The following is a 72,089-nucleotide window of genomic DNA, read 5'->3' as shown; positions in this document are numbered from 1 at the left end:
TTGCCTGTTCACTCTGATGGTAGTTTCCTTTGCTGTGCAGAAGCTCTTGAGTTTAATCAGATCCCATTTGTCAATTTTGGCTTTTGTTGCCATTGCTTTTGGTGTTTTAGACATGAAGTCCTTGCCCATGCCTATGTCCTGAATGGTAATGCCTAGGTTTTCTTCTAGGGTTTTTATGGTTTTAGGTCTAACATTTAAGTCTTTAATCCATCTTGAATTGATTTTTGTATAAGGTGTAAGGAAGGGATCCAGTTTCAGCTTTCTGCATATGGCTAGCCTGTTTTCCCAGCACCATTTATTAAATAGGGAATCCTTTCCCCATTTCTTGTTTTTCTCAGGTTTGTCAAAAATCAGATACTTGTAGATATGTGGCATTATTTCTGACGGCTCTGTTCTGTTCCATTGATCTATATCCCTGTTTTGGTACCAGTACCATGCTGTTTTGGTTACTGTAGCCTTGTAGTATAGTTTGAAGTCAGGTAGCGTGATGCCTCCAGCTTTGTTCTTTTGGCTTAGGATTGACTTGGCGATGTGGGCTCTTTTTTGGTTCCATATGAACTTTAAAGTAGTTTTTTCCAATTCTGTGAAGAAAGTCATTGGTAACTTGATGGGGATGGCATTGAATCTGTAAATTACCTTGGGAAGGATGGCCATTTTCATGATATTGATTCTTCCTACCCATGAGCATGGAATGTTCTTCCATTTGTTTGTATCCTCTTTTATTTCCTTGAGCAGTGTTTTGTAGTTCTCCTTGAAGAGGTCCTTCACATCCCTTGTAAGTTGGATTCCTAGGTATTTTATTCTCTTTGAAGCAATTGTGAATGGAAGTTCACTCATGATTTGGCTCTCTGTTTGTCTGTTATTGATATATAAGAATGCTTGTGATTTTTGTACATTGATTTTGTATCCTGAGACTTTGCTGAAGTTGCTTATCAGCTTAAGGAGATTTTGGGCTGAGACAATGGGGTTTTCTAGATATACTATCATGTCATCTGCAAACAGGGACAATTTGACTTCCTCTTTTCCTAATTGAATACCCTTGATTTCCTTCTCCTGCCTAATTGCCCTGGCCAGAACTTCCATCACTATGTTGAATAGAAGTGGTGAGAGAGGGCATCCCTGTCTTGTGCCAGTTTTCAAAGGGAATGCTTCCAGTTTTTGCCCATTCAGTATGATATTGGCTGTGGGTTTGTCATAAATAGCTCTTATTATTTTGAGATACATCCCATCAATACCTAATTTATTGAGAGTTTTTAGCATGAAGGGTTGTTGAATTTTGTCAAAGGCCTTTTCTGCATCTATTGAGATAATCATGTGGTTTTTGTCTTTGGTTCTGTTTATATGCTGGATTACATTTATTGATTTGCATATATTGAACCAGCCTTGCATCCCAGGGATGAAGCCCACTTGATCATGGTGGATAAGCTTTTTGATGTGCTGCTGGATTCTGTTTGCCAGTATTTTATTGAGGATTTTTGCATCAATGTTCATCAAGGATATTGGTCTAAAATTCTCTTTTTTTGTTGTGTCTCTGCCAGGCTTTGGTATCAGGATGATGCTGGCCTCATAGAATGAGTTAGGGAGGATTCCCTCTTTTTCTATTGATTGGAATAGTTTCAGAAGCAATGGTACCAGCTCCTCCTTGTACCTCTGGTAGAATTCGGCTGTGAACCCATCTGGTCCTGGACTTTTTTTGGTTGGTAAGCTATTGATTATTGCCACAATTTCAGCTCCTGTTATTGGTCTATTCAGAGATTCAACTTCTTCCTGGTTTAGTCTTGGGAGGGTGTATATGTTGAGGAATTTATCCATTTCTTCTAGATTTTCTAGTTTATTTGCATAGAGGTGTTTGTAATATTCTCTGATGGTAGTTTGTATTTCTGTGGGATCGGTGGTGATATCCCCTTTATCATTTTTTATTGCATCTATTTGATTCTTCTCTCTTTTTTCTTTATTAATCTTGCTAGCGGTCTATCAATTTTGTTGATCCTTTCAAAAAACCAGCTCCTGGATTCATTTATTTTTTGAAGGGTTTTTTGTGTCTCTATTTCCTTCAGTTCTGCTCTGATTTTACTTATTTCTTGCCTTCTGCTAGCTGTTGAATGTGTTTGCTCTTGCTTTTCTAGTTCTTTTAATTGTGATGTTAGGGTGTCAATTTTGGATCTTTCCTGCTTTCTCTTGTGGGCATTTAGTGCTATAAATTTCCCTCTACACACTGCTTTGAATGCATCCCAGAGATTCTGGTATGTTGTGTCTTGGTTCTCGTTGGTTTCAAAGAACATCTTTATTTCTGCCTTCATTTCGTTATGTACCCAGTAGTCATTCAGGAGCAGGTTGTTCAGTTTCCACGTAGTTGAGCGGTTTTGAGTGAGATTCTTAATCCTGAGTTCTAGCTTGATTGCACTGTGATCTGAGAGATAGTTTGTTATAATTTCTGTTCTTTTACATTTATTGAGGAGAGCTTTACTTCCAAGTATATGGTCAATTTTGGAATAGGTGTGGTGTGGTGCTGAAAAAAATGTATATTCTGTAGATTTGGGGTGGAGAGTTCTGTAGATGTCTATTAGGTCCTCTTGGTGCAGAGCTGAGTTCAATTCCTGGGTATCCTTGTTGACTTTCTGTCTCGTTGATCTGTCTAATGTTGACAGTGGGGTGTTAAAGTCTCCCATTATTAATGTGTGGGAGTCTAAGTCTCTTTGTAGGTCACTCAGGACTTGCTTTATGAATCTGGGTGCTCCTGTATTGGGTGCATATATATTTAGGATAGTTAGCTCTTCTTGTTGAATTAATCCCTTTACCATTATGTAATGGCCTTCTTTGTCTCTTTTGATCTTTGTTGGTTTAAAGTCTGTTTTATCAGAGACTAGGATTGCAACTCCTGCCTTTTTTTGTTTTCCATTTGCTTGGTAGATCTTCCTCCATCCTTTTATTTTGAGCCTATGTGTGTCTCTGCATGTGAGATGGGTTTCCTGAATACAGCACACTGATGGGTCTTGAGTCTTTATCCAATTTGTCAGTCTGTGTCTTTTAATTGGAGCATTTAGTCCATTTACATTTAAAGTTAATATTGTTATGTGTGAATCTGATCCTGTCATTATGATGTTAGCTGGTTATTTTGCTCGTTAGTTGATGCAGTTTCTTCCTAGTCTCGATGGTCTTTACATTTCGGTATGATTTTGCAGTGGCTGGTACCGGTTGTGCCTTTCCATGTTTAGCGCTTCCTTCAGGAGCTCTTTTAGGGCAGGCCTGGTGGTGACAAAATCTCTCAGCATTTGCTTGTCTGTAAAGTATTTTATTTCTCCTTCACTTATGAAGCTTAGTTTGGCTGGATATGAAATTCTGGGTTGAAAAGTCTTTTCTTTAAGAATGTTGAATATTGGCCCCCACTCTCTTCTGGCTTGTACGGTTTCTGCCAAGAGATCTGCTGTTAGTCTGATGGGCTTCCCTTTGATGGTAACCCGACCTTTGTCTCTGGCTGCCCTTAACATTTTTTCCTTCATTTCAACTTTGGTGAATCTGACAATTATGTGTCTTGGAGTTGCTCTTCTCGAGGAGTATCTTTGTGGCGTTCTCTGTATTTCCTGGATCTGAATGTTGGCCTGCCTTGCTAGATTGGGGAAGTTCTCCTGGATAATATCCTGCAGAGTGTTTTCCAACTTGGTTCCATTCTCCCCGTCACTTTCAGGTACACCAATCAGACGTAGATTTGGTCTTTTCACATAGTCCCACATTTCTTGGAGGCTTTGCTCATTTCTTTTTATTCTTTTTTCTCTAAACTTCCCTTCTCGCTTCATTTCATTCATTTCATCTTCCAAGGCTGATACCCTTTCTTCCATTTGATCGCATCGGCTCCTGAGGCTTCTGCATTCTTCACGTAGTTCTGGAGCCTTGGTTTTCAGCTCCATCAGCTCCTTTAAGCACTTCTCTGTATTGGTTATTCTAGTTATACATTCTTCTAAATTTTTTTCAAAGTTTTCAACTTCTTTGCCTTTGGTTTGAATATCCTCCCATAGCTCGGAGTAATTTGATCATCTGAAGCCTTTTTCTCTCAGCTCGTCAAAGTCATTCTCCGCCCAGCTTTGTTCCGTTGCTGGTGAGGAACTGCATTCCTTTGGAGGAGGAGAGGTACTCTGCTTTTTAGAGTTTCCAGTTTTTCTGCTCTGTTTTTCCCCATCTTTGTGGTTTTATCTACTTTTGGTCTTTGATGATGGTGATGTACAGATGGGTTTTTAGTGTGGATGTCCTTTCTGTTAGTTTTCTTTCTAACAGACAGGACCCTCAGCTGCAGGTCTGTTGCAGTACCTGGCCGGCCGTGTGAGGTGTCAGTCTGCCCCTGCTGGGGGGTGCCTCCCAGCTAGGCTGCTCGGGGGTCAGGGGTCAGGGACCCACTTGAGGAGGCAGTCAGCCTGTTCTCAGATCTCCAGTTGCGTGCTGGGAGAACCACTGCTCTCCTCAAAGCTGTCAGACAGGGACATTTAAGTCTGCAGAGGTTACTGCTGTCTTTTTGTTTGTCTGTGCCCTGCCCCCAGAGGTGGAGCCTACAGAGGCAGGCAGGCCTCCTTGAGCTGTGGTGGGCTCCACCCAGTTCAAGCTTCCAGGCTGCTTTGTTTACCTAAGCGAGCCTGGGCAATGGCGGGCGCCCCTCCCCCAGCCTTCCTGCCGGCTTGCTGTTTGATCTCAGACTGCTGTGCTAGCAATCAGCGAGACTCCGGGGGCATAGGACCCTCTGAGCCAGGTGTGGGCTATACTCTCCTGGGGCACCGTTTCCTAAGCCCGTCGGAAAAGCACAGTATTCGGGTGGGAGTGGCCCGATTTTCCAGGTGCCGTCTGTCACCCCTGGAAAGGGAACTCCCTGACCCCTTGTGCTTCCCGAGTGAGGCAATGCCTCGCCCCTGCTTCGGCTGGTGCACGGTGCACTCACCCACTGACCTGCGCCCACTGTCTGGCACTCCCTAGTGAGATGAACACGGTACCTCAGATGTAAATGCAGAAATCACCCGTCTTCTGCGTCGCTCGCGCTGGGAGCTGTAGACCGGAGCTGTTCCTATTCGGCCATCTTGGCTCCTCCCCCACGTAAACTTTCATCTTGGACAGAACTTCTTTGGCTCAGGTGAGGGCAACTAAGGGGTGACGGGGGCCTAAAAAGCAGGCATTGAATATCCAAGCAAGGGCCTAGTATATCCTATTTTTTATGTAGTTTGCTGACCTAAACTGATTCAAGGCACTTTGTCTTGGAAATGGACCACTGTATACATTATTTCCTTCAATTCCCTCCTCTTTTTCTTTTTATTCCTTTTGGTCCCATTTCCACACATTTATTTTTGTGTCCTTTGGTCCTCAAATTGTTTCAAGAACTGCTGACTTTCTTCATTATAAAAGAGTAGATGTGATTTGGTTTCTAATAATAGTTGATATATTATGGGCATTTGTTGATGGCTGTTTCAATTAATTTTGGGGTTAACCCTCTAACACAGGGGATAATGCAACACCCTACAGCTGTTAGGATTTCAGCCACTATCATAAGGGAGGTTAAAATGGAGGCTACCATTCCTTTCCATTTCCCAAACCTTCTCTCTAGTCACTCAGTAAATGGTTCATCAATTCTGACATTTTCCACCAATTCATTGGCTAAAGTTGTTAACCCTTGTAATGGCTTTGTGGTGTTTCCATCTGGGGCCATATTGTTAGGAATAAAAGTGCAACACTTTCCACCCAGCATGATGCATATGCCCCATTTTTCTGCTAAGATTATGTTTAGTGCAAGTTTGTTCTCCCAGGCCATTTGGTTGGTGGCATTTAACTGGCTAGCCACCCCTTTGAGAGCGTTCTGAGTATAGTTGATGAATCTTTGTTGATTATAAAAGATGTAATTAATTTAATTCATATTTTTATTAATAGTCGACCACCAGAAGAGTGCTGATTTAAACCTAGCAGCTATTTGGCTTCAGGCCTTAAATTTATTAGGTACTCCTTTAGGGACTTCTATTGAGTCAATATAAATGTTGGGATTAAAATAATTTGTTAGATCTCTCTGACTTCGGTAGCCATGTGGACTCTTGGGGATTTTATGGAATGCCAGAGTGAATGGAATGGCCAGTTGAACTAAGGCACAAGTCCCAGTCCAATTGGACAGTAACAAGTTACAGAGGTTCCTCTTTCCACAATACCACCAGACATCAGCTCAGGGTATATGAAGAGCCAAGTAGTTGCCTTTTTTTGACTCACCAGTAATGTTTCAGATGTGGGTACAACTTGAGAGTTCTCCCATGGGCTTATTGAACTCTGCCCCCTGCCTAGAGAGACAAGAGGAGTGGTTTATATTCCCTATGGAGAACGAGGGGATTGCTCTAGGCTCTGATTTCTGCAAGGTGGGAAAGAGCAACAATAGACTTTTGCAAGCCTCATTTCCCCATGCATCCCTGTCCTGGTATAGGGCCAACATGCAATGCATTCCATCGGGATTGGTATCCCATCCTAGGGGAAATGCAACCACCTGTGCCTGAGGCTGCCCAGCAGAGCATGCATAACAGTTGCTCTTATTCAGAGCTAGTACCAAAAATTTGACCCATTCAACCCAGGCATTTACGTCCTCCAATCCAGTCTCAATTTCTAAAATCTGCCTCAAGTCAGTTACCTTAATTATTTTTACTCTCTTAGGGTCATTGTCTGGTGGGTTAAAGGAAGTAGTGGGACCGGGAGTGATAGTAACCCTGAGTGGGCTGAGGGTGGAGTTGGTGACTAGCCTAAAAGCCAACTCTCCCACGGGATCCCTTACTGAGACATTTATTCCTAATCCATACCTCCAAGGTTCCTGGTCTAGAGTAGCTGGGTTGTTTATGGTAATTGATATAGGATTGCATTCTAAATTTCTACAGTTAGGTAGCATGGGGCCCTTATACAAATATATTTTATTCTTTAAGGGTTTGTTTTTGGAAGAAAGGCTCACGCAGCCTCCAAATTGAGTGGTCCACAAGACCTCTTTCCAGCTAGAATGGGGCTTTCCCCAATAACAATCTGTTTCAGGATGGATATTTGTTTGCTTGTGACAGCTGTCTTTGGTTCCCTAAATTCCCTAAATGTAAGACTTGGCAGGCATCAAACTTCATGGTCTGGGGGGGATGGGGGTTCTAGTTAAGTTGACTATTACTTTGATTGGATATTATTATTCTACAGTGCTCCATCCAATAATTGTGAACCCTCTCACCCCTGGTAGTAGGATTAATCCTAACTACATCCACTCCCAATGACAAGGCCAGCTCATAGCTTCCTTCTAGGTTTTCCTTAGAGTTAGCTTTAAGGGTTCCTTAAGTGATCTATACACTTCCCATTCACCCATTTCTCTTCCCTCCAGGGGTTCTTTTATCAGTCACTTGACCTGAGTGTAATGTGTCTACCCCCATTCAGCTGTTCATACAGCTGTCTCAGAGATCAGGAGCACTTGATAGGGACCTTCCCAGCTTGGGCAGAGCTTGTCTTCTGTCCAAGTCTTAATTAGCACCTAGTCACCAAGCTGAAAGTGGTAAACCATGAACTCAAGAGGCAGGGTTTGAGTGAGAAGTCCTTTCAACCTAAGGGATGACAGGGTGGAGGATATGGCCAGTATATAATTTCTTACAAAGTGGTCTTTTGTTTCCATAGTAGGAAAGTCAGTAGTCCTACCTAAATATAGGAGTCCATATAATAACTCATGAGACAATCCCACATTTTTCCTTGGGGCTGTCCTAATCCTAAGAAGTGCTATTGGCAGACATTTGGTCCAAGGCATTTTAGTTTCTAAGATTAGTTTAGTAATATGCTTTTTGAGGATCTGATTCATTCTTTCTACTTTTCCAGAGGAGGAGGGATACCAAGGGGTGTGGTAATCCCATCTAATGTGTCAACCTTCCATAATTCCCTTTAGCACCCTTGAGGTAAAGTAGCTCCCATTGCCTGAATCAATATTTTCTACCAGGCCAAATCTGGGTATAATTTGTGCTAAAATTATTTTGATCACATTCCCGGGAGTGGCAGTTGGGAGGAAGAAGGCAGCCAGAGAGGTGGTTTACCATTGCCAGTAGATACTTAAGTCTCCCTATTTTGGGCATTTCTGTAAAATCTATCTGAATGCTTTGAAATGGCCTTAACCTAGAAGGTTTTCCTCTGATAGTCTGTTTTTTAACTACCTTTTTGTTTATTTTCTGGCGGCTCACATAACCCCCACACACTTGTTTAGCAAGTGTATTAATCTCTATACACCCATAATTCTTAAGCATTGTATTACACATCAGCTGGGGACCCCAATGACTTTCCTTATAGAGTATGGACATTAGTTTTCTCATTATGGATTTGTTTATCATTTCTCTCCCATCAGGGAGCACCCACCTCCCATCCTCAGTTTGAGTGGCCCCTATCTTGCCCAGCTCTTCCTCCTCCTCCTTAGAAAATTGGGGTTTTAATACCACCTTAGGGATATCTAGGATTTGTCCGAACAGTTTAACTTTCTCCTCCAGGGAGACTTGCTTAGCAGCTTTATTTGCAAGCCTATTTTCTACAGCTTCTATACTGTTTCCTTTCTGATGGCCATTTACAGGAACTATGGCTACCTCTGCTGGAAGCAGAAGGTTTTCCAAAACTTGTTTGACTAGTTTCCCATGTACCGATTCTTTCCCCCTGCTATTTGTTAGGCCCTGCTCAGTCCAGATTTTTCCAAAGGTGTGTACTACTCCATAGACATATTTGGAATCAGTATATATAATGTCTTTTTGGCCTTCTAGGAGCTTTAGGGCCTAGTTAAGAGCATATAATTTACAGGTTTGGGCTGGCCAGTTATTGGGCAATCTACCTTTTTCACATAAGGATTGTTTGTTTCCATCAGTGACAGCAAAGCCATCGTGTCTTTTACCATTTATCACTCGGGATGACCCCTCCACAAGCAGCCTTATCCCATAATATAGTGGAGTTCCTCTAAGGTCTGGTCTAACTTTGGTTTGATATTCTATGATATCTAAATAGCTATGGTCTGATGCCTCCTCATTCTCCTCTCCTGTCTATAAGAAACTGGCTGGATTCAAGCAAGTATCTGTTGTTAAGACCAAATTATCTTTTTCTAGTAATATGGCTTCATGTTTTAAACTCTGGGAATCAGTCAACCATCTGCCAGCTTTTTGATTTAATATATTCCTGACCCAATGTGGGGTGCTTTCTACCTGGGCCCTGCTGAAGGTCAGCTTCCGACTCTTCTCTACCAGCAGGACCGTGGCAGCTACTGCTTTCTTGCACTTTTGTCTCTTTGTCTCCCGTCTTTTATGGTCTCTCTCTCTCCCTCGCTTCCTCTTGTACTTTACCTTTTCTTCCTCTTACGTTATCTTTCTTTTCAGTCTCACCTTCTGTGTCTCTCTTTAATCTCCATCTGTCCCAGTCCCTCTCTCGCTTATTTTCTTCTTCTATCTCTCTCTCTGTCATCTCATTTTCTTTCTCCCTCACACTCATTTCTTCCTCTTTCTCTCTCTCTCTGGCCCTCTACCTTTGCTGTTTCCTCTCCTTTCTCTTTCCGATTTCCCTTCTTACTTTTTTCTTTTCCTCCCTTTCCCAGTTTCTCTTTTCTTCCTTTCTTTTTTTTTTTTTTAACAAAAACCTTTTGAGCTTCCCTCAGTAATCCCTTAATCCATTATTTCATCCATTAATCTTTTGCAGTTTCTTAGTAATATCAGGACAGCTTTTAGTCACAAAATTAACCTTTAAAAGGCTTTGCCGTACTGGGTTCTGTGGATCTAACCTTGAACATTTTCTCATTTGATCCCTGAGCCTCTGCAGAAACAGAGAGGGAGACTCTCTTTTGTTGTTGTTGTTGTTGTTGTTGTTGTTGTTGTTGTATCTCAAATGCTTTGGAGACATTATGTGTCCTAGGAGTGGACTTTTTAATCTCTTAGTTCCCTTAGGTCCTGCATTTGGGTCTGATCTCTGGGGTTATTGTTATCCCATCTGGGATTTTGCATTTTGGAATTTCTGCTCAGCTGACAGGACTCCTTGCCTGGGAGGATGCTGTCTCTCCCAAATGTTCATGGCTGCCCTTCTAATCATTCCCCCCTCTTCCTCAGTAAACAGAATATTTATGATTGACAGCATCTCAGCCCAAGCATTAAAACTGAGTCCTAAAAAATTGATCTAGCTGCTCTGCTAAAACTAGGGGATCTTCCAAGACTGGCATCATTTCCTTTTTAAAACTCCTAACCTCAGTACTTGTTAGAGGCGCACTCACAAATCCAACTCCTCCCTGTCCCATAGGGACTTCTCTAAGAGGGTACATGTTAGACATCTGCTGCTTAGAAGGGATAGGGAAATTCTCAATGTCCTTCTTACATTGTTCTAATTCTTTCCTCAAGTTTGGATAGGAATTTAAGAGAGCATTGGGTTTACCTCCTTCATGACCCCCAGATTCCTCTTCCTCTCGCCTTCCTGTTGCGCCTTGATCTCCATGTCTTCTACTTTGTGAGACATATGGGGGTGGGGTCAAGCGTGTTAAGGGATCACAGGGCTTTTCATTGAGTGAGAGCTCTTTACTATGCTCTTTTTTTTCTTCCTCTTTTTTAAGGGAGAACATGTGAGTTAATTCACCAATCCAATGAAGACTGTAACCCATCTCCTCTTGTGAGGATGGGGAATTAAAGTTTGGCACACTCAATCCTCATCTGAGCCAAACTTAGGCCAAAAGACCAAAAACTGATCAATGAGCTCTTTGGGCCAGATAAAACAACTATACTTTATCATCTTTTGTTTTTCCTTGTGGTTCGAGGGTTATCCCTCCGAACCTGCAGCATTCTCCCCAGTGGACTATTGGGGGGAATTTCGGAGGGAGTTTCTTTAGTTCCCTCTTTCCTTTGTTCCCTAGGCCTAGAATTCTTATTTCCCATTTTCAGTTAGTTCTGTGTCTGAGTGTTTCCCTATATATTCACTGCCTTGCCACTGGAGGTTTCTTGCACACCCAAGAATCACTTCATCCATCTCAAGCCATTTCCCTCGCGGGAATACAGAACCATGGACTGGGACTCCGCACTTGCTTTGTGTCTTAGATACATCTCAGTCACACACACTTGACTTCCAAAAATGCCCAACCACCAAGGCAGTGCTTACAGTCCAATTTCCTAACTTGGCTCATGCACAAGTTCGCCTGGTTGCTGCTGTGCCTGCTTTTCTCCCTGTGTCACTTCTGTTGTCTCCTGAATAACAGTCTCAGGTTTGTCTATGGCTTCTGTGGGGAGCCGGGACACAAGGACAGAGTGGGCCACCTAAATCAAGTGGGATGAATCTCCCCTCTCAGCCAGAGTCCCACTGCATGCAGGCACAGAGTTCCCCATACTGGCTACCAGGTTGTGAGAAACAAACTCACCCATCCAAATCCAAAAAATAGACTCAGTCAGCCTAGTCTCTCCTAAAGCATTCTGCACCTGTCTGATAGCACTTTCTCTCCACATTCTATACTGACAATTCCTAACAGATTCTAAAATTTCAATTCTGAGCCCTACAGTAGATAGTTTTCAGATAGATACTTCTCCTTACAGTTCAGGACCTTCTCCTCAACTTATTCTCTATTACTTTTCATGGGCACTGCCTGGGCATTCATCTCAAATGAGATGAGGTCTGGAGAGTCATCAAGAGTCAGTGTTTGCTGACAGGTAGGATATATGAATTTCCAGGGCTCTGGCTGATATCATTCTCACATCCACACCCACTGAACAAGCTACTCATGTCGGCTTCTAGCACAGTTGCTGAAGATAACAGATATTCGTCTAATGGAGCTCACCTGCAGTGTAGGCAGTAGAAGGGCATGTGGTTTCCTCCTGGCTCTATTACTTGTTTCTTCTTTTTGTTTTTGTACTTTAAATGAATTGAATTTATTAAAATTTGTCATCTCCAGCATACTCTTCTTACTAAACTTTTAGTTTCTGGTTGATAGCAGCCATGTCCAATGGACTTTGACATCTGTACATCACACCTCAAAAGAGTAGTCTATGCTCTCTCTCTCTTCAGTTTCCTTTAATGTAAAGAGCATTTAGTTACTGCAGTCCCATTTCAGTAGCTCATAAATTACTTAAGATAGATGCCTATTAAGTATCCTTGGAAGCTGAGCTCGTGGAAAAGTGCTCAATATGTTTTGAAGGTTAATTATGATTTAGCAATCTTTTCATCTCCCCTAAGAAATGTATATAGTTAGAGTGAAGCAATAAAAGCAAATGTCTGCACAGCAGATACTGAGAGACATGAAGACCACAATGGTAATATGGAGCTAACATGCTTTTTCTTAAAGAATCAACTATAGCTGTCTGTCTTTAAAGACATGTAGTTTACCTGATCAGTTAATCTCCCTTGTAGCTACCCTGAACACATCTCCAAGTTTAGTGACAAGGGGTAGTAAAGTTGTATGTTTCAAGAATACTTCTGCATGGAAAGATGGTATGCAGATCCCTTCTATTGGTTTTGAAACCTAGATTGTTCTTTCTCTAAAGTGGTTCTCCCACATTACCCAGTAAGCCCTTAAAAGCTAATACTGTATCTTATTCTTCTTTGTAAATTACATCCTTGGCACAGACTAGGTATTCCAGTGCATCCAAAATGTTTTTGAATATGGAAATTAATAAACAATGTTAAAAATGTGGGAGTTCATAATATTTGTTAAATAAATAAATAAATTTGTCATTTATTACACAAAAAGTATTTTAATCCCTCCTCTTCTCCACCTACAGGCTACAGCCTGCCTCCATTTTCAGAATCAATCACTATATGAAATACATTTCATTAGCTTATTTGTTCTCTATCATACTCCTACACTATAACTTCCATTAGGTAAGGGAGTTATGCCTAATTTGTTCATTGCTAAAGACAGTCTGGCATATAATGAATGTACAATAAATATATGTCAAGCCAATAAACATAGGAATAAAGAAATAAATGCTGGAAGAACCTAAATCTCTCAATGGTCAGGACTTAGCAACAAGTCACTCTTACTACTTTTTTGGTCCATAAATCTTGCCCTAGTACTTGAGTTTCCACCTCTTCCACTCTCTTCTATATTACAATTTTATTTTTGACTTGGTGAGGCGAAGAGACAAATTTCTGGGGGCCCAAAGTTTATGTGTTGGGGGAGGTTCTTCTTGTAAAAAAAGTTACAAATATAAAATTAGAAAATAAAGTAAAAATTGATTTATAATTAGAAAAGAAAAAAAATTACCAATTTATAAATTCTGGGAATAAATTGCAGGAGACAAGCATAGTTTTTAATTTCCTTTAGTTACCTCATGAAACAGACCAACTAGAGCAGCTAACACAAAAAAATTACAAAAGTATTGAACAGAACAAGCTTTCCTAAGAACAATTTGGAGAGGATGGGAACCAATTTCCAATAGATTCAAGACCCAAATTGTAGGAAGAAACAGAGGGAGGACAAGGTATTGTGTTGTCCCCAAGAGATTAAGAACCCCCAAATCCCCAAGAGGTACTCACAGGACTGGAAAAAACTACCTACCTATCTATCTATCTATCTATCTATCTATCTATCTATCTATGTGTCTGTCTGTCTGTCTATCTATCTATCTATCTATCTGTGTGTCTGTCTGTCTGTCTGTCTATCTATCTATCTATCCACCTATATTAGGCCGTTCCTGCATTGCTATAAATAAATACCTGAGCCTGGGTAATTTATAAAGAAAAGGTTTAATTGGTTTACAGTTCTGCAGGCTTCATAAGAAGCATGGTGCTGGCATCTGCTCAGTTTCCGGTGAAGCCTTATGGAACTTTCAATCATGGCAGTAGGCAAAGGGGGAATAGGCATGTCACACAGTGAAAGCAAGAGCAAACAAGAGAGAGAGAGGCCAGGGGGAGGTGCCACACATTTTAAAATGACCAGATCTTGCGTGAACTCACCACCATGAAGACAGCACGAAGTCAGGAGGGATCCTCCTCCATGATCCAGACACCTCCTACCAGACCGTACCTCCAGCACTGGGGATTAAAATTCAACCTGAGATTTGGGAGGGGACAAATATCCAAACTACATCACTATCTATCTATCTCTCTCTCTATCTATCTATCTATCTATCTATCTATTGACATCTATCTATCTATCTATCTATTGACATCTATCTATCTATGCAAGCATCCTATACATAATTAAAAATAAAAAACTAATGTAAAATTAAACATAATAATAGGCTGAGCTCTTTTATAAAAAGAAAAAAGCATGTTCACAATGCCTAATTGGATAAATCAAACCTATATGAGCACAGTTCAGCAACACAACAAAATCAAATAGAACGAAAAAGTATTAAAGGTGTACAAGGACTAAACAACAAAATCAGTAAAGTAGAATTACATAATTATACATAAAGAGATACAGTTACACCTTGGAGAAATTGCAGGCTTGGTTTCAGACCACCAAATAAAGCAAATATCACAATAAAGTATGTAACATTTTTTTGGTTTTCCACTGTTCATAAAAGTTATGTGTACACTATATTGTAGTTTATTAAGTGTGCAATAGCATTGTGGCTTTAAAAAGTAAATATCTGAATTAAAAATATTTTATTGCTAAAAAAAAATAGAGAAACCTGCCAATGATCATCTAAGCCTTTTATTCTCAGCCTTTAGTGAGTCAAAATCATTTTGCTGGTGGAGTGTCTTGCTTCTTGTCCATGGCTGCTGACTGATCAGGGTAGTGGTTACTGAGGATTGGAGTGGCTGTGGCAATTTCTTTACATGAGACAATGATGAAGTTTGCCACACTGATTGACTCTTCCTTTCATGAAAGATTTTTTGTAGTATGTAATGCTGTTTGATAGGATTTCATCTACAGTAGAACTTATTTCAAAATTATAATCAATCTTCTCAAACTCTGCAGTTGCTTGATCAACTAAGTAGATGTAATATTCTAAATCCTTTGTCATTTCAACAATGTTTCCAGCATCTTCACTGAAAATAAATTCCACCCCAAAAAAACTGTCTTTGCTCATTCATAAGAAACAACTCCTCATCCACCCAAGTTTTATGAGATTGCAGCAACTGAATCACATCTTCAACCTCCACTTCTAATTCTAGTTTTCTTGCTGTTTTTACTGCATCTGCAGTGACTTCCCCCACTGATATGCTGAACCCCTCTAAGGCATATATGAGTGTTGGAATCAACTTCTTCTAGACTCCTGATAACGCTGCTATTTTGACCTCCTCTCATGAATTACAAATGTTTTTATTGGCATCTAGAATGGTGAATTTTTTCCAGAAGGCTTTGAATATACTTTGCTCAGATCCATCAGATCAATGTCTATGGCAGCTGTAGCCTTTTGAAATGTATTTCTAAAATAATAAGATTTTGAAAGTTAAAATTACTCTTGGATCCATGGACTACAGAATGGAACAGATCTCCTTGTACTTCCCCATCAGAACTCTTGGATAACCAAGTTCATTGTCAATGAGCAGAAATACTTTGAAAGAAATCTTTTGAGGAGGAGTTCTCAACAGTGGGCTTAAAATATTCAGTAAACCATGCTGTAAACAGATGTGTTCTCACTCAGACTTTGTTGTTCGATTTAGGGCACATACGGAGTAAATACAGCATAATAATTCAGGCCCTAGAAATTTTGAAATGACAAATGACCATTGGCTTCAACTTAGTCACCAACTACAGTAGTCCTATCCTTTGAAGCTGGGCTTCAGAGATCATCAGCCTGTTCTTTGAGAAAGGCAGCATATCCTTTGAAACTTAGAAGCCAGGTATGGACTTCTCTCTAGCTATGAAACTCCTAGAAACCATCTTCTTCCAATATCAAGTGGTTTCATCTACATTGAAAATTTGTTGTTTAGAGTAGCCACTTTCATCAATCATCTTAACTAGATGTTCCGGATAACTTGCTGCAGCTTCTACCTAAGCACTTACTGCTTCACTTTGCACTTTCATATTATGGAGATGGTGTCTTTCCTTAAACTTCATGAACTTATCTCTGCTAGCTTAAAACTTTTGCAGCTTCCTCACCTGTCTTAGCCTTCATAGAATTTAAGATAGTTAGGGACTTGCTCTGGATTAGGCTTTGGCTTAAAAAAATGTTGTGGCTGATTTGCTCTTCTGTCCTGGCCACTAAAACTTTCTCCATATCAGCAATAAGGCTGTTTTGCTTCTTATGGTCATGTGTTCTACTTGCCTATTGGAGTAGCAATTTTGATTTTCTTCAAGACTTTTGTCCTTGCATTCACAATTTGGTTAATTTTTTTATGCAGGAGGCCTAGTTTTCAAGTTTATCTTGGCTTTTGTCATGCCTTTCTCACAAGCTTAATCATTTCTATCTTTGGATTTAAACTGAGAGACATGTGACTCTTCCATTCGCTTGAACACTTAGAGGTCATTGTAAGGTTATTAATTAGCCTAATTTCAATACTGCTGTCTCAGGGAATACAGAGGCTGGAGGAGGGAGAGAGAGATGACGGAATGGCAGGTCAGTGGAACAGGCAGAACATACACATTTATCTGTTAAATTCCCTGTTTTATTTGGATGTAGTTCATGGCTACCAAAAGCAATTATAATAGTAACATTAAAGATCACTGATCACAGATTAACATAACAACTGTAATAATAATGAAAAGGTTTGAAATATTGTGAGAATTTCAAAATGTGACACAAAGACACAAATTGAGCACATGCTGTTGGAAAAATGGCACCAAACTTGGTCGATGCAGGGTTGCCACAAACCTTCAATCTGTTAAAACAAAACAAAACAAAACCCTGTAGCACAATATCTACAATTGTACACTTTTATCTGAAACACAATAAAGTCAAGTGCAATAAAAATGAGGTATGCCTATATCTATATCTATCTATATATATAAAATCAACCCTGCTAATCAAGAATACCTATTTTTAAATGCATATGAATCAGTCATGAAAATTGGCATTCCTTGATCTACCAAAAAACCTCAATAAATTCCAGGCACTAGAAACAATACAAATACTGTTTTCTGACAGTATGCAATAAAATAAAAAATTAATTTAAAAAAAAGGTCTTTTTTTTCCAAGTATATACAGTTTATTATATGTTGATTATACCTCAATAAAGCTGAACAAATTATGGTGAAGACAAGAAAATTTTTCATTTCATATGCCAATTATATTTTCCAGAACTTTAGTTTTTAGCTCTGTCTCTTTAGTCACCAAATATAATTAATAAGTCTATGCCTTTTGTCTATCATAGGATAGTTTTCAGCATTGAAGGAACTTATTAACCTCTTTTAACATGTGAATAATTTTGGGACTCTGAGTTTTTATTTGGTTAATCAACACAGAAAAAAGGTCTTTTTATATGAAAAAATATTTAGAACTCAAATTAAAAAAAAAAATTAAAAACTTTTATAAGGGGTGCCTGGGCCAGGCACAGTGGCTCACACCTGTAATCCTAGCACTTTGGGGGGCCAAGGCAGGCAGATCACTTGAGCCCAGGAATTTAAGAGTAGCATGGGCAACATGGCAAAACCCTATCTACACAAAATACAAAAATTAGCCAGGCGTAGTGGCGGTCACCGGTAGTCTCTGCTACTCAGGAGGCTGAGGTGGGAAGATCACCTGGGCCCACAAGGTCGGGGCTTCAGTGAGCTGCGATTGTGCCGCTGCACTCCACCCAAGGTAACTGGGTAAGACCCTGAAAAAAAAAAAAAAAGAGGGGGTTGTCTATTAAATAACTCAGGACAAAGTTTATTTAAAAAAACAAAATTGGGCACTTTCTCAAAATTAATGATTGTGGAAACAAAGTATATCCAGATGTGTGGAATATGGCTAAAAGATCTATAAAGTGAAAATGTCTATTAAATACCTTTATTAAAAATAGAAATAAAAGTAAATTAATCAAACTTACCACAAAGAAAGCTAAGCATGCAAAATAACAAATATTAATAGATATAAAGATTTTTTTCTGTAAAGATAATAGCAAATTTAATAAACTAGAAAACAAAAAAAGTAGAATAAATAAATATATCTAAAGAGAATTCTTTTAAAAATCTACAAAATTAAAAAAAAAATACTGCCTAACCTATTTCAAGAGAAAAGGAGCAAGCCAAATACACATTTCAGAAATGACAGGTAAAAATAGCCATAAAAAGCAGAAAACGAATACACCAAAAAACTACTTTGCCTAGTTTTATATAATTTTTTTTTAATTTCAGTAACTTTAGAGGTACAAATGGTGTTTGGTTACATGGATGAATTGTACAGTGGTAAAGTCTGAGATTTTAGTGCATCCGTGACCTGGGTAGTGTATATGGTATCCAATGGGTAGTTTTTCGTCCTCATCCCCGCTACCCCCTCCCCACTTCTGAGTCTCCAGTGTCCATTACACCCGTCTGTATGTTTTTGTGTACCCAAAGCTTAGCTCTCACTTATAAATGAGAACATGTGGTATTTGGTTTTCCATTCCTAAGTTACTTCATTTAGAATACTGGCCTCCAGTTCTATCCAAGTTGCTGCAAAAGACATTATATCATTATTTTTTATGGCTAAGTACTATTCCATGATGTATGTATACAACATTTTCTTTATCAACTCATTTGTTGATGGGCACTTAGGTTGATTCCATATCTTTGCAATTGTGAATTGTGCTGCAATAAATATATGCATGCAGGTGTCCTTTTTCTATAGTGACTTCTCTTCTTTTAGCTAGATACTCAGTAGTAGAATTGCTGGATCCAATGGTAGATCTACTTTTAGTTCTTTGAGAAATCCCCATGCTGGTTTCCATAGAGGCTACCAGCTCATTGTGGTTTTAACTGTCTTATGCAAATAAATTTAAAAGCTTAAGTCAAATGGATAATTTTTTTGAAAAATGTGACTTACTAAAATTGACCCCAGTAGAGACAGGAAGACTAAGCTAATTACTGTACCTCAGGGGGAAAAAAAAATCAAAAAGTACAATAGCTAAGAATGCCTCCACAAAAATAAATGAATAAGAACCAGGCCCAGAATTTTTAGAGACAGATCATTCCAAAGCTCTGTAAACTATTTCAAAGTATAGAAAAAGAATTTGTTAAGACAAGTATAACTTTCATCCCGAAATCTAAAAATGTTAATGTTAAACAAAGAAAACTAAAGACCACTCCTACATATGAATGAGTATAGAAATTTCAAATAAAATACTAACAATGAGAATTGAATCAAATTTTTTAGGACTTTTGATCATGTGAATGAAAGGGAGTTTCAACATTTAGAAATCAGTAAATATGGCTGGGTGTGGTGGCTCACGTCTGTAATCCCAGCACTTCAGGAGGCCAAAGCAAGTGGATCATGAAGTCAGGAGTTCAAGACCAGCCTGGACAACATGGTGAAACCCCGTTTCTACTAAAAACACAAAAATTAGCCAGGCGTGGTGATGGGTGCCTGTAATCCCAGCTACTCGGAAGGCTGAGGCAGGAGAATCGCTTGAAACTGGAAGGCAGAGGTTGCAGTGAGCCGAGATCATGCCACTGAACTCCAGCCTGGGTGAAAGAGTAAACCTCTGTCTCAAAAAAAAAAAAAAAAAAAAAAAACAAAAGAAAGAAAAGAAAAAGAAACAGAAAAGAAAAAGAAAAAAATTGGTAAATGTAACCCATCATATTTGTAGAGCTATGCAGAAAAATTATGTAACATATCCATTGATGTCATTAGGTTGGTGCAAAAGTAATTGCAGTTTTTGCCATTAAAAGTAATGGCAAAACCTAACATATATTTAGCACTAACCTAATATATGGAAAATGTACTTTACAAAATTTACACCTATTTATAATAAAACATTAAATACAATATAAACTGATGAGTAAATCATTAACATAATAATATTTACCTTAGTCCCCAAACCAGCACCTTAATAGGAAACATTATAGGGTGCATAATTTTTCCTCTGAACTTAGGGAAAAGATAAGGATGCTTACTCCCTCCCCTATTACTTAACATGACAGTGAAGGCATCAGTAGCCAAAGAAATGTGACAAAAGGGAGCAATTGGGGGAATAAGTTTTGAAAAGTAATATGTAAATCAATCACTATTTACTAATGACATAGCTATAAATTAGGAAAATTCTCCTTGTCTCCTTTACAGTCTCTGCTGCTCCTGTCCATGCCATCAGCACACCCAAGCTCCGCCTTCTGCTTTAAAGCAGACCCTCTGGATTTAGCTTGGCAGTGGCAAGATAAAAGGAGCAAGAGCCCCAACTTGGCTGTGAAGCCCTAACTGCCTGCCAGAGCTTAAATTTGTTCTCCTAAACTATAGGATATCAGGCATTCCCTTGATTGTATAATCTGGCAATTAACCCTTACGAGTATAAACTTTCCAGTCAATGTAAAGGAAGGAATGGTGAGTGGTAGGATTTCTGGATCTTCACCTGGAAAACTTAGTACCAAGGACTTCACAATTAGCTCTCAGAGCTAATTGTATAGCTGCTGTAACAAACTGCCACAAACTCAATGCCTTAAAACAACACACATTTATCATCTTACAGTTCTGGTGGACAGAATCCTGTAAAGAGAAGTCTGGGCCAAAATCAAGGTGTAGGCAAGGCCATATTCCTTCGGGAGGCTCTGGGAGAGAATCCTTTTCTTTGCCGTTCACTGCCCAGATTCCATGACTTGTGGTTTCTTCCTCCATCTTCAAAGTCAGCAAAGATGGGTAGGTCATTCCCACAAGTCCATCTCTTTGGTTCCTTCTCTCTTCTGCCTTCCTTTTCTGCTTATAAGAACCCCTGTGGTTACACTGTGTCTACCTGGATAATCTAGTATAGTCTCCACATCTCACAGTCAGTTGCTTAGCAACTGTAATTCCATCTGCAACCTTAATTTGCCTTTCTATGTAACCTGACACTCACAAATTTCAGGGATTGAGAGTGGACATCTTTGGGTGACCATTATTCTGCTTACAGCAAGCTTTTAGAGGAGAGAGCCATAATTTTACAAATCACGAATCTGAGATCAATAAAAGTAAAATGATGTGCCTAAAATCACACAGTTAGCTCTAATCTTGGTTGAATGTAGATTAGAATCAAATACTCCTATTTTTTAAACCAGAATAATATTCCCATAAAAGACCCAAAGCACATTAGATACTATAGCCCTCCTGCCATACAAAAATATACTACTCCATTTACGGTATATAGAACATTTTAAAAGTTTAATACACAAGCAGATATTTGACATACACTTAGTTTTTAAATTGAAAATGTAATGCCTCATTAATGTTTTTAGTATACTAGGTGACAGTGAAGATGACAGCAACACAAATTACAGGATTGGGATTTTAATGAATATTCCTGCTAGCAAAACTTGAAAATCTGAGCCCTGATGTAAGAAGGAAGTTGTTTTTTTATTAAACATACATTGAATTTGCACGTGTAAAGGGATTTTCTATCACAGCACTGAAATTCAATGTTTGATCTTTAGGCTCAAATTTAAGCTATTACACACTGCACTTACACATACGCACACTTGCTTTTTTTTTTACGTGAATAAATGTCCAGCCTTTTTTTTCTTGGAAAGGTCAGCGTTCTTCACTTTGGGAATGTCATTAGAGACACCTCTCCGTTTTTCAGTGAGGTGGGAGGGAATGTTAGTTCTTGGAACCACAGAAATTAAAGAGCAAGGAGAACCAGGGAGGTCATATACATTATTCATCTGCATGACACTCAAGGACTGCCTTTTACAGGCCTCTTCAGTGATTTGTTCCCTTCTATTTTGACTGCAGAAAAGAAAGGGTGCTGTCACTCTCATTTCGAAGGTTATTCCACGTTTCTATGTGTTAGGTGCTCTTTTCTCTCGATGCCTTTCTTCTTTTATTATAACCCAGTGCTCTTGGCGATTATCTTTCACTCTCATTCATACATTGCCTCATGAGCTTGTCTGTGTAATTTTCATCCATGGAGAGAACCAATTATCTCTCTGTTCTATAAAGAGGTCTTTGGCCTCTTTGGAGAAAGATAAGGCTGGCAGAGAAAGGGAATTAGACTGACTCCATGGCTGAGTTTGGGGCCTGAGATTAAGAATCAATGAGATTGTTCTCTCAAGAACAAACTGTTCTTTCCTGCTCTGGTGTTGACTGAGGTTGGATACCTACACATCTCTGAAAATTTCAGGCTTTCTGAGCTCTGGGCATTATCCAGGGAGAAAAACAGTTGTGAATATGAAGGAGTGAAAAAGACTCTATGGGCTACTGGGAAAAATTCAACATAATTCTACTGCAGATCGTGAGGTGCTTTTTTAAGCTCTGAAAGGATACCTTTAAGTTTAGAAGAAACAAAGGAAAGAACACATTAGTTCCAACATGAGTAAGAGGAAGAGATGAGCAGGTGAGACGCTTTAGTGAAGGAGCAAAGTTCTTTAAGGGTAGCCACTGGTTTTTCATCATAATATCAGCACCACAGAGGGTTGCAGAGCCTTGAGTTTTGTAATCCTAGGAAGTTCAATTCCATCCCCCATCCCCATCTGTGGAGAAAGTAGGTTTAATAGAAGGAAAAAGGACTTTGTAGTCATTTAAACCTTGGTTTGAAAATCACTCAAACACTCACGAGCTGGGGGGGGGTCTCAAAAGAAATTTAACCCTCCTTAGTCTCAACTATCTCATTAAAAACAGCAGCAGGCAGAGGTGTCCCACTTCCAACTTGCTTTGCTGATGAGAAAATATGCAGGCACTTGGAATCAACCCACATAAAATCATGCAAATCTTAGGATTTCAATTTTAAAATATAGTAATTCCATTTATTGCTGTCTTTCTGCTTCCTCTGATTCTTCTCCCCTTCATAACGGGTCATTATTAAAGGTAATAGAGTAAACGGAAGCATAGTTAAGATGAAAATATCCTGTAGACCACTGTGGAACCTTCCTAACTCTTTCCACTGCCTCTGTTCATTCAGTTGCCATCAAGATGGTCCACTGCTACTTCCCACACTTAACTTTATATTCCACATTACCATATCAAACTTGATAAAAGTGTTTCTCAGCTCAAAATAAAAGCTCTTCAGCATGAAATTCAAATCCATCTACAATCTGGTCCCTGTCTACATCTCCAGCTCAGAGATACAAGGCTATTTATTTTTTCATTCATTCAACAAATATTTATAGCTACCTAGCATGAGCAAGGTACTATAGGTGTTAGGCAATTAAATTTGAAGATGTTGACAGAAAAAAAGGAGTGAAATGTAATTTTATAGATTTAAATTTCCATTATGCTCAGTTTATTTTCTAAAATAAATATGTATTACTGATATAATTATTTTTAAAAGCCATATCAGGTCTATAGTATCTCTGCTTTATTAATGAGGGCATCAAGACTTTGAAAAATTAAGTACATTTTTCAAAACAAAACAGCATAGAAAAAGCCAAGTAGAATTTGAATTATATAATTTTAAATTCTGCAGTTTTTGTTTTTGTGTTCCTTTGGACTTTAGCTTATTTTAAAAATGCTTTTTATCTGTATCTGCTCTAGTGGGTTTTAACAAAGACTTTTATGTTTTCAGAAATAATTTCTCTTACGTGACAATGAATCAAACATTTAAAGATGCTTTTTCCTACTTTCTGTATCCCAATAAAGGAAGCTTCTGCCTTAGCCAGAAACCATTGAATTATAGAATTGAGTAATGCAATTCTTGCATCTTTATAACTATTTTCTGGCCTAGAGTTTTTTATCCTTGGGAGATTCAGAAGCATTATTTATATATGACATTTTGAGGTTGGTAACCCTCTTCAGAAATTTTCTTTCCTTCTGATGCAAAGGAAAAGAAGCTGTCTTTGCATACATTTTTCACCTCAAAAACTCTCAGGCATGTAATCAATTTTGACCCATTTGGGAACCGCTACATACACTGGAAAAAAAAAAATATGGTCTCGATGACCTTGGTAACAATTGCCCTAATTTTCAACCAAAACCAAGGAAGGTCTTAGGGATTTGAATCTCTTGTCAGAATGTTATCATTCATTATGTTGGCCAGGCTGGACAGTGACCTAATTGTTACAGAGTTTGTTTTGTTTTGATTTGTGTTCTTTGTCTTCTCGGGTTTTAGGATAGGGTAAGAATGTCATTTTCTTGCCAAGCAATGATGCAAATGACAAATCATAGGATAGGACTGTGACCTAAGATATTTTAAGAATACTGCCTTCCTCTTCTAGGAGTTTTTCTATTTGGGGACATATTTTCATAATTGTCTCTCTAGGGGACAACATCTGACTAACACCAAGGCTTCTGAGTCTCCTGAGCTCAAGTTCATCTTCTGTCTTCCTCTGGTGTTGGTTTTCCTTGGATGTTTAGCTATTCCACGTTGTGTGTTCAGTTTTTGGATTAGTATTTCCTGTCAGACTACCTGATACATCTCTGCAGTGTCAGCTTGAAGGTAACCACAGAAGGTGCTGCTAAGGCTGTCCTCACTGGGAATGCGAAGCAGCTGAGGATGGTGGCCCACCACTTTCTCCTAAAGGGACCAGCCATCTGGGCTAACGCCTTGGCAGTGTGCCTACAGCCTTTTATATCCAACCCAAGCTCCACAACCTCTGCATCCACCTAGAAATGCACATCAAGGTGAGGATACATGAATATACAGTCAAGTGCTGAGCTATTCCTAGTGGCAAAACCCATGAATCACTTTGCTGGTTGTCACGGAGTTGCTTTCTGCTCTGAGTATAGGCCAATCCCAGGGTGCAAGCATTTTTCTGTCAACTTCAATTTTGTTATCACACCTTTTAGGGTAGTTTTAGGCTGTGGTTGCAGTCTTCAACTCTGTGTCTTTCATGGATTTCACACAGTTCCTGGTCCATAGAATAACTCTTTTGTGTGCCTCATGTACGTGGACTTATTTATTTATTTACATGCCATTTTTATCATTTTGTATTTGGAGCAAAAGTGGGATGCGAGAGCCTATTTCAGTCTACCATCCTCAACAAATGAATTGAACATACGCTCTCAACTGTGGTGGGTTGAATATGGATTGAATGTTTTTGTTTCCTCCAAAACCCATGTTGAAATTTAATCCCCAATGCAACAGTGTTGGGAAGTGGGGCCTAATGGGAGGTGTTTTGATCATGAGGGCTCTGGCCCATTAATGGATTAATGTCATTTTAAAGGGCTTGAGGGAGGGAGTTTGCTCTCTCTTGCTCTCTTGGCCTTCCACCCTTCACCATGGAATGACAAAGCAAGAGGGCCCTTGCCAGATGCTAGCTTCTTCATTTTCAACTTCCCAGCCTCCAGAACTATAAGATACAGATTTCCATTCTTCATAAGTTACCCAGCCTTCAGTAATTTGTTATAGCAGCACAAAATGGACCAAGGCAATAGTATCCCCTAAAAGCTCACTTTCACCCAAAACCTCACGATGTCACTTTATTTGGAAATAGAGTTATTTACAGATGTAATTAAGGACCTCAAGATGAAATCACCCTGGGGTTAAGGTGGGCATTAAATCCAGTGACTGGCATCCTTATAAGAGGAGAGGATACAGAAAGACTTAGATACACAACGTGGAGGCTGCCATGTGAAGTGAAGGCAGATTGAAGTGATGCATTTACTAGCCAAAGAATGGCAAGAATTGCTGACAACCACCAGAAACTGATGTATGGTAGGCAAGCCCCAAAATTAGCTTAGTCCAGGAGGGTCCTTGGCTTTACTCGGGAAAGAATTCAAGAGCAAGCCAGTGGTGGAAGAAAGCAGGTTTACTGAAACAGCAGTGCATAGCGGAATGGCTGTTCCTTGCATAACTGGGCTAAGCCCTTGGCAGTGCGCCTACAGTAGCAGTGTACAGCACAGTGGCTGCTCCATAGGCAGAGCAGCCTGGAGTAGTAGTAGTAGCAGCAGCAGCAGCAGTGCCAAGCAGCAGCAGAAGCAGTATACAGCAACAGTAGCTGTCTGGAGAAACCGTTGGAGCAGGAGCAGTGGCCACAGCTGAAGCCACAGCTGCAGAGGCAGCCCCGGCATGGATTGCTGGCTAGCTATATTTATGCCCACTCTTAGTTATATACTAATTAAGGGGTGGGTTATTCATAATTTTGTAGAAAAGAAGCAGGGAGTTCCTGGAGCCATATAAGGTCACTTCCTAGTTGTTGCCATGGCGTGTTGCCATGGCATTTATAAACTGTCATGGCACTGGTAGGAGTGTCTTTAATTATGAACAGTGTGGGCACCAGAAGTCATTTTTGTCACCATCTGCTGGTTTTGGCAGGTTTCTTTACAGCATCCTGTTTTTGACCAGCGAGGTCATTACCAGCGCTCAGAAAACAAGTTCTACTGATCTCTCCACTTCAAAACTAGAAAAGAAGCATGAAAAAGACTTCCTCACAGCCTGCAGAAGGAACCAACCCTGTCAATATCTTTATTTCTGACTTCTTGCCTCTTAAACTGTAAGAGAATACACTTCTGTTGTTTTAAGCCACCCAGCTTTTGGGGCTTTGGTACCTTTGGTACTTTGTTACAGCAGAATAATTATACCCTAGGAAACTAATACAACAGCTCTCCTCATTCACATAAATTTCATAAAGGTACAATAAATTATAATCTTTATAAGGCAAGGGTAAAATGATCTCTATTTATATATCTTTTCCATTATTCTTTTCATGATATGGCTAGAAACCTAGAAAAGCCTGAATCCTGCTGCATGATTTATTCCTACTTTTTTCATTCTTTCTTCAACCTCCAATCCCCACCCTGTAACCCACCCCAACCAAAGCCAGTTTCTTAGAGAGCTACATATAAGAACAGAGGTTATATGAAAAACAAAGTATTACTTTATTTAATGGAATAGCACCATTTAACCTTTAAATCAGAGCACTGGTAAAAATTAGACTGGAGAATATAGACCAAGCCTGAGGCTTAAATGGGATCCCCTAGGTCCCTCTGAATTTAAGTCCTGAGATAGAAAGAGGAGAGATGTGGCTCTGCATCCAGCCCAGGGCTATTGACCGTGCTGATGTCGGCTTCCTATATGAAAAGAAGAAGCAGAAAGTGCAAGAGAGTGCTATCTGCACATGTGCATTCTATCCTTTTAATGTCACCAGACTCACTAATAACTATTATCCAATCCAAATTCAAGACTCTGATTGAACTAGCAGATTCTCTTACCTTGGAGGGGGGCTTGAATTAAGCAAGAAGAGGTAGAATCTTCCTGTTAGGGCAAAGAGTACAACAGTATTTTCTTCCCCCTCCTTTCCAAATTGATCCCAGTACTATGCATATAGCTAAACAGCCAATAAATGTCTATTGAAATAAAACATTCACTTTAAATAATACATATTAAATATATTACTGCCATCAATTTATTAGGTCCAACTCTGACTTGCTTTTGCTCAGACCGAAGGGAAACCTCAACATACATTTGCTTTTAAATCTATTCATTTATTTCAAGCCTATATAAAGTGACTATTTAATGGCAGTTTTTCTGGTAGGCACTTAAGATCAGAAATAATGAAATAGCTCATGAAGCTCAGAATCCAGTGAGGGTATGTACAGAAAAATAAGCAAAGAAGTATGATGCCCATGATAAATGGCATTGCACAGGTATGCTCAGACATCCAGAAAAGCCCAGGGGAGATACGGCTAACACTGAATATCAGGGGCTAGAAGATCAGGAAAGGTGATACTGAAATGAGTCTTTTTTGTTTGTTTGTTTGTTTTTGAGACGAAGTCTCACTCTGTCACCAGGTTAGAATATTGTGGCGCAATCTCGGCTTACCGCAACCTCCAACTCCCTGGTTCAAGCGATTCTCCTGCCTCAGCCTTCCGAGTAGCTGGGATTAAAGGCATGTGTCACCACACCTAGTTAATTTTTTTTGTGTGTATTTTTAGTAGAGACGGGGTTTCACCATATTGGCCAGGATGGTCTTGATCTCCTGACCTCATGATCCGCCCACCTTGGCCTCCCAAAGTGCTGGGATTACAGGCGTGAGCCACCGCGCCCGGCCAAGATGAATCTTCAGTGATGAGTACAAAGAAGTACAATCAGGAGAAGGTTGGCAGAAGGTAGAATATTTGAAGCAGAGAAGAAGGTTTACATAAAATTCTGTGAAGATGACAGAGGATTGCGTAGAGATAGGAGCCACAAAAAAAAAAAAAAAAAAAAAAAATTTAGACTCTCAGAATCATGAGGTGTCGATAGGTGGAGAAAATCAGTGAAGTTAGAAAGGCAATTGGAGGTCATGCCCTGTTGATTCAGAAGGGACTGAACTGCATATTTAAAACTAGAGATTGTAATATTCATAATGATGATGGCATCTTCAAGCAAAGGCTAAATAAAGTCATGTTCAGCATATTCTAATGGAAGAGATTCATGTAAAGACTGCAGTGTCACTTACCTAGGAAGCTAATTTATCATAAAATTTTTATTATAAATTTATAGAGGAATGATTTAGATGTTTTATAAATAAAATTTATAATAAAATTAATTTGTATTAACTACTGTTCCAAGCACTTAACAACATATTCTCTCTCATAATGCAAAATCCTCCAAGGTGAGAACAATTATCACCCTGTTTTACAGATGGGAAAACTGAGGTGTGGAGAGGATATCTTGCCCAAAGTGGCAGGTCCAGTCAAGCCAGGATTCAAACTCAGGCTGTTAAATCAGGAGCATGTTCTCTCACATCAGCACATTACAGTATGATGATGGACCACCAAAAATATGCAGAATGTGGGTGCCCTGTGGGTTTTCCTCTCAGTCCTGAAACCCACATACAAAATCAGGGGCAGCTCTACTAGGACCTAAGTAAAAGCCTCACTTGAAATAAGTTGTATTCCTCTAACATCTATTTTTTTTTTCATTTTTTAATGTAGCCTAATTCAAATATTATTCCCTTGTCATATGAATTGCTCCTTATAGGCATTTTTGTGATGGACATAACCTTATTTTTTCTTTTACTAACCAATGGGTACTTGGCTTTTCCAATCAGTTTATGCTGTTTATGAATTGCTATCTCATCTTTTCCTGGAGTTAAGCCGGAGTTTTCACAGCTCTCATAAACAAACCACTCTGAGTATATGACTCACACGTGAACAGCATCTGGCTGAATCTGACTAGGAGAAATCACTTGTGGCATGATTGGTATATTAGCCTACTAAGGCTGCCATAACAAAATGCGATAGTCCGGTGGCTTAAAAAACGTAAATTTATTTTCACACTGTTCTAGAAACTAGAAGTCCAAGATCAAAATGTTCATGAATTTAGTTTCTTCCAAGGCTTCTCTCTTTGGCTTGCAGATGGCTGTGCCCTCACCTTGTCTTTTCTCTGTGCTTGTGCACCCCTCGTGTCTTTTTATGTGTCCACATTTTCTCTTTTTTATAGGGACACCAGCCAAATTTCATTAGGGTCCACCCTAAAGCCTCATTTTAACTGAATTATCTCTTTAAAGTCCCTATCTCCAAATAAAATCACGTTCTAAAATACGAGGAGTTAAGGCTTCAGTGTATGAATTTGGAGGCCAGGACATGACTCATCCCACAGCACTCAGTCTAAAAACATCAACATCACATAATTTGTAGGGCACATACCAGCTCTTATGTGTTTATATGAGCATCTGACAATGTGTCTTTCAACAGATTCTGCAGATGCAATGCCCTTATATGCAATCTCTTCCCTTATAAATGACCAACGCAATAACAGAGAAATTGAGGCTGAGAGTCTTGTGAAAGCTTGCTTGGATACAAATTTCAGCTTCACTACTTGCTAGGTATTAGCCTTAGACAAGTTGCTAATGTGACTAGGCCTCAGTGACCGCATCTGGGGATAATAACAGTGCATATCTCATAAGGATTTTTTTTTTTTTTTTTTTGAGACGGCGTCTCGCACTGTCACCCAGGCTGCAGTGCAGTGGCATGATCTCGGCTCACTGCAAGCTCCGCCTCCCGGGTTCACGCCATTCTCCTGCCTCAGCCTCCCGAGTAGCTGGGACTACAGGCGCCTGTCACCATGCCCGGCTAATTTTTTGTATTTTTAGTAGGGACAGGGTTTCACCGTGTTAGCCAGGATGGTCTCGATCTCCTGACCTCGTGATCCGCCCGCCTCAGCCTCCCAAAGTGCTGGAATTACAGGCTGAGCCACCGCGCCCGGCCCTCATAAGGATTTTTGAGGATCGAATCTGATAATGCCTGCAAAATACTTAATACAGTCCCTTGCATATCATAAACACTTCACAGACATTAGATATCATCATCATTATTATTATAAATGGCTAAAATCTACATATACATATATATAGTTCATTAGTAGTCTGCACTTACAGAGATGAAAGAGCAACATAAAATTTTACAATAATGGAGGTTCCCAAATTTCCAAGTAAGCAACGGAAGTGTTTATCGTGATTTGGTTTGAAAACTTACACATGAAGTAGTTGCCTCTCTAATAGGGGCAAATCTCATAGGTTAGTTCACTTAACATCTGTTCACAACAATGCTCTCCTCAATAACAGGGGTAAAAGGAACCAAATACTTGATTTTCTGGGTCAGCTTATGAGAAAGAAATAAAGTCTTCTGGAAAGAGTTCCCCTTCCTAAATAAAAAGACAAAGTCCACTTGGTACCAATATTTGTTCTTTTAATGTCATTCTCCAATAAAAGGGACCAGGGCACCTTAAAGAAATGGCTCATTCTAGGATTGAGGGAGAGAATATACAAGATGAGTAGGGAGCACATTGCCAGAAAGAAAGGAAGTGCTCAAAACAAAAATGATGGGTGTATATCAAAGAGACGTAGGAGTCAACTGAAAAAGCTCGCAACAGCCAAAACTGAAACCATGTCAACAAAAAAATAAATAAAGTAGTATTGGATAATAACCCAAAACATAAAATAAATTTTCTTGAATACACACACACAAACACACGTGTGCACGTGCACACAGACACATACACAGCATATATATTTATATTAGAGACAGGATCTTTCTGTGTTGTCCAGGCTAGAGTGAAGTGGCACAATTATAACTCACTGTAACCTCAAACTCCTGGGCTCAAGTGATCCTCCTGCCTCAGCCTCTTGAATAGCTAAGACTATAAGCATGCACCAAACACCTGACTAATTTAAAAAAAAATTTTTTTTGTAGAGACAGATGTTACTGTGTTGCCCAGGTTGATCTCAAACTCCTGGTCTCAAGCAATCCTCCTGCCTCAGCCTCCCAAAGTGCCTGGATTAGAGGCATGAGCCGCCATGCCCACCCTGTAGAGATATTAATAAAGGATTGCCCATATAAATAAAAGAAACAGAAGAAACACACCTCTTGTGCAAAATTCCAGTTAACACTGCATGTGCCTTCAGAGATGGCCTTATATTCCATAAGTATCCATGGATTATTATTTATGACAATAACAATGGTGCAGGGCTGAGACTGGCCCCTGTTTGAGCTTGAGATTTCTCAGATTGTATCTGCTCTGCTCTGACCATATCACAGTTTCAGGGACTTTTCCTTCCATACATTCTCCACCTGTTGATAACCAGGACCCACCTTCTCTCTTGTGGGTGAAGGACAAAGGCAGTGAGGGTGGTTGTTCCACAGGGTAAATAAGGCAAGGACCAAGCAAAGGGTTAAGGCAGACCCGAGAACCACTCCTCCTCAACAGTTCATGGGCAATCTCTGGCTGTGCTATGGACACTAATGATGGCATCATCGATATAGCCAGTCAAGATGCAACAAGAACAGCACGCACTCGTGAGAAGCTGAACTATCTAGGGCTGCTGATTCTACTGCTCCAAGAAAGTCTGCTCAGTTCTGGCCCCTCAGTTGGGGCCACACATTCCCCTTGCCCTTTGCACATTCTACTCCCTCCTTCCTGTCTGGGGAAATTATTATCTGGTCTCATTCTAGAAGCCTTTCTCTTGTCTTCACATATTCCAGTTTTATTCTCTATGCCTTGGATTTTTATTTATTGGCCACTAAGTTTTAAGATCTTGAATCTCAAAGCCATCTTACTGCTGCCATGTCCTTTATTGGAGGCACTTAATGAACAGCTTAGATTAAAGAGAACCAAATGATGACAGAATTGGAAAAAATAGTTAACACTTTTAAAATATTCTACTTCATTCTCTCTCCTTTTTCTCCTTCTCTCCCTCCAGTCCTGAAGCATCCGTGTATTCCAGTCATTATAATGTAAGGTAGAATTTCCCCAGTGCCTTACAACATGTATGGATGAGATGAAGAGGCAAATGAGAGAGTATGGTCAGCTTTTAGATAAGCCTGGAAGGATGGGGAGCTAGGCATACAGGACTTGGGAAAGGGCATTCTTGGAAGAAAAAGCAGCCTGGAACTAAGCAGGCAGCAGAGGAGGGCCCATTTATAGCAAGAATAGCTTGGCCAGTTTGTTTGGAGCACAGGCTTACAATGCCAGGAAAGCTAGTTTGTACTTTGCACCCATGTTAGGACATGCTGGAGTCAGGTAAGGAGGGGAGGAGCATGGTAGGAACAGGGCCGAGTAAGACATATTGCTGATCATCTGAAGGGCAGATGGACAAGAATAGAAAATAGAAACAAAGTCTGGTCCAACCACTTTTATAACTATCAGCTGAGAGACAATGAGGGCCCGATCTGGGCAATGGCAATGAAGAGAATGAATAGTACAATCAACATGGGACCACAAAACAATCAGAGCTCATCCAGCACCCGCCATTCTGTGCCAGACACAGGGTCTCAGGTTTCACCAGGATTACTTCATTCAATCCTTACTGCAGGTCAGTGCAAGTTACCTTAATATTACCTGTATTTTACAGAAAAGGAGACTGAGAGTGAGGTTGGATGGCAGCCCCTGGGGTAATCCTGGGTTATATATTTTTTTCCTAATGTAATTATTGAGGTAACTCCCCTCTGAAAGGACCACCACCAACTCTTTTCCTCTTGTATGAAAGTACCATTCTCCCATCAAGAAGCATAGTCTGTCTATTCATCCCATGGACTCCAGGTTGTCCTTTGGTCAATAGAATTTTGTGGATGTGACATTGTGCTGGTTCCAAGCATCACTTTTGGAGGACTTGGGATTTCCACTTGTGCCTCTTAGAGAATGCTTGTTGGTATGGATGTCCTTCCTCAGAACCCAGTGCCATGCTGTGGTTAATCCAAGCCACACAAAGAGGTCACACATAAGTGCTTAGGTCAGCAACTCAGCTAAGCTCCCAGTTGATAGCCAACACCAACTTCCTGCCATATGAGAGGGTCATTATGGACATCTAGTCCAGGTGAGTCTTCAGATGATACTACTCCCAGTCAACAACCACACAAAAGACCACAAGTGAGAACCACCCAGTTGAGCCAAGCCTGGTCAACACAGAGAATCATAGGTGATAATAATAATGCCTGCTTTAAGCCACTAAGTTTTGGAGTCTTTTTCCACAGCAATAAGTAACGAAAGCAATTATTAATAATGTTCCCTTTGTCTCTCAAAAGGGAACTTATTTATTATTTATTCTTATTATAATATAAATAATAATATAAATATTATTAATTATATATTTATTTTTTATTATTATTTATTTATTATTTATTTGTTCTGCTGTGGACAATATATTACATGGCTAACCTAGCTAAGTAAGTGTTGAGTAAGTATAAATGTTGAATTAAAATGTTTGTTAAGTGAATAATTAAATAAATGAATGGATTTAATGGATGTATTAGGGTCGACTGCCCTTAGTTTGTTAAATGATTGGGGAGACACTTCTCCACTTTGGCCAGCAGCACTGTTTGCAGAAAAAGAGCTAGTGGATGCATTTACCAGGTCACAGCATAGCCTCATTGCCTGTTCTCAGCCTAGTCTTTAACCACCATGGGGAAGTAAGGGTTGGGGGGTGGGGCAGGGAAACCTGAGTATGAGATAAAATTTATTATGAGGTCTTAATAAACTCTAGAGTGGACACTTTAAAAAATGATCTAACTTTTTTTCTAAAATAGAAATTCTGTCTAGCTTTTATAATGGCTCTGGCTTTCCTCAAGCACTTTTCCCATAAATTTTAACATTAGCAACCGTGGTAATGCTTAACTGCAGGTAATATATTTTTTAAACCATATTTTTCTCCTAGAGCTCATTAAGAGCACTCACTCTGCTAATGATTTCTGAGCCTCAAGTTAGACTTATTAGTGCACAAGGAGCAATAGATGCCTAAATGTCAGGTCTATTTATCAGCTCAAAATGTGGTTGCTGTATAGGCATTTGTCTTCTATGGGACATGCTGACTGTGGTTAGTTCACTCCATTTTTCCTGATGGGAAATGATCCTGAATCCAAAGCTGTTTCATCCAACCAAGCTTCAGCATGGAGAATTACACTCTGGATCAGAACCTTGTCAGTGTGGGTTTAAATGAAGGAGTTATTGCTGACGCTGCCTTGGAGTCTTCCCTGCCTTCTGGGCAGACTCTAAACCTACAATTTTATTTATCCTTTTGTTAGTAATGCTTGTTATAGTGACTAGAACAAATGTCCAAACCAATAAAGGTTTGTCTGCCTTAGTTTCGCCTCTTTTTCCTTCTTTCTGTATCATCTGCTTCTATATGATCAATGTTTAAAAATTTTAGATTCAACCTCCTTAATAATTCTCAAACCCAACCCCTCTCAGCTCCATTCCTTCTCTTGTTACCTGAGTCCAAGGCTGCCATCATCCCTTAATTGGAATCTTGTGCAGTCTTCTGACTAATATCCTCCTCCTCCATCCATTCTCCACATTGATGCCCAAATGATAGTGAGCTTTGCTCCATTCATACTTAAAACACCTCAGTAACTCCTCTTCATCCATCTCTTATCACAGGGAAAATTCAAACTAATCTTGGCAGGTAGTCAAGTCTCTTTTGATCTATTCTCTCTGTGAACCCAGAAAATTTAAGACAGGTCTCAGTTAATTTAGAAAGTTTATTTTGCCAAGGTTGAGGATGCACACTCATGACACAGCCTCAGGAGGTCCTGATAACATGTGTCCAAGGTGGTCAGAACACAGCTTGGTTTTATATATTCTAGGGAGACATGAGACATCAATCAACATATGTAAAATGAACACTGGTTTGGTCCAAAAAGGCAGGACAACTGGAAGCAGGGAAGGGGCTTCCAGGTCACAGGTAAGTGACAGACAAATGGTTACATTATTTTGAGTTTCTGATTAGCCTTTCCAAAGGAGGCATCAGATATGCATTTATCTGTTAGTAGAGGGATGACTTTGAATAGAATGCGAGGCAGATTTCCCCTAAGCAGTTCCCCGCTTGAATTTTCCTTTTAGCTTAGTGATTTTGGGGGCTCAAGATATTTTCCTTTCACATCCCAATATGTTCTAGCTTCATTTCTCGCTCAACATATCTAGGCAAACTATGGCTCAATCAAGCCAGACTCCTCATTCTCATAATATTTCATGCACTTTTCTTCATCTTGTTTTATTGTATGGTTTTCTTCCAGAGCCTGGAATATTCTTCCTGCCATCACAGTGTGTCAAAATTTATGTTTTCTTTACGACCTAGTGAAAATGCTTTCAACACCCTCAAATTCTTTTCTACCACTTTCTTAGGACCCCCAAGTTTAAAGGAATTACTCCCTTCTCTGTCCCCTCCACACCCTCCCACACTCACATCCTGTTTGTGCTATTGAAACTCAGCAGGTAGTCAGCAGAGGATAGGGGTGACAGCTCAAATTTGGAGGTTGCCTGCTGGGTTTAGACCAAGGCTCTGCTGCTCACCGGCCTTGTGACCTTGAGCAAATTATTTTATCTCTCTTTCTCAGTTTCCTCAACAATAAAATGGGAATAAGGAAATAAGGATGGTGTCAAATTATAGCATTGCTATGATAATTAAATGACTTTATTATCTGACCCATTGAAAGTGCTTTGTAAGCATTCTTCAATAAAATAAAAGAGCACTGATCTCCTGAATCACTGATCAGAGGTTCTCCAAGCATGTCTAGCAGCATCAGTCCCACCTAGGAAAGTACTAGAAATGCAAATTATCAGGTCTCGCGTCCAGCCTACTGAATCAGAAACTCTGAGCATGGGACCTAACAGTGTAACAACCTCTCAGGATAATACTGATGCATGATCAAGTTTGAGAACCACTCTATAGATGATCTCTAAGATGCCTTTCAGCTCTCACCACCTATGGATTGATGACAATTCTCCTGTTCAGTCATTGAAAACTGGAATATCCCATTTGAAGGCAATTTTAAATGATTGGAAAGGGAAGTAAGGAATTAAGTCAAGAAATCAAAAGTGAAAAGGGAAACAACGTATCTATTTGCAGGAGAGAACAAATGAGGCAAGAGGAAAAATAACACTTGGAGAAGGAAAAAAGCCAAGGGTATTTTTTCTTAGTTCTTTCTTTTCTCATAAAAGCAAGTAGCCTCACATAGACTACTGATCTAAACATTTATTGATAAGTTGTTTTTATTTCTATACTCACATTAACAAAAGTCTCTTTCCTTCTTAACTTTTCTTGACTTGGGAATTGCATCTTTGGGGCAAGAACACTGAAAAAATTTTGTTTAAAAATGCAACCAACTTAGTGTTTAATCACTCAACATAAATATGTGTGAAAAACTAAAATAAGACACAAGATGGGTTGCACGTAGCACCAAGCAGCAAAATAGTTCTTTGCAAGGCTGAGGTCATGCAGCAGAGACTATTGCCAAAACAAAAGGCATTCTGAAATATTTTACACATACAAAAATGTACAAAATAAATATCTATGGATCTAACAGGAAGCTGAAGAACCTTCACGCACCCAGATATTTCTACAATTGGTTTTCAAAGGATGAAAAAATATTTATGTATTTAAAATGCTGTGTGGCTATTAAAATTAATTTAAAAAGCATAGCACAGGGCTTATCACAATAAATGTCCACTCCCTCCTTGTGCCCCTTCTTTCAAAATGTGCAAACAAGCTCTCTGGCAGTGGGACTTCCAAATTGAAATATGCCTTTGCAGGTAAACTTTGGGATGGTGAAATTGTTACAAGTGAATAAAAACAATTACTGCTGTTTCATTATTCTCCAAATGAAATAATGTATTCTTACAGGGGGTGTATTTTACCCTTTAATAAATAAAGATTTGTGTTAAAAATGCTTTGGAAAGCTCTCAGGGATAATTCCACTATTCATGTGAAATATTACAGATTCTGAGGGTGAAAAAATGAATGCTATTTAACTCTGATGATTGTGAATGTTTTTGTAAGCATGAGGGAAAAATATGGCCATGAAAGCCTACAGAGAAATTAAACAAACGTGTAAAATCAACTAAATATAACTTCCATGTGCTCTTTATTGATTTCCCTGGAACTCTGGCTTAATAAGATAAAATAGAAAATGTAGAAGGTTATCTGGATTTTCTCCCTTCTTTTCTTGGTTCATCTTGCTATTATTGGTCTATCAATTTTATCTTTTCTCAGCAAAATCGGCATACAAGGGACGTACCTCAATGTAATAAAAACCATCTATGACAAACCCACAGCCAACATAATACTGAATGAGGAAAAGTTGAAAGCATTCCCTTTGAGTACTGGAACAAGACAAGGATACCCACTGTCACCACTCCTCTTCAATATAGTACTGGAAGTCCTAGCCAGAGCAATCAGACAAGAGAAAGAAATAAAGGGCATCCAAATCAGTAAAGAGGAAGTCAAACTGTCGCTGTTTGTTGACAATATGATCGTTTACCTTGAAAACCCTAAAGACTCCTCCAGAAAGTTCCTAGAACTGATAAAAGAATTCAGCAAAGTTTCTGGATACAAGATTAATGTATACAAATCAGTAGCTCTTCTATATACCAGTAGCAAACAAGCAGAGAATCAAATCAAGAACTCAATCCTTTTTACAATAGCTGCAAAAATAATACAATACTTGGGAATATACCTAAACAAGGAGGCAAAAGACCTCTACAAGCAAAACTACAAAACACTGCTGAAAGAAAGCATCAATGACACAAATAAATGGAAACACATCCCATGCTCATGGATGTTAATATTGTGACAATGACCATACTGCCGAAAGCAATCTACAAATTCAATGCAATCCGCATCAGAACACCACCATCATTCTTCGCAGAATTAAAACACGCACACACACACACACACACACACAATTCTGAAATTCATATGGAACCAAGAAAGAGCCTGCATAGACAAAGCAATACTAAGCAAAAAGAACAAATCTGGAGGCATCACACTACCTGATTTCAAACTATACTGTAAGGCCACAGTCATCAAAATAACATGGTACTAGTATTAAAATGGCACATAGACCAATGGAACAGAATAGAGAACCCAGAAATAAACCCAAATACAGCCAACTGATCTTTGCTAAAGCAAACGAAAACATAAAGTAGGAAAAGGACACCCTCTTCAACAAATGGTGCCGGGATAATTGGCTAGCCACATGTAGAAGAATGAAAGTGGACCCTCATGTCTCACTTATACAAAAATCAACTCAAGATGAATTAAGGACTTAAATTTAAGACCTGAAACTATAAAAATTCTAGAAGATAACACTGGAAAACCCCTTCTAGACATTGGCTTAGGCAAGGATTACATGACCAAGAACCCAAAAGCAAATGCAATAAAAACAAAGATAAATAATTGCGACCTAACTAAACTAAAGAGTTTTGCAAAAGGAACAGTCAGCAAAGTAAGCAGACAACCCACGTGAGAGAAAATCTTCACAATATATACATCTGACAAAGGACTGATATCCAGAATCTACAACGTACTCAAACAAATCAGTAAGAAAAAAACAAACAATCCCATCAAAAAGTGGGCTAAGGACATGAATACATAATTCTCAAAAGAAGATATACAAATGGACAACAAATATATGAAAAGGTGCTCAACATTACTAATGATCAGGAAAATGCAAATTAAAACCACAATGGGATACCATCTTACTCCTGCAAGAATTATCATAATCAACAAATTAAAAAGCAGTAGATGTTGGTATGAATGCGGTGATCAGGGAACACTTCTACACTGCTGGTGGGAATGTAAACTAGTACAGCCACTATGGAAAATAGTGTGGAGATTCTTAAAGAACTAAAAGTAGAACTACCATTTGATCCAGCAATCCCACCACTGGCTATCTACTCAAAGGAAAAAAAAAAAGTCATTTTTTGAAGAAGATACTCAAACACACATGTTTGTAGGAGCACAATTCGCAACTGCAAAATTGTGGAACCAGCCCAAATGCCCATCAGTCAATGAGTGGATATAGAAATTGTGATTTATATACACGATGGAATACTATTCAGCATAAAAAGGAATGAATTAACAGCATTTGCAGCAACCTGGATGAGATTGGAGACTATTATTCTAATTGAAGTAACTCAGGGATGGAAAACCAAACATCGTATGTTCTCATTGATATGTAGGAGCTAAGCTACGAGGAAGCAAAAGCATAAGAATGATACAATGGTCTTTGGGGACTTGTGGGGAAGGATGGGAGGGGAGTGAGGGATAAAAGACTACAAATAGGGTGCAGTGTATACTGCTTGGGTGATGGGTGCACCAAAATCTCACAAATCACCACTAAAGAACTTATGTAACCAAATACCACCTGTACCCCAATAACTTAAGGAAAAATCAAAATAAATAAATAAACAAGAAAATGTAAAAGAACATAATAATGTTTACTTTTAAGGAGCAACTTGCAGATGAAACTCATTGTGCTAAGTACTTTATAGATGTTAATTTGTTTAACATTTATAATGATTCAAGTTGGTAGGTATTGTGAGGCATTTCTTCTAAGAAAATCAATCATAAGAGAGGTTACATGACTTGTCCAGAGTCAGTGCTAGGAAATGGAAGTGTTGGGGTCTAACTCCTGTATTTTAACCAGTGGCCACTCAGAGTATATTGCCAAAGACTGAGGATCCCTAGTCATTTAGGAAGCACTTGACCAATAGATCACTCATATAGTCCAATCTCTTCATCTCAGGGGTAAGGAAACTAAGGCTACAATGGGAAAGGCACTTCTCCAAGGTTACAGAGCTGAGGCTAGCACGTAGGATTCCTAAATCTGTTTGCCCATTCTCACTTCCTCTTTCTCACTGGTCCAAATGGAATGGATCTTCTTTCCCTTCAAAATCTGGTTATGTGTTCAGCCATATTCTAGCTCCAGAAAGGAGTGTGTGTATGTGTGTGTGTGTGTACACATTACATGTATCATTTTAAAAGATTGTATCTTCCAAACAAGAACCACACTGAGACGCACACAGTAAATGCATACATTTCTCCATCTAACAAACATTTACCCAACACCCGACTCAAACTGTTGCAGTTGTGTCTGGCTGCACCACAGGGTCATTTGAGGAATTTAAAAAAAAAAATACCAAAGCCAGAACACCACTCAAGAAATTTTTATATATTTTGGTCCAGGGTGGGACCAGGACTCTACATTGCCTCAGTTTGTACATATCATAGGGTTCTCAAAACTAACATGGACACAATAGCTCCTCCCTTCATTCTGTCTCTGTAACTCAAACCCAAGTGAACCCTACTCGGATACAAATCTTTTGCATCTCAGTAAATAGCACCACCAGGTGGCTCAGGCCAGAAACTAGCATTTATTTTTGATTCCTCTTTTTCCTATCCATCTATATCCAATCCATCAGCTTGAGTCAGATGTTGGGTAAATGTTTGTTAGATGGAGAAATGCATACATTTACTGTGTGCATCTCAGTGTGGGTTCCTGTTTGGAAGGTACAATCTTTTAAAATTATGCATGTTATGTGTACACACACAGGCACACACTCCTTTCCAGACTCTTTCTCCTGCCATTCCTTCATGTCTTTGAGGGCTCAGAGCTCCTCTCTGAGCAGGTTGAGCTGCAGACAAATTACCCCTTATGAAGGGTTGGGCTGCTTTTTGAGCTCTCACATTTTTCAGTTATATTCTTCCCTTCTATCCTTCATGCTTTTCTCATAATTGTCCTATCTACATAAGCATTTTTTGTGGCCTTAGAGGAGAATGCTCTTCTCTGGAAAAAACTGATAAAGTTTCATTACTGTATAATCTCTATCACTTTTTAGCCAAACAAGAAATGAGTAGTTTCAACATTGAAACAAGTCAAGCAGAGGCCTCTGATCGGTCATGAGTCCACTCTATCTGGATCATACTGTCACAAAGAAAGGGCACCTCTTTGGCCTGCCATACCTTAGCCTCACTTGCAGTGGTGTGAACAGACCTCACATTCCAGGGCTGTGACCTCACATGTTGGGAAGAGTCAATGGCCAATAACAATTTAAAAGTCGGAAAGCCATAGATGATTTTCTTCTTTCTGATGATCACACAGCAGTTACAGTACTTCAAAGTTTGAGCTTTGTATTTTAACCCAGAAATAAAAGTATTCTAGAGTAGTGCTGTCAAATAGAAATAAATATGAGCCAAATATGGAACTTGAAATTTTCTAGCAGCCACATTAAAAATAGTAGGAACAGATGAGATTAGTTTTAATATTTTATTTGTCCTAATACATGAAAAATTGCTTCTGCATCTAATAAATATAAAAATTGTTAATGAGATATTTTACTATTTTTTCATACTGTCTTCAAAATCCAGTGAGCATTATGCTTATTGCACATCACAATTTGGATGCTAGGTTTACAATAGTTTAAGTGAAATATACTTCTACCAAAGCAATAAAGTTACATTTAATGGAAAATGATTAAAATTAAAATTTAGTTTCTTGGTCACGCTATCCACATTTCAAGTGCTTAATAGTGCTGGGTGGCTTGTAGACACCATATTAGACAGCTCACCTTCAGATGCTAGAATATGGCTTTTATGATTTTTTATTAATAGTATTAAGGACCTTGTAATCCAGTCCTTATGAAATTGAATTCTTACTAATTGATAAAATTATTTTTAAAACCACTGAAACAAACAAAAGAAAGAAAAATATTAAGTATGGAATCAGAAAGAAGGACAAGTTTGTTTTACATCTCATAACTCAAATGTTCTTATCTGTCAATGAAATGTTAAGTTCTTCAGTACTACCCGAAGCGTATCTGTGGACAAATGATTCAAGAGCAAGCAAATGTGGGAAATGCTGCGTACAAATCAATCTCACCAGATATTCACACAACAGACTACCATTATCTTTTTCATTCATGGATCAGAGATTCAGAGCAAGCTTTGTCTTATGCTATGTGCTCATCTTTGGTCTACAACTATCTTTCTTCTTTCTCTCTCTGCTTCTTTTGTCAATGTAATTAGCAAGTATGAGCCCACAACAATATAGAAAATGCAGAACTTTAAAGTAGCTTACAACTTTGGCCTAAGGTAATCATTATTCCAGCTAAATTCTATGCTTATGATTATGATTTCCTTACTTTCACTTGATAAATATTTATATCATATGTTTTAGCAAAATGTGATATATAATTTATTACACACAGAGTCATACTATAGTGAGTTATCATGTTATATATAATTTTGAAACCTACTAGACACTGAGTCAGATGGAAAAATCCGTAAGATATCTCCTCAATCTTTGTTCAAGCCTCTATCATCTCTAAATCTATCTCTAGACTATTTTATTAGTCTTTTAAATACATTTTGCCTAACTTCGATCTTTTCTCTCTTCAGTTCATCTTCCATACTACCTTCATAGTTATCTTTCTAAAATATAAACTTGACCATATAATTCCCCTGTTTAATACCTTTTAGAGATGTCTCAATCATTAAAAGATAAAGTTCAAATTCCTGATAAGATTGTGTTAGACTTTTAAAAATTTCCATAGTTTTCCTATTCCAGTAGACACCGCTATATTGTAATGTGACTTTGCCATTACTGTTATCAGTTATGGGGTTCTTTCTCCATTCTCTTTAATCTGGGCTAGCTTTATAACTTGCTTTGATTAATAGAATGTGGCAAAAATGACAATTCAACTTTTTTAAAAAAATTTTTAAGTTCCGGGATACAAGTGTAGAACGTGTATGTTTGTTACATAGGTATATGTGTGCCACGGTGGTTTGCTGCACCTATCAACCCGTCATCTAGGTTTTAAGCCCCATATGCATTAACTATTTGTCCTAATGTTCTCCCTCCCCTCACCCCCTAACCCCTAACTGGCCCTGGTGTGTGTTGTTCCCCTCTGTGTCCATGTATTCTCATTGTTCAACTCCCTCTTATGAGTGAGAACATGTGGTGTTCGGTTTTCTGTTCTTGTGTTAGTTTGTTGAAGATGATGGCTTCTAACTTCATCCATGTCCCTGCAAAGGACATGATCTCATTCCTTTTTATGGCTGTACAGTATTCCATGGTATATATGTACCAAGTTTTCTTTATCCAGCCTATCACTGATGGGCATTTGGGTTGGTTCCATGTCTTTGCTATGGTAAAATAGTGCTGCAATAAACATACGTGTGCATGTGTCTTTATAGTAGAATGATTTGTATTCCTTTGGGTATATGCACAGTAATGGGATTGCTAGGTCAAATAGTATTTCTGGTTCTAGATCCTTGAGGAATCACCACACTGTCTTCCACAGTGATTGAATTAATTTGCATTCCCATCAACAGTGTAAAAGTGTTCCTATTTCTCCTGTTTCGCCAGCATCTATCGTTTCTTGATTTTTTAATAATCACCCTTCTTACTGGAGTGAAATGGTATCTCACTGTGATTTTGATTTGCATTTCTCTAATGATCAGTGATGTTGAGCTTTTTTTCATATGTTTGTTGGCTGCATAAATGTCTTTTCTGAGAAGTGTCTGTTCATACCCTTTGCCCACTTTTTGATGGGGTTGGTTTTTTCTTGTAAATTTCTTTAAGTTACTTGTAGATTCTGGATATTAGACCTTTGTCAGATGGGTAGATTGCAAAAATTTTCTCCCATTCTGTAGGTTGCCTGTTCATTCTGATGATAGTTTATTTTGCTGTGCAGCAGCTCTTTAGTTTAATTAGATGCCATTTGTCAATTTTGACTTTTGTTGCAATTGCTTTTGGCATTTTCGTCATGAAGTCTTTGCCCATGCCTATGTCCTGAATGGTATTGCCTAGTTTTTCTTCTAGGGTTTTTATGGTTCGGGTTTTACATTTAAGTCTTTAATCTATCTTGAGTTAATTTTTGTATAAAGTGTAAGAGAAGGGTCCAGTTTGTTTTCTGCATATGGCTAGTCAGTTTTCCTAGCACCATTTATTAAATAGGGATCCTTTCCCCATTGCTTGCTTTTGTCTGGTTTGTTGAAGATCAGATGGTTTTAGATGTGTGGTGTTATTTCTGAGGTTTCTGTTCTGTTCCATTGGTCTATATGTCTGTTTTGGCACCAGTACCATGCTGTTTTGGTAACTGTAGCCTTGTATAGGTTGAAGTCGGGTAGCGTGATGCCTCCAGCTTTGTTCTTTTTGCTTGTTATTGTCTTAGGTACACAGGCTCTTTTTTGGTTCCATATGAAATTTAAAGTGGTTTTCTCTAATTCTTGGAAGAATGTCAATGGTAGTTTTATGGGAATAGCATTGAATCTATAAATCACTTTGGGCAGTATGGCCATTTTTACAATATTGAGTCTTCCTATCCATAAGGATGGAATGTTTTTCCATTTGATTGTGTCTTCTCATATTTTCTTGAGCAGTGGTTTGTAGTTCTTTTTGAGGAGGTCCTTCACACCCCTTGTTAGCTGTATTCCTATGTATTTTATTCTCTTTGTAGCAATTGTGAATGGGTGTTCATTCATGATGTGGCTTTGCTCGTCTATTATTTGCATATAAGAATGATTGTGATTTTTTCACACAGGTTTCTATCCTGAGACTTTGCTGAATTTGCTTATTAGGTTAAGGAGTTTTTGAGCTCAGACATTGGGGTTCTCTAAATATAGAATCATGTCATCTGCAAACAGACAATTTGTCTTCTTATTTGAATACCTTTTACTTCTTTTTCTTGCCTGATTCCCCTGGCCAGAACTTCCAATACTATGTTGAATAGGAGTGGTAAGAGAGGGCATCTTGTTTTATGCCATTTTTCAAAGGGAGTGCTTCCAGCTTTTGCCCATTCAGTATGATATTGGCTGTGAGTTTGTCATAAACCGCTCTTATTATTTTGAGATATGTTCCATCAATACCTGGTTTATTGAGAATTTTTAACATGAAGGGATGTTGAATTTTATTGAAGGCTTTTTCTGCATCTATTGAGATGATCATATGGTTTCCGTCATTGGTTCTATTTATGTGATGGATTAGGTTTATTGTATTTGCTTATGTTGAACCAGCCTTGTATCCCAGGGATGAAGCCAACTTGATCATGGTGGATAAAATTTTTGATGTGCTGCTGGGTTCAGTTTGCCAGTATTTTATTGAGGATTTTTGCAGTGATATTCATCAGGGATATTGGCTTAATGTTTTTATTGTTGTTCTGTCTGCCCGATTTTGGTATCAGGATGATGCTGGCCTTATAAAATGAGTTAGGGAGGAGTCGTTCCTTTACGGTTGTTTGAAATAGTTTCAGAAGGAATGGTATCAGCTCCTGATAGCTATCTCTGGTAGATTTTGGCTGTGAATCCATCTGGTTCTGGGCTGTTTTTGGTTGGTAGGCTCTTAATTGTCTCAATTTCAGAATTTGTTATGGTCTATTCAGGGATTTGACTTCTTCCTGGTTTAGTCTTGGGAGGGTGTATGTGTCCAGTAATTTATCCATTTCTTCTAGATTTTCTAGTTTATTTTCATAGAAGTGTTTATGCTATTCTCCTATGGTAGTTTGTATTTTTGTAGAGTCAGTGGTGATTACCCCTTTATGATTTTTTATTGTGTCTATTTGATTCTTCTCTCTTTTCTTCTTTACTAGTCTAGCTAGCTGTCTATCTATTTTGTTAATTTAAAAAGAAAAAAGCTCCTGAATTCATTGATTTTTTGAAGGGTTTTTTTTTTTTTTTGTCTCTATCTTCTTCAGTTCTGCTCTGATCTTAGTTATTTCTTGTCTCCCGAGAGCTTTTGGATTTCTTTGCTCTTCCTTCTCTAGCTCTTTTAATTGTGATTTTAGGGTGTCGATTTGTGGTCTTTCTAGCTTTCTGATGTGAGCATTTAGTGCTATAAATTTCCCTCTTAACACTGCTTTAGCAGTGTCCCAGAAATTCTGGTACATTGTCTCTTTGTTCTCATTGGTGTCAAAGAACTTATTGATTTCTGCCTTAATTTCATTATTTATCCAGGAGTCATTCAGGAGCAGACTGTCCAATTTCCATGTAGTTGTGTGATTTTCAATGAGTTTCTTAATCCTGAGTTCTAATTTGATTGTACTGTGGTCTCAGAGGGTGTTTGTTATGATTTCAGTTTTTTGCATTTGCTAAGGAGTGTTTTACTTCCAATTATGTGGTTGATTTTAGAATAAGTGTCATGTGGCACTGAGAAGAATGTATATTCTGTTGGTTTGGGGTGGAGAGTTCTGCAGATGTCTATTAGGTCCATTTGATCCAGAGCTGAGTTCAAGTCTTGAATATCCTTTTGAATTTTCTGTCTCATTGATCTGTCTAATATTGACAGTGGGGTGTTAAAGTCTCCCACTATTATTATGTGGGAATCTAAGTCTCTTCATAGGTCTCTAAGAACTTGTTTTATTAATCTGGGTGCTCCTGTATTGAGTGCATATATATTTAGGATAATTAGCTCTTCTTCTTGAATTGATCCTTTTACCAATATGTAATGACCTTCTTGTCTTTTTCGATCTTTGTTGGTATAAAGTCTGTTTTGTCAGAAACTAGGATTGCAAACCCTGCTTTTTTTTTTTTTCTTTCCATTTGCTTGGTACATTTTCCACCATTCCTTTATTTTGAGCCTATGTGTGTCTTTGCACATGAGATGGGTCTCCTAAATACAGCACACCAATGGGTCTTGACTCTTTATCCAATTTGCCAGTCTGTGTCCTTTAATTGGGGTATTTAGCCCATTTACATTTAAGATTAATATTGTTATGTGTTAATTTGATCCTCTCATCATGATGCTATCTGGTGATTTTGCACACTAGTTGATGCAGTTTCTTCATAGTGTCATTGGTCTTTATATTTTGGTGTGTTTTTGCAATGGCTGGTACTGGTTTTTCCTTTCCATATTTAGTGCTTCCTTCAGGAGCTCTTGCAAGGCAGGCTTGGTGGTGATGAAATCCCTCAGTATTTGCTTGACTGGGAAGGATTTTATTTCCCCTTCACTTATGAAGCTTAGTTTGGCTGGATATGAAATTTGGGTTGAAAACTCTTTTCTTTAAGAATGTTAAATATTGGCCCCACTTCTCTTTTGGCTGGCTTGTAGGTTTCTCCTGAGAGGTCCACTGTTAGTCTGATGGGCTTTCCTTTGTAGGTGACCTGGCCTTTCTCTCTACCTGCCCTTAATATTTTTTCCTTCATTCTGACCTTGGAGAATCTGACGATTATGTGTCTTGGGGTTGATGCTCTCATGGAGTACCTCAGTTGTGTTCTCTGTGTTTCCTGAATTTGAATGTTGGCCTGTCTTGCTAGGTTGGGGAAGTTCTGAATAATATCTTGAAGTGTGTTTTCCAACTTGGTTCCATTATTCCCATCTCTTTCAGGTACTCCAATCAATCATAGGTTCAATCTTTTTAAATAGTCCCATATTTCTTAGAGGTTTTGTTCATTCTTTTTCATTCTTTTTTCTCTAATCTTGTCTGCATGCCTTATTTCAGCAAGATGGTCTTCAAACTCTGACATCCCCTCTTCTCATTGGTCAATTTGGGTATTGATACTTGCGTATGCTTCATGAAGTTCTTGTGCTGTGTTTTTCAGCTCCATCAGGTCATTTATATTCCTCTGTAAACTGGTTATTCTAGTTAGCAGTTCCTGTAACCTTTTATCAAAGTTCTTAGCTGCTTTGCATTGGGTTAGAACATGCTCCTTTAGCTCAGTGGAGTTTGTTATTTTCATGGCTGTCAATTCATCCATCTCATACTTCTGTCAATTCGTCCATCTCTTCCTCCATCCAGTTCTGCTCCCTTGCTGGAGAGACTTTGTGATCATTTGGAGGAAAAAAGGGTTTCTGGCCCTTTGGGTTTTCAGTGTTTTTTAGATGATTCTTTCTCATCTTCATGAATTTGTCTATAACAATCTTTGAGGCTGCTGACCTTTGGATGGGGTTTTTATGGGGATTTTTTGTTGTTGTTGATGCTGTTGTTATTGCTTTCTGTTTGTTTCTCTTGCAACTGTCATGTCCCTCTTCTGTAGTACTGCAGGAGTTTGCTGGGGGTTCACTTCAGGCTCTATTCATCTCATTCACTCCTGCTCCTGGAAACGTCACTTGAGGAGGCTGGAGAACAGTACAGATGGATGCATGCTCCATCCTCTGGGATCTCTGACCTCGAAGGGCACCAATCTGATGCCAGTAGGAATGCTTCTGTATAGGGTGTCTGACAACCCCTGTTGGAGGGTCTCACCCAGTTGGGTGGCACAGGGAGCAGGACCTGTTTAATGAAGCACTTTAACTATCCCTTGGTGGAGGGGATGTGCTTTACTGGGGATAAACCCATTCATCTGGGTTGCCTGGATTCCTCATAACTAGCAGGAGGAAAAACTAAGTCTGCTAGTCCACAGAGACCACAGTCACCCCTCCCGCTAGGGGCTCAGGCCCAGGGAGATCCTGAGCCCCTGGCTGGAGTTGTTTGAGTTCCTGCAGGGAGGCCCCACCCAGTGAGGAGAGATGGGTCAAAGTCAAGCCTGAGAGGCACTCTGTCTGCAGTATGCCACAGCCGATGTGTTGGGCTGTCGGGGATACCTCTTGGGACCAGGCCATCCAGCCTCCCCAGCTCCAGCAGGGGAAAAGTTCAGACTGGAGCTATAGAGATGGCTGCCGCCCTTCCCCCACCCTGGGAGCTTAGTGTGTTAGGTGGCTATCAGTCCCAGTGTTGGCCGTCACCTGTCCCCCAAGGAGCTCAAACAGCTTAGGCAGCAGGCAGCTGCAGCTGTGGTGCTGGTCACCCCCCCCCCATGGGAGAATGGAAGGCTTAAGCAGATTCTATCTCAGTGGCTGTTGAGACTCTGCAGGGCTTCAGGTTGGGACCCTAGGCCCGGGTGGTGTGGGCTCACGAGTGGGATCTTCCAATCCATGGGTTGCACAGTTCCATGGGAAAAGCACGTTTTCCCAGGCTGAGTAGCACGTTCACTCACTGCCTCCCTTGGCTGGGGGGTGGGGGCTCCCCTGCCCCATGTGGCTCTCAGGTGGGCCGCTGTACCACACTGCTCTTCCTTCCTCTCCATGGGTCACACCAGCCACCTAGTCAGTTCTGATGACAGAACCTGGATACCTCAATTGCTAATACAGAATTCCTGTGCTCTTATGGTTCTTTTTGATGGGAGCTTCTGATCGCTGCTGCTTCTAGTCGGCCATCTTGGCTGCCTCCCTTGAAAATCCATCTTTTGAGGTTAGGCTTAAGAGGCTTTGCATTTTCTTTGTTCTCTTGGAACACTTCCCTGAGTCAGCCATGAAAATAATCTTAATTCACCTACTGAAAGATGAGAGGCCATGTGGAGAAAAACCATGTTATCCCAGCCAAAGAGCAGAATCAGTGGCCAGAAAGTTCATCTTGTACCTTCCAGTCTAGTCAAATCTCCAGCTATAATGAATCACATGAGTTAATCCAGGCAAAATCTGTACAAGACTCTACTAATTGACCCACAAAATGATCAGATTTTTTAAAAAAATAATGATTGCTTTAATTCACTAAGCTTTGAAATGATTCGTTATGTAGCAATGGATGACTATAAAACCCTTTAAGACTTCAGACATTGAAGATTGTGCCTGGTAGACCCTCTCAGACAAAAAGGACTTCTAATGACCTTTGCATTTTCACAGGCAACAGAAGTAGATGGAGGCTTTACTTAAAAAATAATTATGGATATGTTTTTTGAGGCATAGAGAAAGTCTCATCAGATTCATGGAAAATTCACAGAGTTTTTAAGGAATTTTCATCAGTGAAAATACTGGCAGTTTGAATTAAAAAGGACAAAGATAGCTTGAAAACGGTTCACAATTTACTATATTCAGAAAGCAGGCAATAAAAAAGCTTAACACCTGCAAACATGGGTCATTTGTTTGTTTTTTTTTTTTTAACAAGTTTTTTGAGATACAATTCACATACCATAAAATTCATGCATTTAAAGTATATAATATTGTGGATTTTAGTATATTCACATATTTTGAATCTATCATCACAGTGTTAGAAAATTTTTTTACCTCAAAAAAATTACTGTTTAGCTATCATTTCCCACCCTACCCCCTGAATCCTTCCCATCTCTATGCAATCATTAACCTAATTTCTATACCTATAGATGACGAAATCTATAGGTTGCTTATTCTGAACATTTTATATAAATAGGTCATAAAATATATGGCCTTTTGTGATTGGCATCTTCACTTAACATAATGTAATCAAGGTTCATTCACGTTATAGCATGCATCACTACCTGATTTCTTTTATGGGCAAATAATATTCTACTATATAAATATATCACATTTTGTTTATTCACTCATCAGTTAATAGGCATTGGGTTGATTTCAACTTTTGGCTTTTATGAGTATTGAATATTGGAGCTGTAAACATTTGTGTGTACATTTTGTGTTTTTATTTCTCTTGACTGTATACATAGGTGGGAAATTTCTGAGTCTTATGGTAAATCTATGTCTTATCATTTGAGGAAACTGCCAGATGGTTTTTGAAAGTTCCTGCACTATTTTACATTTCCAGCAGCAGTCTATGAGGATTCAAATTTCTCCACCTTCTTTTCAACTCATATTATTATCTGATGTTTTGATTCTAATTGTCCTTGTGGGTATGCTACTTTATCTCATTGTGGTTTGGATTTGTATTTACTTGATGACTAGTGATGCCAAGCATTTTTTACATATTTATTGGCCATTTATTTATATCTCTTGAAAGAATGTGTCTCTAAATTATTTATCACTTTTAAAATTAGGTTATTCATCTTTTTTATTACTGATTTGAGGAGTTCCTTATGTATTCTACATACAAATTCCTTATCAGATATGTGTCTTGCAAGTATCTCTATAGTCTGTTGATTGTCTTTTGACTTTCTTGATAATATTCTTTAAAGCACAAAAGTTTTTAATTTTGATAAATCTCAATCACTAGATTTTTATTTTGTTGCTTGTGCTTTTGGGTGTCATATCTAAAAACCTACTATCACATCTAAGGTCATGAAAATTTACTCCTATATTTTCTTCTAATTTTTTTTATAGTTTGAGTTCTTATATTTAGATCTTTAACCCATTTTGAATTTTTCAAAAAGATATCGTAAAGTAAGAATTCAACTTAATTATTTTGCTTATGGCTATTCAGTTTCCCCAGAACCATTTGTTTAAAAGACTACTTTGCCCCTTGAATTATCTTGGCACCTTCATCAAAAATCAGTTGTCCACAGACACCTGTACACATGAATCTTTCTGAACACAGAGCTCAGGTAAAGTTCCACAGTGTCAGGATGACAAAATGAACTCCTTTTGTTCAAGATGAACAAATATAATAGATTGCTGAGCAAGTAAAAGACAAATATAAACCTCCTGAGTGGGATGAAGCAGGATCTAATAAACAGTCTCTCCAAGGCTTTTGTTGGTGTTCCTCCTGAAAAATAAATTGAACCATCTGATGAGAAGTGTTAGCAAAGGTCAATTGTTTTAGAATCCTGAAGTGCAGGTGTCTTCACCAAGCATTCCTGAAATGAAAAAGAGAAATGTTAATGTAAAAGATTGAATTAAAGCAAATAGCCAGGAGTCACACCCTGAGGGTGAAAAATCGAGTGGATTGAGTGGATTGCAAGAGGTTGGTGAAAAAAAAAAAAATCTTTTGATACAAGCAGCACTGGTGTGAAATTACCAGCTAACCAGACAGGTTACATATTTGGATTTCTATTCATCTCTTTCAGATGGCAAGTACTTAGCCCATTGCCCTCAGAAAGTTGTTGAATTTAAAATTAGAATTACATAGTATCTGATCAATAGATTATAAAAATTGAGTTTTTGTTTTCTAGGAAAGGTAGATATTAGTAAAGTCACAGGCTGATTTGTTTAAGATCGTTTTTCCATGTAGGTGCAAGTAGAAAAACTATCAACTGTAATTCCTTATGGTCTCATTTGATAAGACAGGAATTTCCCAGTGGCTTTTATAATAGGATCAGGTGATGAATAAAATATCTAGCAGTCAGTATGACTAAGAGCAGTGGCTACTGTTTGGGATAAACTAAGAACAGCATTAGGATAAGTATGTTGTGACCTAACAATTATAATAAAGAGGAAAGAAAAGAGAAAAGGTCTATTATGACTAGATGACAAGCAAGGGTCTATAGAAAATATGAACAAAGATGATTATGAACAAGTAGAAAAGCAAAACAGAAATTAGAAAGAGGTCTTGGTTCCAGCATCTTGAGCAGAATCTGTCCACTGTCTGAAGTCAAATGCTTGTTCCAAAGGTCTTGGGTCAGTCATAGCTTTCAAACATCAGCTGTGTCTACAGGATCACCGAGTATCCTCATGTTGAAGTCCCCTATTAGAGTAGCCTTCCAACTGTATAAAAATCTGAATCACCAAACATTGACTCACTACTGTTTTTGTTGTTGACAATACCTGACAAGGTCTCTTCCAATGAGGACAAGAGAAGTTTTCCTCTGATGCCTCTTCCAATAGATGAAATATCCTGTTTGAAGATCAGAAAAAAAGGTACTTTAGGAAAATGTTGTGCAACGGCATCCTTAATCCTTTGGATAGGACAGAGTATAGTACGTGAGCCACTTACAATATTTTGCCATGCCACCATGCAGTAGGGAAGTCTAGCAACAGAGGTAAAATCCCTAAATGCATAGGCCTTCCAGTTACCAATTCATAGGAAGATAACCAATGTGCTCCTGAGTAAGTGGGCTCTATGGCCAAGAGAGCTAGGGGGAGTATCTTTGGCCTAGGGAGCTTAAAGGTTTTAAAAAGTTTTGCTAATTTTAGTTTTAAAATGTAGTTTATCTATTCAACCTTTCTAGAAGATTGTGGGTGGTAAAGACAGTATTGTTTTTTGAGTAAGAAATATTGTTTAACAGAGTTCTTTTACAATGGTTTTTGTAAAGGGAGTGCTCAATCACTTGATATAAAATTTGGGATGTCCCTGCTTGAAAATACAAAATCAAGCAGCTTTTTTGGTGTCTGTAAGGGTTATAGCTTTTCAGCAAGAACATGCTATAGCCTCTCCTGAAAATGGATATACAAAAACTAAAACAAATTTAAATCTCACAGAGGCTGTAAGCTGGATAAAATCCATTTGAAGATATTCAAAGTGAGACATTGGGTCCTGGTCATGTTTAATCTTTATAATTTTTTCCAGGATTGTGTGGCTGACAGGTGACACATAACCTGAAAATAGCCTCAGCTTCTTTTTAAAGTTTTCTCACTAATGGTGATTAAAAATACTAACCGATTTTTATATTCCATGATGAGAAGTTTCATGAAGAAATTTAGTTAATATCCACTTGAAATGATCTGGTGCCATAAGCAACCACCTTGAGCGTTTCAGAGATTATATCAATGAAGAGTGCAACCGGAATTTTTCCACTCTTCTTTTTCAAAGTTTCACCAGAGATTTATCCTTTGAGGGTTTACCTTGTTGAGCATAATGATCTGCTTGAGTATTTCTTTTAAGTGGCCTCTCTCTCCATAAGTTCCAACATTTATAGTCATCTCTGTAGGTAGTAGGAGTGCATCTAAAATTTAGTTCACTTATTGTCCATTTTTAGAAGGGTCCAAGCAGAGATAAGAAACCCCCTTGTCATGAAAGCATACCAAAGTCATGTACTACTCCAAAAGCATATCTGCTATCTATCCACCTATCCATCTATCTATTTACTTTCTCTCTGGAATTTAGCTAGTTGAAAAACACTAGTAAGTGCAAGAAGTTTTGCAATATGGGATGATTTTAATTCTAGTAGAGGACTACATTCTAAAACCTATCTTCTTAAATTGTTGATGGCACATCCTGTTTACTAACTTCTAGTTTCAGTTTTGAGATATGATTCACCAACAAATATTAGATGAGGTTTCCCAATGGGATCTTTAATATATCTGAGTGAGGCAAGTAAAGTTCCCTAACTGAAATTAGACAATCATGATGTTGCACTTATTTCGGGTGGGGCAAGACACTGGTAGGACTCAGTGTGTTGCAGGGATAAATAGTAATGTGACAGAAAGATAGAGTATTATATGCTAGTAAGTTGACTAAAAAGTGTTATGTATACTCAGTCAATAGTAATGTCTGTGCTGCATGAGGAACCATGAGGTCAAGCAGAGAGCCTAGAACTAGTTCAGTACAAGCATTGAAAAGTTTTGTTTCTGTTACCTGTTGTCTTAAGTCAAGAAGGATAAGCCACCACAACTGAGTCAAAATTGAGGCTATGGTGAGCAATAGGTTTTTCACGAATCCCATGAAACTGAGCTACAACCCTAAGGGCATGTCCATAACACTCATGCACAAATTAATGGAATGGCTTTTTGTATAATACCTAGGGATGACTAAGGAAGGAGGCTGTTGAAGAGCTTTCTTCAGATTACGGAAGACCTGCTCATGTTTGAGCTCCCAGATCAGAGACTGGGACTTAGCCAAGTTATAAAGAGTATTGCAATCACAGAAAAAATTTGGTCCCCATTGTCTGCAATGTCTAGTCATATCTAGAGGAGCTCTCTGTTGCCACTATGAAAAGGGTCTAGAAAAAGTTTTGATAGTCTAAAAGAAAATAATGCTTTTTCCTCCTTAAATGGGTCATGCCACAAATAATGGGCTGTGTTCTGGAAAATTTATAATATATCTTTGAAATATTATGTTCTTTTTCTGCTAGGGCTGAGAGCAATTAAGTGGAATCCTTTTTATAGGCCTCTTTATTTACCGAACAAAGTAAGAGATCATCTACATATTGTATCAGAACAGAATCACAAAAGAAATTTATGAATCATGTAAATTTTGATTGTAGACCTAGGGAAAATAGGAGGGGGCTTCAGTGAACCTCTGAAGCATGGATGTCTGGGTATATTGTTGTTCTAGCCAGAGGAAGGCAAAAGGGTATATCCTGGTCTACAGGCACACTCAAGAAAGTCCAAGCAAAGATCCACAACAGTGAAGCAAATGGTGTTAGGCAGAATTGATGACAAGATGGTAGTTGAGTTAGGAACTAAAATTCACTGATCTCTGAAGCTGGCACTAACAACAGTCTTAAAACACCCATGCCAGTGTTCTATCCTGTGATTCTCCTTATGACAAACTACACTTTAGAGAGCATAACACAAAAGAGTAACACAAATAAGGGCAAAAAAGGGATGAAAAGAAGGGCTTGGTTTTGCCAGCAATGCCAAACAAATGGTAAGGAATAACAAAACCAGGGTATCAAACATGGAATAAATAGCCGAAGAACTCACCACAAAGAGAGTGGAGTTCAGACCTGGTGCTGACTCAGCAACATCATTGTGGGCTTGATAAGTGGCAAACAATAAGGCACAAGGGGTTCTGCCCCAGTTGAAGGCTAGGGTCTGAGGTGATAGGCAGAGCAGATATTATCTTGATGGAATTTCCAAGAAAACTGTGGAAATAAATAAAAATCACTCAAATGAGAACAAACAAATGTTATTTATTCAGAGTTTGCTAAACAAAAGAGTCACCAATCATCAGTTGTGTTTGGCAGAGACTCAAATGCAGGTAAAGTGATGGGAAAGCTGTACAGTGGGAAAAGGGAAGGGATTAGGTATGCCTAATTGGAGGCTATTGGGGAAATTAGAAACAGGCTAACTAGAAGTGGATCATCCTATGTGATTTGTTAGGAGTGCATATTTGGCCTCCTATGATTGGTTCTAAGTTAGAAATACAAGCAAGAATTATGTAATCTGGCAATTATTGACCAGGTCCTTACTGATGTTGAAGAGGTTGGGGTTGGGCTTCATAGACTGGTTGTTACAGAAGTTGTGGTCAAAGTTGTATTTTTAGGTATGGCTTGGCAATTGTAGATTCACTCTCCCACCACTCACTGAGTTTTTGAAGGTAAGATGTTGATCATATTGGTAATGTTGTCCACAGTGTTGGTTACTTCTCCAATAAGGGTGTGCATGACCTGAGCATTTTGCCAAAAGTTCTCAGTAATCCAAAGAGTGGCCTTATCCAAAGAGATAGTTGGACCATGAATGTTTAGCTGGAATGATAATAAGTTCTTCTAGGCTTATAACAAATCCTCAAACTTGAACTTGCAGTGATTCTTCAAATCCTAGGGGGTAAAGACCAGCAACAGGGCAATCTAAAGTCCCAATAAGGATCTAGGCAGTGAGATTTTAGTTCTCAGTGACTAACAGTCTAGAGGAAGAAATAAAAATAGAGTCGTTTTAAGGCTGTTAGTTTGTAGCCAGATGCTGAAGGAAACTGGAATAATTGAAAATCTGGTAAAGGTTGACAATCTGTGCAAGGTTAACAATCTGTGCAAGGTAAGTACCAAACTGATTTTCCACAGTGATAGAGAAAGCTTGGCTACAAAGTTTGCATATTGATCAGTTACCAGCGTTTACAAAGAGGCAGTACATAGCTCAAACACAAATTAACAGGATCAGAATCTGATAATCCAGAAGGATTTTCTTTCTACAGTTACTCCTCCTCTTTTGATCAAAGACAATCTCAAAGAAAGATTATTCTTGATCTCAAATTAAGGTTGGTCTCATGAGATTCGGCCTGGTTATTTGCATAGGTGCTGCAAGAGTGGCAATTTACATATAGATCATATTATATTTGCTTTGCTGGAAGTTTTCATAAAGAATGTCAAATTGGACTTTTCAAAGCCTCTTGAGGATGAGAAACCAAGCCAACAACTCACATCAGATTTCACATGCAATACCTATCGATTTGGCAGGCAGTCCTTTCTTCTTGAGATCCCACAAATCTCCTAAGATTCCAGAGCCTGCTGGGAAGTGACATTCCTTGCTCACCTGCAAAGCTGCAAACCCTGCAAAGCCAGGTTTCAAGCCAGTTTTCACAAGAGGAGCTTTGTAAGCCTTGGCCCTATAAGGTCAACCTTGGTTCCTTAGAAGTGTCTGGTCATATCTGATTAAATAAGCGTCACTCTCAAATATGACATCCAGGCAAAGCCTTGGTTGTATTACCAATGTTTTTGTGCCCTGTTAACAAAGAGGACAGACTCTTACGGAATCTATGCAAATAACCATATTGCCATGAAAATAAGAAGACTCAAGAAGATTTTCCAAATTTTGAATGGGTGAGTCAGGGAAGAAAAGAAAGAAGTTTCATTTCTGTTTACAAGAAATTAGCATAGTCTATAAAATTGTTTGAGTGATAGCTTAAGAGAAAAAGAAAAGAAATTCTTACTTCCAAAAAATAGAGCAATAAAACCTTAACAATATTTCAAATAAAAATCATAATCATCTGCTCATTCAGTTCTATAAAATTAACTCTTCTTCCACCTGATCTCGTGTTGTTTCATGAATGCATCCGCTTCTCAGCTAGACATCTGCAACTCCTGACTCAGTCCAATGGTATGATTTCATAATCGTTTAAACAATGCCATCAGAAATCTGCTCCCCAGAGTATATGGCATGATCCTTTTCCACCAGACTCTAATATTGTTCTTTTTTGCTGAAGATAGAACACCTTAGCCTATCATTGATTGCAAGGATTTTATGGAAACATCAGCATAAAACAGAACAAACAAAACTATCAGTAGATGATAAAAGTCTAAAAATGTCTATCATGTACATATTATTGATAATTTTCAAAAGTGAATAATCTGAATAGAGTTCATTATAAGAATAATGCAATTGACAAACACATCTGGTTGTTTCTGTTGTACAAAACAAAATAAATTCAATCCAAAAAACATTTTAGAGAAAATATCTATAAACACAATGTACTGGCAATATTTTCAAAGAGGCCATATTACATCCAATTTATAAAAATGCTCATATATAACCTTACAAAGAAAACATTTTCATATATAACATATACCTAGCCACAAATACCTAGCACTTCATTAGAATTTACTAAAAATATATCAAAGTTATCAAGTAAATAGAGTCACTACATCTGAAGTAGATTCTAAACATTAGAGTATTAATAAAAATGCATAGATAAGTGAAGTGAATCCTCAACGTAAAACTACCGGCCTAGCATATACTGGTTCCAAATAAAAGAAGTAAAGTTGCGACCAAGTTAAAGTTTGAAAATATAATTAATTATGACTGATAACACTATACTGCTTTTATCTAACATCAAGCAAAGCGACCCCAGGACTCTGATAAATAGAAATACATCATGGACAGTGAAAACATTAACAATTCTGGGGTTTGCATTGTCATCTCTTATAGCATCTCCTGTTTCCGTGGCAATCCTCAGAACCCAGACAGAAGCGTGGCCCCATCAGTGCATGCTGAAGGGCGAAGGCCTGGTACAGAGAATTATCCATTTCAAGCAGACGGAAAATGGACCAGTTGTGGTGTTGTGACACATTACAGGATTGCCTGAAGGCCAGCAGATTCCATGTTCATCAGTTTGCAAATAATATACAAGGCTGTACCAGTGCAGGTCCTCACTTTAATCCACTATCCCCAAAATACGGTGGACCAAAGGATCAAGAGAGGCATGTTGAACACCTGGGCAATGTGACTGCTGGCAAAGATGGTGCAACGATGTGTCTATTGAAGATTCTATGATCTCACTCTCAGGAGGCCACTCCATCATTGGCCACGCAATGGTTGTCCATGAAAAACCAGATGACTTGGGCAAAGATAGAAATGAAGAAAGTACAAAGATGAGAAATGCTGGAAGTTATTTGGCTTGTGGTGTATTTGGGAATTCCCAGTAAACATTCCCTAGGATGAGGTCTGAGTGCCAGTAACACATCTGTTATCCTGCTAGCTGCAGAAATGTAACTTGATAAACATTTAACACTGTAATCTTAAAAGTGTAAAGAAAAAAAAACACACACACAATCACAATTCTCCAGAAACTTCTTATGTAGAATACAGTTTTAAACATGTTTATGTTAATGACATTTTACCCATACAAATTTAACCTATGCAAACCTGAGCATCTCTTCTGATTGGACAATGCTTCCTAGACATCTTATCAATGATAACATATCAAATAATCCTATTTCCAATTCTTGTCTTTTCCCACGGTGAAAGAACACATCTTTGCAACTTTCCAGAGGTCCTCTGGGAAATCTCAAAGGCAATTTTGGGCACTGAGGCGGCTGAGAAGACTGTGCTTGACTGTTAGCTGAAACAACTTTTGGCTGTTTGGCAGAAGACTAATAGGCCCTGTGCTTTATGTGAATTTCTCACTTTAACTTGTTTGCTCCATTTTGGGTGCAGACCCAGCCCCATGTGCCTGACCACAAACCAACATTTCCTGTCTCAATTCTCCTATTCATATAATGTTTGAGGATGTTTGTTAAGTTTTAAGAATTCCCTCCCACCCCCAGATTTTCGCAGGGTTTTGTTGATTTCCCCTCAACTTTCCACAGGTATCTTAAAAGCTTTGCTCACTCATCCCTTCTCTGACTTAGGATTTGAGCATCTTTCTGTTATGCTGTTGCCCCACTCCTATTGCAATACTCCCCTTCTTAAGAAAGTTTTTCTAGACTAATGTCTAGATTAAACTTCTTTTCTTTGACAATAATGATGCCATGACTTGGACAAAATGCCCATTGCCCCTGGGTCCTGCTTTCTTCACCCGGTGCTGCCTTATTGGACTCTTTGTGCCTCTCCTTGGCTGGGGAAATCAGAATCCACAGTGGTAAGTCATGATTTCTAATCCAGTGTTCCAGACATCTATCTGTTGTAGCACAGGGAGAAGTTGACTTATATTTCTCTCATTTTTGTCATTTTCTTCTGTTTTTCTTTCTTTCCCTTCTGCCTTTTTTGAGTGTGGTGAAAGCCCCTCATTCTCTCCTGAGAATCATACCTGAGTTGAAATCCCAAGGCCTCTAGCACTGGCAGGTGTCCCTTCCGTTATCATGAGAAACCGTCAATTTGGCTGTTGTTCTCCAGACCCCTCAACTGTGGGGTATGCTCTGTGTTACTATGGTAATAATTCCACCCACTTTCTTCAAAAAAAAAAATGGCAATATTTTACAACTTAAATTTCAATGGCCTCTTTGGCGAATGTAGAATTTTTCCAAATTGCCTCATTCTGCAGAGGGCAATTGAATCCTGTGCCACCAAGATCTCATCCAAGCAATAGATGCTTTGTTAGTGGTAGTGGGCATTTGGTACAAAGAGGCAGAAAAAAAAATGCTCTCTCTCAAAAACTTTTCAGCGACCATTGCTTCTTTCAAAGACAGTCTTCCTTCTCCAATCTGTGACCTGTGTCTTCTCATCACCTATCCCCCAATCTCTCTTTTCTACCATCTTCCATGTTCCCTTCAGCTCCCTTTAATCCTTGGATCATCCTCTTTCAACCCTCTATCTCCTCCACCTTTCCATCCACTCCTGCCAGACCTTTCGTCTCCCACTCTGGCCCCTCAATTCCTTATAATCCCTTGAGCTTTAAGTCCTGTCCCTTCATTGGAGGCTCTAGAGAAGCTTAGGGGCATTAAGAGCAACAGCCTGAGGCTAAAAAGTCTCACTGGAAACAGGCTGAATGTTTTATCCACTCAGGTGGGCTCTGGAGACACCAAATGACCGCTTGGTCTCTCCTCCATGCCTCCCTTGAAATTGAGTCCACAGCTTCCTTAGAGTTATACACCAGAGCCAAGGGTAGCTTATGGGTCTCCTACACAAATATTGGTGAAGATGCTTCAGTTCACATACTGAACAGGTTACGTCAACTTGCCCCATCTACCAAAAATATTATCCTTGTAAAAATATAAAGGTGAGGCAACGATGATACTTTGTTTGTTTGTTTGTTTTTTGTTTTTTGAGATGGAGTCTCGCTCTGTCGCCAGGCTGGTGTACCATGGTGCAATCTCAGCTCACTGCAATCTCTACCTCCCAGGTTCAAGCGATTCTCCTGCCGCAGCCTCCAAAGTAGCTGGAATTACAAGCGCATGACACCATGCTCAGCTAATTTTATATTTTTAGTAGACACTGTGTTTCACCATGTTGGCCAGGATGGTCTTGATCTTCTGACTTCATGATCTGACCGCCTTGGCCTCCCAAAGTGCTGAGATTACAGACATGAGCCACCTTGCCTAGTCAATACTCTGTTTTTTTATATGAATCAGTGAGTTTTGCATTTCTGTGATTATGCCTAAGTCATGACTAAAATTTAAAAATTAAAGCTGTAAGTTGGCTATGTCTGCCTATATGTTTATGTATGTGTGTTTGTGCATGTGCACATGCATTTTGTTTGTGTAATATTTTCCTACCTCCAGATGGTATTACCACATTAAATTATAAAACATCTTAAATAAGCTGCTTTTGGATTGTCTTAGAGATGAATGAGAGCCTACATAAGTTAAGTATTCTTGAACTTCCTTGAAATTAGGAAAACCAAATCTCTAATATCATCAATGTGAAAAAAGTATTTTTATAAAAGCTTAACAAAATGTTAAAAAAATTCAAGTTCATCTAATTTAGATAAACCTTTGGCCATTGAGAGTAGTTTAATATAATTGATTTAATAAATATAGCTATGTCTTCTGAGTTGTCCACATGGTAAGAATACATTTTTGTTCTACATGAGTATTTTTTTCCTAAACCTATACAAATATACTGAATCTCTTTGCTTGATAATCTAAATACATTCTTGGTATATTCTAACTATATGTTTGATATGTTCATGACACATCATGTCTCATGATTATCATGTTATTTCTTTTTTTTTTTTCTTTGAGACGGAGTCTCACTCTGTCACCCAGGCTGGAATGCAGTGGAACGATCTCGGCTCACTATAACCTCCGCCTCCCAGGTTCAAGAGATTCTCTTGCCTCGGCTTCCCAAGTAGCTGGGACTACAGGTGACTGCCATCACACCTGGCTAATTTTTGTATTTTTAGTAGAGACGGGGTTTTACCACGTTGGCCAGGCTGGTCTCCAACTCCTGACCTTATGCTTGTGATCTGCCTGCCTCGGCCTCCCAAAGTGCTGGGATTACAGGCATGAGCCACTGCGCCCAGTCAATCATGTTATATCTGAAAATGTTTTCTCTATAAAAACTATGCCCATCCACTTTCATAAATTTGATGTAATATCCACCCTTTTTTGAAAATAAAATTAATTATTATGTTTACACATATTTTCTCTGAAACTTTTTGTAGTAACTTTAAGTGCCATAACGACAGTTAAATTTTTCTGTCAATGTATTATTTTTATAGCAAACTTTCATCGGATCTTTTACTTTCAAAAATTATCAAAAATATGTTAACCACAGCAATTTTAAGTCTTTTGTTATCTATGCAGGACTTTGTTTCAAAAAAAAGGAATGACTCAGAGGTACATGGAAAAGGATTATGCTAGGTGCTCCTGTGTAAAAGTTTCTAATTACATTGTTTAAGTAACTTTGGGACCAAAACAATGAACTGAGTTAGGAATTCCAGAACTCTAGTTGAAAAAGAGATGGGTTCATAAGCCTACTAATCCGGGATCAAGTGGGACAAGAACTAATTACACAGGAGTGAATGAACTGATGATGGATAATTATGGGACTTTTTTGGAATAGGGCTATAGGGCCATTCCTTTACTGTACTATTTTCCTTTTTTCTTTTTTCTTTTTCTTTTTTTTTTTTTTTGAGGCAGAGTTTTGCTCTTATTGCCCAGGCTGGAGTGCAATGGCGTGATCTCAGCTCACTGCAACCTCTGCCTCCCAGGTTCAAGCAATTCTCCCGAGTAGCTGGGATTACAGAAGAGTGCCACCACACCTGGCTATTTTTATATTTTTAGTAGTGACGGGTTTTCACCATGTTGGCCAGGATGGTCTCAATCTCTTGACCTCATGATCCACCCTCCTTGGCTTCCCAAAGTGCTGGAATAACAGACGTCAGCCACCACGCCCCGCCTAATATCCTATTTTCTGGACATAAGAAAACCCCTCCTCTTTTTTTTTAAGCTATTCATCACTCATAACAATTTCATAGACTATGCTAATTTCTTGTAAACAGAAATGAAACTTCTTTCTTTTCTTCCCTGACTCACCCATTCAAAATTTGGAAAATCTCCTTGAGTCTTCTTATTTTCATGGCAATATGGTTATTTGCATAGATTCCGTAAGAGTCTGTCCTCTTTGTTAACACGGCACAAAAACATTGGTAATACAACCAAGGCTTTGCCTGGATGTCATATTTGAGAGTGACGCTTATTTAATCAGATATGACCAGACACTTCTAAGGAACCAAGGTTGACCTTATAGGGCCAAGGCTTACAAAGCTCCTCTTGTGAAAACTGGCTTGAAACCTGGCTTTGCAGGGTTTGCAGCTTTGCAGGTGAGCAAGGAATGTCACTTCCCAGCAGGCTCTGGAATCTTAGGAGATTTGTGGGATCTCAAGAAGAAAGGACTGCCTGCCAAATCGATAGGTGTTGCGTGTGAAATCTGATGTGAGTTGTTGGCTTGGCTTCTTATCCTCAAGAGGCTTTGAAAAGTCCAATTTGACATTCTTTATGAAAACTTCCTGCAAAGCAAATATAATATGATCTATATGTAAATTGCCACTCTTGCAGCACCTATGCAAATAACCAGGCCGAATCTCATGAGACCAACCTTAATTTGAGATCAAGAATAATCTTTCTTTGAGATTGTCTTTGATCAAAAGAGGAGGAGTAACTGTAGAAAAAACAATTGTGTTTCCATGGGAAATCATAGCACATCTTTCTGGATTATCAGATTCTGATCCTGTTAATTTGTGTTTGAGCTATTTAGTGCCTCTTTGTAAACTGCAGGTAACTGATAGTTATGCAAACTCTCTCTTCTCTGGTAGAGATTTAATTGACTTTCTCTCACACTATGGGAAAACCAGTTTTTGTAACTACTAATAAATTGTACTTGAATCTGTTATCTTGCACAAATTGTCCACTTTTACTAAATTTTCAAATCTTCCAGTTTCCCTCAATATCTAGCCATATACCCCTAAATTAACGTTCCAATTTTTCTCCTTTTTTGTTACTCATAGTCACTGAGAAAACCTTACTATCCAGATCACAACTGAGACCTTAGGTTGCCTTGTGGCTGGCCCCCAGGCTCTGAAGAATTACTGCAAGCTCAAGTCTGATGACTTGTTATAAACATATAAAGACCCATCATTGCTAGCAGACTATGCATGGTTCTCTTCTTCTCTGGACAAGCCCTGACTGGACCACAAAAAAAGGATGGGGAAATGCTCAGGTCACGCATGTTCTGATAGAAGAGGTAATCCAGGCTTTGGGCAACATTACCAAGAGCATCAAAACGCTCAAAGAGCAATGCTACATGATCAAAAGGGCTCATCCACTAACCCCTTGAAATCCCCTGAAATGGATACCCTTGGGTTCAACTTCTGTCTTTCTCAGTTTAATATCTCCTTCTATATTAACATTTCTCTTTTTTCCTTTTAGGCATCCCACTTCTAAGATGCCTGATCTGAAGGACAGTAAAACAACTGACCTTTTCCAGCATGTCAAACCCATGGTTTAACTAGTCCTCCAGGAACAACACTGAGCAATCCTGACCTGGGACTACTTTACTCAGCCATCTCTTACTTGAGATTCTCCTTGTCTCTCTGTTCAAGGACACCTTTTCTGAGCCTTTCTTGAACAAGAGTGGAGGACTGATAGGTTGGTTAAACTGTCCTTGACACAACTTTAGGTTGGTTTGCCTAAACTACTAGGTTCTCAAATCTATATGAACCTCTTCCAGCATTCTAATTTGTTTGCTCTGTCTTAGACCCAGAATCCCACCCCATGTGCCTGACCATAGACCAATCTTCCTGCCTTAACTTATCTGCTGCCAATATTTGACGTAGCCCAGTAAGTTTCAGCATCATCCCTCACCATCCCACAGTCCCCCACCCTGCCCCCACCCCCGCCACACACACGTACAAGCTCTTAGCATCAAACCCCCTTCCATTTTCCATAAGCATTTCTCCCAAGGTCTCTGCATATAAAAGCTGTGTTTGCTCACCCCATGCCTGACTCCCAAGGTCTCTGCATATAAAAGCTGTGTTTGCTCACCCCATGCCTGAGACTTTCCTGGCTTAGATCTTGAGCATCTTTCTAAGATTCTCCATTAGTAATGATTTCCTCACTTAACTTCAGATTTGTACATTTTTTTTTCCTTGACAGTGCAAAAGATACCATTTAGGATTTGATTTTCAGAAGGTAAAATATAAAACATTGTCAGGAAATTCAAATACTTAATTAAGTAGGAAAATGGATTACTGAGAAATAGTACGTGGTTATCTATTTAATCAAATGATGTAAAATAATTTTAGAGTAGATATAGGAGGTAACATAATTGCAAAGAACTTTATCTCTTTTATATGAAGACTGTTCTCTTAAATAATCAAGGACTCAAAAAAGTCAGCACAAAGCACAGAAAATTATTCTGATGAGATTCTGAATGTTTATCTTCTAAGCAGATTACTCAGAAGGTAAAGAAAAATATTTTACAGGCTCTTATTAAGAGAATACACTAATCCGAAAAAATTATTTTAATAGAGAATAAAACAAATTCTAGTTTTGCATCTGCATATTTGCTACTAACGCTTATATTAAACATTTTGTAAACAAACCCATTAAACTTCAGCCAGCTGTGACTATAAGAAATAAAATTTCTTATCCATGAACCTTCTACAGCTTTCTCTATCTAGTTAGGGTTTTGTAGGGTTTTGCCCTACACTTTCCCCTTTCTCATCCTGGAATAACTACTCATTTTACTTCAGAAAAAAATTACTCTTGTTTTCCTTAACAAAAAAATATCCTGCATACCTTGCACTCAAAATGTTCCTTTCTGCCACAGTCACTTCTACTAGAGTCTCATTCATCTCATTGACATATATTGATTATAACTTTTTTTTTTTTGAGTCAGAGTCTCGCTCTATCACCCAGGCTGAGTGCAGTGGTGTAATTTTGGCTCACTGCAACCTCAGTCTCCCGGGTTCAAGCAGTTCTCCTGCCTTAGTCTCCTGAGTAGCTGGGATTACAGGCGTGTGCCACCACGCCCAGTTAATTTTTTTATTTTTAGTAGAGACGGGGTTTCACCATTTTGGTCAGGCTGGTCTCAAACTCCTGACCTCATGATCCGCCTGCCTCGGCCTCCCAAAGTGCTGGGATTACAGGTGTTAGCCACCGTGCCCGGCCTTGATTATTTTTAACTACAGTAACTCCTATGGCATAGAGAAAGCTTGGAGGTAGTATAAAAGAAAAGTTACTGGTTAGGTATTAAAACAGCCAGATAGATCTTATTCAAACTGCTGCAGTAGGGGAGAGAGGTTTCTGTATGGAACTGAGCTCAACTTCTAATACAGCAAAGACAGTTGTGGATTTATAGCCAAGGAGTAGAGCAAGGAGGTAAGCAGATGGAAATTTACTAAGAACTTAACTAGATATCAAAGGTAGAGGGATTCTTGCTAAACTGGCTTAATAAAATTATTTTTAATAATAAAACTATTAATAATAAAACTACTTTCTAAAACTAAGATATCCAGAGTAGAGAGTGAGAAACTTGATCAAATATCCAGTAGTCTAATACCAAGAATTAGTAAATTCTTGATAAATTCGCTAAGCAGGAATCTTTACTAAAACTGGGCTGGGCAGGCCAAGGTCAAAGTCTACTTAGGAAGAATGCTCCAAGGAGCCTAACTCAAGTTTGGTCAAGGGAAGAGTCTTTTGCAGTGGATAATTGTGAACTATTTTCATACACACTATTTCGTAGCAGACTAACAGATCTTAGGAATATACATCTCATAATTTTTGCAGTAATAAACATCCCTATAATACAACTCGCTGTAGCAAAAAAATAAACATGCTCATGAACACACCCAAATATATAGGCTCTCTGTATTATATAAAAAATAATAAGCAAAAAGTCTATAAGCAGAAAATTATACTTAGTAATGAATGCTTCAGTATTTTATTATAGTTAGATAATCCAGGTATCTAATGAATGCCCATTAATTAACCAAGTTTAGCATCAGCCAAAAGTTTTATGTTATCAAAAGATCTTGGTCTTGAGCCAAGATGACACACTATAAAACGTAATTAGTTACTTTTGAATTAACATTTGTCAAAAGAGTGATTCAATTTAACTAACTGCAAATTTATATTTTTATAATTATAAACATATAGTAAGTAAAATGATAGATTATTAAACCAAGAAACCTGTATAAGCTGAGGAAGAATGTGCCGAAGTAGATTAAAATGTATGCTTGTGTATTACCTAATACTGAGAACTCAGAAGACATAACTGTTTTAATTAAACCAACAAAATAAAGCTAGTCTCATTTGCCAAAATTTACCTAAATTATGTAACTTAAATTGTTAGAATATTCAAGCTAGTATCTATAAGCATATTAAAAATAGAAATGCAATTATCTTAATTTCCAGAAATTTTTGAATATTTCATTTATATAAGACCTTAGTTAGTTCTAAGTCAATCAGAAAATAGTACCTTTAAAAATTTTGATAATCTAATTTAGTAACACCATCTGGAGGCAGGAAAACATTACATACCCACAGACACATAAATATACATACAGATCTAGAGAACTAATCATTTTAATTCTAAAATCTCAGCCATAGACAAGGCATAACACAGAAATACATAACTCACTTGTTTCTATAAAAAGGGCTCTTTTCATTCCACTGGGTAGAAATTCTTGATTGAGTTCAAAATAGAGAAAAAAATAGACAAACAAAAATAACAAACCCAATTTTCTGGCATCTTTCTGACCTAACAGAGACACAATATCTGCAAACCATTTAATTCATTTACAGAGATTACCAAGTGACCACACCCACACACACACACACAAATCCAGCACTAGAGATCAACTGCATACTCAATGAAAATTAAATTCCTACCATGCTACCAACAGACAAGAGTCTGGAGCATTGAATTAGGAATAGGGCTCACCTTTAGGTCCCTGTATTGCCAGTCACAAATGGAGCACAAAGGCTCCAAGTGTCCTTATTACCTGGGTGGAGCAGATGGAGATCTGAAGGCATGGTCCCATTTTGAGTCATGGCAGCAATCCTGTCAAAGAAACAGACAAGTTAAAAGATTGCTTTTATTTAGGCTATTGCAATAGGGAAACCACCGTTATCTGAAGATGATGGGAATGACTCAGCCTCTTAGGCAGTTTGACTTTTATAGGGAGGGGTAAACAAATGCAAATGATGTGGTTTAACACTGTGGTCAGTTGCAAACTGCAGATGTCACAGTTTGTTAACTTTCCAAAACATTTGGGGATGTTTTTCTCAGTAGTGGTTGTGGTTTTTCTTAGTAAGCTTCGGAGAGCAGAGATATTATCTCAGCTAATCAGCTATGAGACAACAGGATGTAGATTTTTTTGCTTTGTCAGCAGGTTTTGTCAGCAGATGAAAGGGGACAGTTTGTGGTAGGTCTTGTCACACTTGACCAAAGATCTTCTAGAAGAGTTTCACACAGAGATAACATCAAACAGAAAAACCAGAAACAGGAAGGGGGCTGTGGTTGTTCCCGCCCCCACCCCCCACCCCAAGTAAGGCTAAGAGGTTGAGGCATACCTCCTTGCAGCCTAGCTCACTTACTTGCATATGATGCACTTCCTTCCCGTGCCTGCCTGTCCCAACCCCACCCCACCTTCTTACACGTAGCCTTTCTTGCCCTGTGAATACCCATTTCTACACCTCTCTATTTGCACTCATGCTGACTCAATCAGTGTGTCACCTCATCCCTCCAAGGCTACTGTACTACCTTCCAAAATGGCTGCCTTCCTTCCACTCTTTTTTCTCACAATTTAGTTTCCACAGAGAAGCTAGAATGAACAAAAGTGAAAATCTGATTTTTGTTACCAACCTGTTCAAAATTTTTCTGTCTCTCCCTATTGCCCTTCAAGGAAAGCCTATGCTACATAGCACAACATTCAAACCCTTCATGTTCCAGGTCACCCCCTTTTTTTGCCAGCCCTTAGCCAACTCTACATTCCAGCTGTGCAGGACCTCCAGCTGCTTTCCTACACCCCCTGCAATTCTCCATGTCTAGGACTTTGCTTGTGCCTTTTCTTCCACCTCCAATGCCCTCCCTCCAACTGGCTAAGTCCCAATGTATGTATATGAGAATTTAGAGGATACCTCTTCTGGATTTATCCCAGGCCCCAGCTTCAGCCCCCAGCCTTCCCTACCACCTTGAAGCTGAGTCTGGCTGAAATTCCTCTATTCCCTACCCTTTCCAGTCACAACTTGTTTAGCAAGTTCCTCCTTCTTTTTCTGTCTCTGCAGCTAGACCAGGAGCTCCCTGCAGGTCAAGACCATGTGTTCTCTGATGCTTTCTCATGGCAAGGGGAGACATAGGGTTGCAGTAGTGAGTGGGCATCTGTTCTCAGAAGGCAGTGCCTGGAGCACTATAAGTACTTAATAAACTCTTGTGAAATTAAAAAGTGGGTGAATTCACCATATGTGTTTAAAATTGTTCAATACACTGGATTTACAGAACACATCTCAAATCCTGTGGAAACAAGACAAACTCACATGAAGCAATTAGCAAAAACTGAAGACTCTAAGAGGTAGAATATGAAATGGAATGATTTATGTTAATCAATTGTGTTACATCTCATGAAACCTAATGGATGTTAGAACATGGTAACCAGCCACTCTGGGGGTCTGGATATTCACTTATTTTAGGATTGACTTTTTTAACTCAAACCCAGGAGAGAATTCCTCCTTAAAAGCTAATTCTTGGGACACCTTCTGAGCAAGCCCCATACTGAAATCAGTTTCATTCCTTTTTAATTAACCAATGTGAACATCCTCTTGGCTTTCATGACTACGGGATGTATTCCTCAAAGTCACATCCACACTCACAACTATATTGGCTCCCACACAGGCATGCCCAAGGCTTGATAGATACTGCCTGAATTGGTGACTTGCAGAACAGCTGTACACCACTTCTGGGATGGTTATGATTTCCTTAAAATGAGTCTTGGTTTTTTTAATCCCAAATTGTCTGCAATATCACTCAATATTGTTAAGATCATTGTCACAATTTTAAAAAAAAGTATGTATCCTTACTAACCATATTCATAAATATGAGTTACAAAGTGTAGAATAACTTCAGAAGAAGGATACTCCAAAACTGCAGAGTAGTGTTGTAGGTAAATTGCCTCTTATAGACACTGCATCTCAGTAGAGGGCACTCAGGGGACTAGGAAAGGTCTGAGGTGGAAACTTCATGGTTTAATTTGGGTTCCCCCAGAAGAAGACCCTGACATAGGATTATTGCAGATAGATTTGGAATGGGATCCCAAGAAACATCAGTAGGGGGCTGGAGGATGAGAGAGGCAAGAAAAAGAAGCTAAAGGGGAATGTCGTTATAGGAAACAAGGTTTCAGTCTCCAGGAGATGGAGCAGGACAGCCTCAGAGATGATTCACCTGAGCAGTAAGAAATATGAAATATTTAATATAACAATTTCCATTAGCTATTAGTTGACAGCTGCCCTGAGGATATTAATTCCCTGTGTTTCAGCCCACCTAACATCAGGTCAAACATATTATCATGGCAGAGGGAGCCCCTAGGTAGAAAGTCATTGATTCTTGTAGTACAAAGAACATGGACTCTATTATATTTCAGCTGAATCTAAGCTGTTGCATGTGTAATAAGCTGTCTCAGCTGATAGGCAGGCAAAAAAGAATTATGAATTTATTTAGCTTCATTAAATTTCTGAAAAACACCATCTAATAACTGGGTTTCCAAACTTGTTCTCAGAATGTTCATTCACTCCTTTCCTACTTAAATGAGAATAGTTACCTCAAGCGCATTAAACATGCAGATTCTGTCCTTTAAACTTTCGCTCAATCCACATCCAATGCATGTTTCTTGTAGGTCCAGAAGCAGATTCTGATGCAGGGATCCCAGTATAAATGATGTATTAAGGATGTTCTCTTATAAGAAGGCAGGCAGGAAGCAAGAGAGGGAAGGGAAGAAGCCAAGCAGATGTGTGATTTCTCAGGAAGTTCCAACTGCAGCCTGTTCTGCAGAAGGCTCTGAAGTATAAAATATGCCCTAGAGGTGGTCACGACTTAAAGGAGCTGGGTTTTTCTATTCCCAATAGACAATCAGGCATTGGAAACATTGCGCTGAAATACTCTGGGTGGGGCACATTAATTTTGTCTCATCTGTCACAGACTCTTACAGTTTCTGGTTAGTCACAATTTCTAGGAGAAAATTTATAAACAGAAAAGTTAGTGGAATAAAGTAATCTGTTGTAGCATTTAGACCTGAGGCCATAAGTGATGGTCATCATCCCTCTTCTCTGACACTGTTTTAGATTCCTCATGAAGCTTTGGCTAGTGCCTCTGTCGGTGTAGGTGACCTTCCTGGAGGGGCTACTAAAACCACCATCCCTGAGGAGTCTAGGCCCCTAGTTACCACATTTTATCAAACCATAGCATGATAATTCTAAGAGATGCCCCAGCAGGTTTCCCAAGTGCAGAACATTTTGTCTGCTCCCCTTATATAGCAGCAACCCCTTCTCATGGTCCTGGCAACTCAGCTCTTTCATGCATCTCCTGCTGCTGAACGTCCACTGAGTTTCAGCTCAAGATCTCACCTCTTCTGTAAAACCTGCATTCCTCAGTGCCTTCTTGTTCCCATAACGCAAAGAAGTTACTGCTTATGCCTCTCATCTGGCCTGAATCTCATTCTGCATTGTAATTCCTCATTATAGAATTTTTATTGACCTTGGACAATGTAATTTGGTTGACTTGTGAGTGTATGTGTTGTCTTTTTATGGGAACCTGAGCACCTGAACAGGGTTCTACCCCACACTTCAAGGGCTGCCTCCAGTGCTGGACACAGGTTGCTGTGCATCCCCAGGCCTCAGGGAACTCACCATGAATTAGCAACTGAACGGCTTACAGAATTGCATCTCTGCACCGTAGAACTAATTGTGATTTTTCTCATCATAAGTCTTGCTTCCAAGAGTTCTGTAACTTATTTGGTTGTCAGTGACACTCATTATCATTCAGGCCACAATCATCTTTCAAAGAAAAACCCGACAGCTTTCAGAGGCTTGACCATATTACATTTTAAAACCAGCCCTT

At 38.9% G+C, this 72,089-nt stretch overlaps 1 pseudogene; it reads left to right on the top strand.

The window, feature by feature from the left end:
• Positions 1–54,128: 54,128 nt before the first annotated feature.
• Positions 54,129–58,741, top strand: LOC100454936 (superoxide dismutase [Cu-Zn]-like; annotated as a pseudogene).
• The last annotated feature ends 13,348 nt before the right edge of the window (positions 58,742–72,089 follow it).

This window comes from Pongo abelii, chromosome 7 (assembly GCF_028885655.2).
Source record: "Pongo abelii isolate AG06213 chromosome 7, NHGRI_mPonAbe1-v2.0_pri, whole genome shotgun sequence".
Lineage (NCBI taxonomy): Eukaryota > Metazoa > Chordata > Mammalia > Primates > Hominidae > Pongo > Pongo abelii.
Note: the sequence above shows the minus strand (reverse complement) of the source record. Positions and strands in the feature narration are given on the sequence as shown.